Below are 72,089 nucleotides of genomic sequence, written 5' to 3' on the forward strand. Positions count from 1 at the left end.
GATTTAAACTGTCTTGTTGGTCTATGTATGATTTCTATAAGTTGTACATCAGATAAAAACTTTGGTTGTAAGATTCAGATAATTATTTAATAAAAGCTAGATATTTTAAATGAGAATAAGAAAGAAAAGTATTTCTTTGTGCCCCCCTCTCCCTACTAATGCCCCACCTGCACCCTGGCAAAGCTTTGCTAGACCCGCCCCTGCACAGTTACCAGCTGTCAGCTACACAGAAAGGATCCTGGTGTTATTTGTCTCTCAGAAACAGTTCATAACTTCCCTTCAACTTATTCATGTCATCTAAAAGGTAAACCTGTTTCTCCATCACCTGTTCAGCTCTGATGATTTAGTAAGGACATCTCCTGGTTTCATCTTCATGTTTCCCTCTCACCAGATAACCAAACCGACATAATGACCAGCAGCTTTTACAGCTGTGGCTCCAGCAAACATCAGCTGATACTAGAAATTAATATTAAATAAATTCTAACAACAGCTGATCAAGCTTAAACGTGCTGCTGTTGTTTAGCGCGACATCCGCTGGTTTCCTCTTTCTGGCGCAAAGTGGGCGATAAACAAACAACAGAGAAAAGCCGATCAGCTGATCATTGATCAATTTCATGATTGAATGAGAGAAGAGGCAGCTGCAGCGTAAAGACAGAGAAAAACTCCAGTTTTGTGTCTTTTTCCATTGTAGCTGAAGTACGGGACAAACTGTGTTCCTTTTCACCTCAATTTGAAACGCGTAATATTTTCTCTTTTTAGGGGACGGTTGGCAACTCTACTAACTAACCTTATGAATAAAATAAAGTTCACTATCAGTAACATCATAGCACCCACCCAGCTGTAGAAACTCCGTCATGCTAGCTACCACGCAGTACGAGTTATTGTAACTGACTGTAAAAAGTCAGCACAACGAAAATAAACTCCACCTAAACTTGGTTTAAATCCGACCCAGATAGACTGCAGGTCATACTTCTTACCTGAAGTTCAGTTCACCTGACACTCGGACCAGCGGCCACCTCGGGTCTCTCCTCCTGCTGCTTCTCCTTTCCCTCATCCACCTGGCCTCTTGTGGCAGCTCCGCCATAGCCACCACCAAACAACTAAGTTATTTTTACACATCTGCCAGCATCTGGCCAATCCATCACCTTTCATTTTTTATACTGTTATAAAAATAAATAAATATGCCAGATGGCCAGTCCAGCTATGCCAAACATATAAAACAGAATAACAATTTTACATTTTGCCTAATCTTTACAGTACTCTTTTTTTTTTACAGGGGAATTAGAGCTAAGCAAAGCTTGAATCCACACGAGTACCTCAAAGAATTGTGGGATAAGGGAAATGGGAAGGCTGCTATCTGCTGAAAAATGTTGTAAAGATCATTTATCTGTATGAAGTAATGTACATTCACAAAAGATAAAATGCAATAAAAAGAATAATATAAATCAGGTCCTGATAAAGCCATGTTAACCCACCCGAAACTGTGATTTAAGAATTTTTTGTGGTCATTAATCAAAAGGCATTATTAAGCCCACACAAGCGATCACAATGGATTTCTTTACCTGGGATATTTTTGGAAATACAGAAGCACACTAACTGTCTTAAGGGCACACCAGCCAACCATATGCTCCTTGCACACTAACGGCGTCCACTGTTTTAGATCACACTTTTAACAAGGAACAAACAATTGTACAAGCAATCGATGTTCTTCAGATGCCTGCTCCACAGTCACACCTCGTTTAATCAACACAATTGTTTTCAATGAAAACAATCTCCGGGCTGTAGAGCTACTCAGTGTCTCAGAAAGAACCACACGGCAGGCTTCCACACTGATTTGATTGTTGCACACACAAAGGTAGATAGACCACTGCAGCTATGGGGGATGATTGAATTATTCAGTTTGGCAGAGATTTGGCAGCAATTGTGTGGAGTGTTGCCTTGAGTGGAGTGCAACAGAAAAAAAAAAACAAAAACACAGCATCTTCTTGTTTCCTGCACCACTGCACAGCACATGCATAAATAGCCTCTGCTTACACAGTCAGTTTTGCTTCAGGACAACTTCACATCATACCCTGAGCATGCTTGCTGCTTGTTAAATTGACCTACACCTCCCCAAAGACAACCAAACTATTAAATGCCTTCACTTTAACCTGTGTTATTCTCTATAACATAAAAAGACATCAAATATATGCAATACCATCCTCAGAATTCACCAATTCACCATTTAAAAAGTGAACTTACAAAGCAACTACGGCAATCATTTGGTTTAAAAATCTGTAATCTTGAATTGTAATTTTATACCGTCTACAGCGGATATCAATGATCCCAGAAGAGAACGTGAGTGACTTGTAAAATCAATGTGTAATGGTTTTTGCCTACTCAGTTACTCCTTTGCAATCTTAACCACATAAATAACAGACATGCTTTAGTTTTATGTTACATTTATTAGAGGCAAAGAACTGATAACAGGGCTGATGTACTGATTGCACTGATTGCATGCATTCTCAAGGTTGAGGAAAGTCACTGGGCCAGCTATGCAATCTTTGTCTGGTATAACAAACTTCACACATACTTTCTGAGTATTGTGAAGTATTCCCAACTAGTTATTAGGATGCAATCTTAAATAACGAAGTGAATAGCTGACATTACAGGTAAATAAGAAGCCACTGTCTAAATGATTAAGCAAACAAAGTGGAAAAAGAAACATATCCATATAATTTAATGAAGGGCATTTAGCAAGCCTCTCCACGAACATAACCACTGGCCGCATGTGTGTCTGTGTAAAGCCCAGCATGTTGGTCCATATATATGATGCTCCAGCTGCAAACGTATCATTGCATTATACAATAAGTAATCAAACTTAGTACATATAACTTGCTTCCTGGCCTGGTAAATGAAATTGAACACTGCCGTCTCATAAATCATGAATCAATATGTCAACAAAGAAACTCTGCTAATGCTTTGCTCAGTGACACGCTGTAATGTAGCTATGGGGCAAGCTTTAATAGCCATGTAAAAAGATAAAAGCACTGGATTTTGTGTGCCTTTTCTAACAACCAAAAAACAAAAAAACAAACAAAGAAAAACAGTGATTCACAGACAGAGCTAGAACCCAGCATCCACTGAATAAATTTCCTTTTCTTGTTTCTTTCTTCCTTCTTAATTTGGACTTTGCACCAAGACGCTGGAGAAAACTCCATCTAACACATACCACTCATGAACAAATGTCAATACTCATTAATGGTTGGCTGTTAAATTTATTTATGGTTCATCTGAAAACATGTATTGCCTAATTATATATGAAAGAAAAAAATCAAGCTGAATTTGTGTTCCTCAAAGAGATACATCTACCTTATTATCTATCTACGCTCTCTGTTTTTACGCCAAGACGATGCATTTATCAGGTTTACATTTATCTATTAATAGAAAGTTGACATTTATGCACTCTCCATTGGAGAACGCTTTTCTTGAGTGTGCACCACTTTCTCAAATCACCAAGGACACTTTCCCCACGGGAACTGATTAGCTCGCTTGGTTTCAAACTATAAAGTAACTCTGATAAGCAATTAAACATTTTCTGTTGTCTCGACTCAGACTTTGTTTTATGTCTTTCAAGTCTGTATTTTTGGATCAAATCCGCATAAACAGCACATAACACAATGTTTGAGCAGTGGTTATTGTACTTTCTAGCATCAGTCTCTCTCAGATGTGTAAACCCCTGTTTTCGTGCCCTACTGTACATCATAATAGCTGAGTTATCTTTATCAAATGATCATTATCAGCTCTCATGGAAGGAAGATAAATTTTTAAAAAAAAGTGTCGGTCCAAAAAAAGCTCCTGTTTGGCTGTTTTCTGTCTCTGCACTTCAAAGGATGCGTTCTTCTCGAGATTTCCATAACTTATTTATCTGTAATCTGTTCCTAATTAGCGATGTAAATCATTGTTTTTTGTTTCTTTTGCCTATTTAAATGCTATACTGTTGCAAAATGTAGAAGAAATGTATGGGTGTTTTTCTGTGGCTGAAATTGACCTGTTAATGCTGCCTCAACCAACACAGCTACATATATTTTTTACAGGCCACAGCCTGTTTTACCAATACTTAATGTTACCAACTAAGTGTATATGAGAAAAACAACAAATTATTCTACAACATGTGCTGGCCTCATTATAGTCTCACTGTTCTCATCAGGCAGACACGGCATCGTGTGCAGAAAACTGTGTGATGTAAACTAATATTGGATGCTTAAAACAATGAATAAGAAGAGTCATCGAAATATGCAATACAATGCAAAAGACTTTAATAAATTTCAGAAGCGCACACATACATAAACAAAACATTTACAGTTTTCTCCACACTGGCAAATCAAAGTCAATTACAAAGATCATGTAAGGTGCATATTGTACTTCACATTGAATAAAAGTGAGGTTTCTGTCTCCCTTACAAGGACAAAAGCTTTCCCCTGCATGTTTTTTTTTTTTTGTCTTTTCCCCAAAGATCAGGCAAATCTAATTATTACACAGTGCTAGGATGCTATGTATATTTCATACTGTGGCTCCTACGCAGTAGTGAATACATTTGATACCATAATTACATGAATATACCTCCTTAAATAATAACAACCTGCCTTACAAAGAGGTGACACACATAAAATTAAAAGCTTTAAAATGGACACAGCCTGTACAACCATGACAGATCAAAGACTGGAACAAAATGAAAAAAAGGCATCTTGTCTGTGCAGTCATTTCATTTAACTATATATAGGAGGGAAAACAGCACCTACCCAAGTCAAGCCGCACATTTCTAACTGACTACACAGACTTTGTCCATTTTAATTACTCTAATTCTATGTTTATATTTCTGTACTGAAGTTGCCTTTTAGGCCTTACCTATTAAAGACGTTTAGCTTACCAATTAACAGGATTATTGAACAATAACGCTGCAAACCCATCGAGCCAGTTACTGGTGTGCATGGTAGAAATGATTCAATAAGACATAATGTGTCATGGTGGTCCTATGAGTGGAGAAAAAGTAGAAAAAAGCGTTGCTCTGAATAATAAGTATTAAGTGCATCATAGTGGATTTTTTTAAAATCAAATCTTAACTTATTGCTTGTTTTTAAACTCAATCCTGGAGTACCTATTTATTTTGGTGTTCAGTGTTGTTCTCATCAGAAAATACGTTTCTCTTTTTTTCAGTGTAAATAAGTGTACAAAGTGAAGCACTTTTTGCTTGAACCCAAGAAATATTAATGACTGCCAGAGGATTATAATTATGATTTTTTTCCCCTACCATCTGGAGTCATTTTAATATGGGTCCCAACAGTTAAATCAGTTCTGACTTCGAAATAGTAAGCGACACACAAAAGGTTAGGCTTAGTGCTCTTCAAATCTGCCCTACATAAACAGCTTTTGATTATAACCCCAGCAGTTAGTCCCTTGTGATTGTGGCTTAGCTCAAAGTATTAAACTTGTCCTACCATTTCTACCAGTGTAATAACAGCATGGCGAACGGTAGCACAGCTAAAAAGCACTGCGAATCTGTTGGTATTGTAGGGCCATGCATGCATCTGCAACATCAGCCACACTTGTCACCAACAATGTAATCAGTTGCAAAAGTGGAAATAAACGAGGCAAAGGGTGACAGACATGATACACTGTGAGCGGGCTCAATACTAATGGAAGCCTACAGATCATAGGCTTTGCAGCATAAATATATTAAAAGTCATTAGTTCCATGAGCAAGCCCAGATAGAGCAACATCAAATGATACAAAAAATAGAAAGTAGGAAAATAAAAATGGCCACCAGGCAGTTTTGAAAACAAAGCAAATAAAAGGCAATCAATAAATATAAACACCATCAACTCTGTGATAGATATACATACATACATATAAACATACTTTACAGATCTACTGACTGTATTTGACACCTATTTTACAGAGTGGGTGCTGGAGTGGGACATTTTTTGAGGAGGGTATGGGGCATACAATATCATCCCCACTGACAAAGGTAAATAATAGCAGAGGACTCAGTAAAGCATTTCCAACTTCCAACAGATTCACATGAAGGGCTTTGTCAAGTTTCAGGCAGCAACATGAAGCATTGTCTGTTCTTTTCTGAGACTCCCCTTCCCCCCCCACCCCCTCTAAATTCATCTTTTCGCTCAATTGTGTGAAGAGGTGTGGTTTGAGGCGGTAGAGGCAGTAAAGTACTTGTTTTCACCGCTTCAGTTCTTGCCTTCCTCCTTTCCTCCCTCTGCCCTCTCCCTCTCTCTTTTTTCTTTCTTTTCTCTCTTTTGGGAGCTAGAGATTGATTTTAATCCTGTGGGAGCGAGCTGTACCTGTGCCACAGAGTGTGCCATAGTGTGGTGGTTTCAGTGCCATCTCCTGAAATATAGAGAGACAGACAGATATAGGGAGATTGTAGTTACAATATCATTGAGCTCTGAGCAGCCTATGCTGTAGCCTTATCAGTGTGAGGCTACGTTGAACACTGATTAAAGAAAACTCCAAAAAGAGTGTGGATGATATTTAAAAAAATAAAAATAAAAAAAATAAAAATAAAGCATTCTTCAAGGTACGGCTGGCAATCAAGTCATTATCTTGTCAGGTTTCCTTGAAGAATGCTACAGGTATCACACATTTGTGCATTTTCCTGTACTTATCAGAGCATGCAATCTCATCCAATTACCACTCCCAATTTGTCTTTTTTTCTCTCCCACCACACTAGTGCAGCACTCTTCATTTCCCCTCAAAAAAGAAAAAAAAAATATTTGGATCAATTTAGGCCCAGTCTTTATTTCGGACCCTTGCCAGTGGGTCCTCTGATATGTACAGAATATTACATTTTGCTGTTCCTCACAAAGGTACCAACATATCTGCGATTGGGAAGAATCTGTCTTGATAGTGCTCACATTAACAAAGCACAGTGATCACAGATGCAATGACTCAACAATGACTCAACAGAAATAAACAAATAATAATAATAAAATGCAAAAAATGACCAAAAAACCCTACTACAAACAAAACCATAATCAGTTGCAAGGATTTGAAACTGATCACCTTGTGAAATCATAGCTTTAATGCCCGGCTGTGCACCCACTACCATTAAGCACAAACATCCTGCAATCAAACATCAAACTATAGGTGGCAAGTGTTACTGGCCCATTCCTTCCCCCGCATAAATAAAAGATTTCTGCACAAATAAGGTTTAATATTGCCTTTGTTATCCAATACATCTATAAAATATCTTTATTTATTCAATGTCCAGTACTGTGGTCATCCAATTTCTTGATATTTTGCTATATTTTTGGAAATTTATTAAAAAATGTGCAAAGATACATGGGAATACAGTATGCACGTAAGGCAAAAACAATGCTTATACAATTCTGACCAGCTTCAAAGTCAATATTTGGTATGACCAACTTTAATCTCTAAGACAGCCTGAACTCTCTTAAGTATTCTTGTAATTTCTTTAAATCGTCTCCATGAATAGTTCTCCGGGCTTCTTGAAGGACATTCAAAGCTCTTCTTTGGATGTCGGCTGCCTTTTGTTCAGTTCTTTGTCATGATGATCCCACACAGGTCCAGACTCTGCAGAGGCCAATCCATGACCGAGTGTTCCACTCTGTGCTTTTCCACCCAGGTTTATTTTTACATTATTGAAGTGTGTTTGGGATCATTGTCATGCTGGAAAATGAAGCCATTGCTATTTAGATGCTTTCCAGAAGGTATTGCATGGTGGATCAAAATTTGATGACACTTTTTTATGTTAGTAATCAATTTTGACAAGGTTCCCAGAACCACTGGTTAAAATGGATCCCAAAACCATGACAAAGCCTCCACCATGCTTTACATACATACTGACAATGATTTGAAACAAAAAAGTTACATTTGGATTAATTAATCCATCAGACCTGTCGCCACTGAGTTTCAATCCAGTTTTTGTGTAATTTGACATACCTCAATATTTGTCCATGGAGACCACTGGCACCATGTTTTTGTGTCACATTTAAGCAAAAAAGGGCCTATATTGTAGAGGCATCACTGGCTTATCCCTTGAGTTATGTGTTTTTTATGCTATAATAATAAAACATTCCTCTAAAACTGGTCAGGTAGTGGGATTTGACTGAAAAAGAGAGAAAAAAAGCAGCCAATGTCCAAAGAAAAACTTTGAAAGACCTTCCGGAAGCCTGGAGAACTATTCCTTAGGACAACTTTAAAATTGAGAACAATGTCTGGCTTCTTGGAATGAAAAAATCAAGAAATCAAGGAGAGCTCAATACTTTTGCACAGTACTCTGTGAAGTGGTACCAGAAGACACTAACAAATTGTTAATCTCAATTCCTGCACTGTGGGCGTAGAATTATGGGCCAAACATAAGAAAATATTAGCCAACCTATTCATCATGATGTCTGAGATCACTTAAGCAGGGTGGTAGTCATTTGATCTGATTCCTCTAAATCACATACGCTCACAAGTGCTCCTCATCACTGGAGGCAGATTGACCTCTAATATCGAGGGGGTAGGGGTTAAAAGAAAATGATGAGATGCATAAAAAATAGGAAGAGAAGGGAGGGAAAAGAGGAGATTTGCATTTATAGCTCTTACTATATAATGAAGCCATATGGTGGCACAAATCTGTAGTCTCTGAAGTATTTTTACAAGCTTTAGTCTTTATCAGCTACATCTGTAAAGTCCCTGGAAACGTTTTGTTGACCTTCAACCATAATTATCTCCTCCCGCATTCCCTCTCTATTGTTATTCAATGGCTCGGCTTTTTGTCTGTTTCATTTTCACCTTCTTCTGTGACAATTAGATATTACTTTAATGCACAAAAGAACTGCGTCACTTTGATGAAGAACAGGGAAAACTACCTATGATCTTCGCGTTTGGAGTTTTTTTATTAAGTTAAGCTGAACAGAGAGTGAATAGCTGCCACTTACAGACCAAATGTAGTTTTTCTTTTAAGAACCACACTACAAATGATCTCTACAAGTTCTCAAACATTATGTTTATACCACATCAGATCAAGAATCATACACATTTTGAAGTGTTGTTTATAAGTGCTATTTAAAACTTTGAAAATGTAGTCTCTTTGAAGAAGCGTAAAGATAAAATCAAACAGATTCAATTTTAATAGTCCTTTAGCAAACAGGGCTGCTGGGCATCTATTGTCATATCGCTTTGGATCCTGAGGACAGGACTCACTCAAGGCTAGTTTATGGTACTCCTGATAATCTTAAAGGACAGCTGCCTTTTTCTTCTTTCTTATCAGCCTCTTTCTCAAACCAATTAGAGTGATTTTAATCATACTGTATTACGAGTGATTAACCCTTTAGTGCATTTAATTAACCTTTGCAGCCAATGATTCTCATCAGGCAAAGCTTCATGCTATTTTTTTCTATGACATAGGCTTTAAATAAGCACACTTTAAACTTGTGGGAAATCTAATGTGTAAAGTGGGAGGAATCACTTGCCAATTGCTCAAGGGGACAGAGAGAAAAAAATAGATATATTGCCAGCTTAACATCACTAAAGATGGATTGCTGAGGAAAACCAATGAGAACAACTTTTTTTTGCTAATATTGAAATATTAGTTGGATATAATACCAGAATATGAGAATATTAAACCCATGTTCTATTAGAAGTGTGGATAAATATACCTTAGAAATAATCAGATAGAACCATAGCCGAAGAGATTTGGCAGAAAGTTTACTAATTAAATATTCATTGATTTGAAATTATTTGCAAAAAAAAATAAAAATAACAATTCTTCACTCTGATCAGTAACATGAGTGGAAATCAATTTCAATCCTTGATGCATAAAATTCATAACGGATAATAATTTAGGATGGTTGAACACAGGCTGAATATTTCTGCATATTTCAGGGCAGCCACTACTTGTAAGAGGGGAAAATCATTCTGACAACTCGTCAGTGTGTCATATAAACACATTATGGATGAAATCTTTGGTACCAGGGGCATGTAGCAGGCTTATGTATAATATACCATGGCAGAGCATAGCTTTTAACTAGGGGTTCAAATAAAAGGTGGATGAAGGGAATGACTATCAAGTCTGTGTGGGTGTCTTCATAAATTAGCCTAAGTACAATACTTCACAGGATCAACAGTCATTTGCCACAACTACGCTATGATGAATTTTAAAGCTTGCTAGATCTCAAATAGAAGCATAGTGAGAGCAAAAAGAAAGAAGTGAACCAAAGATCGAGAAACTGTGTGCAATATGATGCTAGACACAAAGAAAAGCAAGCACCTCATCAAACAAAATCAATTATTGATGCAATATCATGAAATTGACCCAGAATTGCATGAATGACAGTTGTGAAAGTCATGATCAAAACAGTAACAAAAACGAAAGCTAGTGCAACCAAGCAACAATGGGAATCATCAAAAATCTTAAAAGAAGCAAAACGAAAGACAAGGAAATGATTGGAAAAGCTAGAAAAAATCAACTGGATGTTTGACACTAAGGGAAAACTATGGCAACACATACAGATCGGTATGAATAAATTACGACCCCACGCACAGACCAATCAACCTTCATTAATTCCATCGTCAGAGTGATAGCAGGTCAAATATCAACATGATATTACTTTGTCACGTATTAGAAATACAACAACATCACCCTGTCGAACACAAACTGCAACACATCAGTGTGGCAAACCTTTGTTGTGATCCTCTCTAACGTGAGACCATTTAAAAAATGTAAAGTATTTGAATCAACATATGCCATTTATAACAATAATTGGGGTCATTAAAGTAGGACATTTATGGGCTAAATGCAACACTGGCCTGGCTGGCTTTTTTATTTTACTGCTCCCTTGGTGTTTAAGTATACTGGTCTCAAGGCTCTGCGTCACCTTGATCCTTGTGACCCCCCTCTCTCTCTCTCTCTCTCTCCCCCGCCCCAAACAGTACTCAGTCTTCCCCACAGCGCTCTGCTCTGGCTGTCAGCACAGAGCAAGGCCACCTCTCCTTACTTCTGATTTACATTTATTTCCCTTTGCCAGTTTTTATTTATTGGGGCACTTCACATTTGGCAAATATCTCTTAGGGAATCATAAGCCCTTTGCTATACCTTGGCATTCAAATGAGTTTCACTCCCACAAAGAAGCACTGGCACAGTTAAGCTAGGACTTAATATTTTCACGACTGAAGCCACAAAAATATGGGATTTCTTTATCAAGTTGTTTTAGCACATTTTTTTTCTTTTTTTGCACTTTTACTTTCACACTTGTGCCTTTGACAATGTTAGCCAAATAGTCACAGCTTCATTCATCCTAATAACTCAAATTCAGAGTTGCTGCATATCCCAGTTTGCACCGCCAGCAACTACTCCCTGTCCATTTTAAAACAGCTAGCCACTGTAGTTGTTCTGCTTCCATTGCTCAAAGATTGGATTTTGAAAGCTGAGCATGTTTTATGGTAAATGATTATACAGTTATGGTTGCATTTAAATGGTCAAAATGAAAACAGGGTGGATTAACAACAGTACAGTGGAAGGTTTGCTGCATTAATTGCAACAAATTACGTTTTCTTTCATTTTTGTTTGTTTCATTTCTGCCCATTTTTAGGTGGAAATGACATTCATGAAGACATGGTCATGGTCTGTGTAGGTAAATCCCCTTCCTTCATGCTCCCACCCACCCCCTTTAACATCACCTACCAGAGGACAGCAAGGGGAGCGTGAGTGGGGACTAGTGTGGGTGGGTTTAAAAAGGAAGTCATGAATTACCTGTCGGTTGGTGCTTTGCCCCGCAGTCTTGAATCCCCCCTGACAGCTGCACTCTGAGACACTGTATGGGTCGGAGCTAGTCGATGAGCATTTGGAGAGTGAGTCACATCCCACCACAAATGTGTTGTCCAAGGGGAGCTCCTGGATCACGTGGTGTTTCTTTGGGGCCACTGGTGTTTCGGGTTTGATTTGAAACGTAGGCTGAGGGGATGCAGATTTGTAATGCTTGGCTAAATCGGGGCTGTCAGGTTTGAAGGTGGTCGGCGTGGTTGCCCAGTTGTACTTCCCCATGGTTTGCTCCTCTAGCTCCACAGGGAGATCCAGTGTGCCATTAACATGCTCGTGCGTGGGGTCGTCAGGCTTGGATTCATCTATGGTCACAAAGTTCAGGAGGAGGCTCTTAGGAGATCGCTTCTTTCTCTTCTTCTTTTTCTTGATCTGACGGTTTTCTTGGTTAGGTGACACCCACTCTCCACTTTGCTTGCCCTTCTGCACTACTTTATGTCTGGGTGTCTGTCGGCAGCGCACTAAAGCGGTCACAAATATCACCAAGATGACAGTCATGGTCCCTGCTATGATAGCTATGACGACAATCACATATCCGTTAGCTTGAGGGGCTACCTCACTGTCCCCTATGTTGCGATCCAATGGTGTCTCCATACTTTTTCGCAGTTGCTCTTGTATAAAGGTAGCATTTGACACAGAGTCATTTACAAACAAGTGAACGAGTGCAATAGCATGTAATGACTCCGGCTGGCCTAAATCTTTGACTTTGACTACCAGCCTGTGCAGCCCCTGATCAGCTGCAACTATTTTCTCCTGCAGTGTTATGTTACCCGTTGTTTTGTCGATGGCAAAGAGACCTCGAGGGGAGACCCTAGATGTAATGATGATGCTGCTAATAAGACTGTATTGCAGTTCAGCATTCATACCAGTGTCATTGTCAATGGCAAACACTCTGGTGACCACAGCACCAGGGGTGGTGGTGGTTCGCACTAGGTCATATGAGTAATTGGAGGACGGAATGACGAACACGGGGCGATTGTCATTCACATCGACTACATTGATAGTGACCTTGGCATAGGAGGAGCTTGGAGGTTGTCCTCCATCAACTGCCTTTACCATAAATGTGTAGGAGCTTTGCTGTTCCCTATCAAAGGTAATATTGGGTTTGATCACGCCAGTTTGGGGGTCAATGATAAAATTGTCTTTCCCATTCAAAATGGACAAAGTTACAACAGCATTATCTCCTGCATCTGCATCCGTTACTGTGATTAAACCAACAGTTCCATAGAGAGGCAGGTTTTCAGGCACATAGAAGTTGTACTCAGGGTGTGTGAAAGTTGGGCTGTTGTCATTAAGGTCCTGGACAATTAGCTTGACAGTGACATTGCTCTGCAGGGATGTAGAGCCATTGTCCCTCGCTATGACAGTGAATGAGTACCTCTCCTGCTTCTCTCTGTCCAGTCGTTTGCCAACAGAGAGAATTCCTGACCGTCTGTCAATGTTAAACCCATCAGGCGCATCAGGGCTGAGAGTATAAATAATCTCTGCATTATGTCCACTGTCTGCGTCAGTGGCGCTTATTTTTATTAACTGTGTAGAGGGGTCATTGTTCTCCGGTATGGAAAGCTGGATTTCTGGCTGGGGAAAGATGGGCGCATTGTCGTTCTCATCCTTGATTTTAATTAAGACCATAGCTGAAGTGTTCAAAGGAGGTGTCCCCCTATCCGAGGCCACTATCTTAATTGCATATTCTCGAGTCGTCTCATAATCTAGAGGAGCAGCTGTCTCGAGTAAAAACTGATCATTAAAGACAGGCTTCAATCGAAAAGGAACATCATGGTCAGTGTAGCAAGCTACTTTGCCATAAAGATCTGCATCCTTGTCAGTAACAGTAATTAGGGCTATTTTGGTGTTCAGAGGTGCATTCTCAGACAGCAGAACAGTTCCATTAACCAGGTTGATAATGTAGCGAGTGTCTATAGAGGGAACATTGTCATTAATGTCTGTTACATTAACAGTCACTGTGGCTCTGGAAGGGGTGGAGCTGCCATCACTGGCCAGGACAATGAGTTTATGAACAGGAGTTACCTCCCTGTCCAGTGGCTGCTTCACAGTGATAAGTCCAGTAGAGCTGTTGATGGCAAAGTGACGTTTGGTCGAGGAAGAGATCTGGTTGCTGAAGGCAAAGTGGATCTGCGCATTGGAACCCAAGTCTGCATCCGTGGCATGAAGCTGAGCGACCGATGTTCCCACTGGTGCGTTTTCTGATACTGTGACTTCCAGCTCACTGTCCTTGAAAATGGGGCGATTGTCATTGACGTCAGAAATGGTGACTTGGAGAATGGCTGTGCTGGATTTGGGAGGGTTGCCACCATCCTCCACCTTTATCTTCATGACAAAGGTATCCTTCTGTTCACGATCCAGGTTCTGCTGAACAATAAGCTGCGGCCACTTGTCACCTTCGGGCGTCTCAATGATGTCTAAGCCAAACTCACTGACACTCTGCAAAGACAGGACAATATATTTAATTGTAGGTGTTGATTTTATATACCTATTTGAATAATGGAAACAAAATGAAACCAGCTTGTTAGTGTTAAATAGCATTTTACATGTCCACTCATTGTTTTTAACTTCAAATGACATTTCTTACAGGATTTTATCCTTAAGTTTTTGTTTCTTTGTTTGTTTTTTAGGGGCTTTCCCCTTTATACTGTCTGGCACAAGACAGTGTGAGTTTCATTTGGTGCAAAAATTGCTAAGCCACTTCAATAAAACCAGACTCGACTGATATATTAGTACCATAACTAAGAACATCACATTTTGACTTGGGTAATAACAAAGAAATATGTGATAACAATTCCAAGGCATCCTTGGGCATTTTTGTTCTTAAATTGCAGATTTTTCAATTATCTTATAACAACAAATATCTTGTTGAGGTTTCTCCTTAGGTTATTCAGGTTCCTTTGTAGCCCTTCTTATGCATCCTGATGAATGTCAAGTTAAACAGCCTGGGAAATTCTTCAACAAAGGCAGCTGGCTCTTTGCTCTGCTCTGCTCATCTCAGTTGGGTCCCTGCAAATGTGCAAACATGCTAATCATCAGCTTTTTTTCAGGCTTTTTGTTTTGACACTTTCTAAACACATCCCAAAAAATATATGAAATACTTGGTAATAAATCCTTTTCAAATGACCATTTTTTAGTAAATGATCTGTTTCGACTAACTACTACTTTAAGAGATTTGTTTACCTTTTTAACCTCATCATCCAGTTTCTGCTACTATCAATAAAATCAGACTTCACTCAACCTTTCTGTACAGTCTCAAGTTAAAATAAAACAGCTGTCCTTATAAACATTTAAACTTTGACATAGGAGTGAGAGACAGCCAAGAATGGAGACACACCAATAAAGCACTTGCACACGCCTCAAGAAGTCTCTATACATAAAAAGAAAGACAGTTAAAAAGTCTGCATATTAGAAATGCTTTTCAGTCAGGAGGAGCTAAATCTAGGCAAAAGTAAAGCTGGAGGGTGATAAAAACAAATACAAGAATAATCCACATGATAAACCCGAGGATCTGGCACTCAATGCTAAGAGTAATTGCCTTCCACCCCCCTAAAAAACTAGCATTAATGTTCACTATTTTCGTAGTCCTGACAAATACATGGTATGGATCCATACCATAGCATACTAGTATGAGGGAGAGAGGGAAAAAAACAGAGAGTGAGAGAGAGAGAGAGTAGGGGGAGGAAATAAGAAGACGATCAAGCCCATGAATGAGCTGCATGCACATTATGAAACAAAGAAGCCCTTTGAAGCTCTTTCAGTCAGAAGCAGTTTCATGGTAAAACAAGAAAAAGCATCCTCTTTAAAGAGATAAGCTTCATGCTGCACATAATGTTGGAAGAGATTACTCTGTCTAGGCACAGCTATCAAATGAGATTAAGATATATACATTCTGCTTATTCAAGGGAGAAACACTTCAACCAAATTGTGAGCACAAGAGTCCTCAGTAGGTTTCAACATCTAGAACTGTCCTTGTGCCAACATAGCTTTGTAGCCGACACAAGAAAACGTGCAGCTGCAGCATGTAAATTATTGTGTACTCTGAAAAATTGCTTGCAGAGGGAATGTTGTCAACATGTCAGTGATTGACAGAACTACTTAAAACAGCCAACACTGCAGCAATGATCTTTCAGACCTTATTTTGTCATCCTTCTGGCAAGCAAAAGTCATATAGGGATAAGCAGACATTGCATATAAAACTCTGCGTGGAACTGTAGAAAAAAAATTGCCTTATGGATAAACTCTGCTGAATCTTTATGTACCCAGCAGAAGTATTTCTAACTGAAAAGTCCAAGACAACATTCTAGGGGCTGTATTGTTAAGCACTACTCGAGCTATACAGATCTCCTCAATCCTCAGTCGTTTGAATAGTTTGCAGATTCGGCACAGTATAGCTGCACGCTGATATTTTCGCAAAGCCCGATGTTAATAGTAGGATGTCGAGTTAGCATGTGTCAAAGGGAATGCTGCACAATGATTTATAAGCCAGCGTTTCCTCTATGCTTTTGTCTTTTTTCCACACAATTTTACAACTGACAAGGCAGCACTCACCGCATTTCAATAACTTGGGGAGAGCTATCTCTCAGGCTGTGCATCCTCCTGAATGCAGAATTAGTCTGGTGGATTGTGATAAGATCTAGGGCAGGCTAAGAAAAGGCCAAATACTAGCATGAATCACTCACTGGAAACCTTAAGGCTGAGTGAGAAGGACAAAGCTCTCTAAACGGTCAAGTGTGCACATTAGACCATGCCTTGCTCTGCCACCTCACATATTCCGTACAGGTACATGTCTTCTTGAACTTTGATGACTTGCCTTTCATCCCACATTACAGGGCCACAGGTTCTCTGGAAGCCAAGGGGGGGATTAGAGCACCGTATATGTGAGGTTTGTGAAGTACAAAATCTAATCAGAGTTGGCTAATTTAAATGAAAATGATTGAGGGACACTGACAGAAGCAGAGGTGGCAGATGATGAGGGAAGGATGAATCTGAACCCCATTTTGCCGACAGTGCCTCAGATTATCAGTAGATGCATCTTTCACTCAATTTGATGACCTTATTAAAACTCAGAGGAGACTCAGATTGGGCTGTGAATATATCAGGAAGACTCTAGTCACGGTGATGCCCATGGATGGGACTAAATAGGCAGAGGTATTCATCACAAGCTATAGCACCTCTTTATAATGCTGATAGAAACTCTCTCTCTCTCTCCCTCTCTCTCTCTCTCTCTCTCTCTCTCTCTATCTCTCTCTCTCTCTTCCTCATTCTTTCTCTCTATCCCTCATCCCCTTTTGCCCCTGGCCATGATCTCATGCATATAATTAAGACAAAGGAACCTAGGAAGTGTTTGCCTCTTTTCGTCAACCCCTAGAAGAAGAAAATGTGTCAAAATAGGATGCTAATGAAAAGTAGAAATGCTTGAGAGTAAGTTCTCCACCCAAATATTCAATGCCTATAGGCGCCATGCAATGAATTAATCACATTTTTCTTGCTACATGGGAATGAAGCTTGAATAAATTTTGCATCTTCAAATCAGTTTGGGAATGAATTTGGTCAGGCTCAGACTTGGAGTACCAGAAAAAAAGACTACTCCGCTTCAAATCTAAGGTATATTTCAGTTAGAAATGTAAAAAAACAAAACAAAACAGTGGATTGGCCTTGGAAATAACTTCAGACAAAATATGTTGTTGGAATAAGGTTAAGCATAAATGCCCTAAATACAGACATTGTTTTATTAGTGGAACATAGTCAAGCTAGTGACAGAATCAAATTTAAACTAAATATATTCTGTTTTAAATCTACTGAAAGATGCTGACGTGAATGCAAGGGCACATGTCAAGTACCAAGCACCGGAATAAAGAACGGTGCCAACTTTTGAAATTGTAAAAAGCGAGAGGAAAACAAACGCTAAAATCTCATTTAGTCCTGAGTACGTTTCTGTGTTGACCCGACTTATCCTGTGAATATGTAGTGATCAAATCTCCCTTCGTGGGGGATTCTTCTCCAGTCATGCATGTGATTACTTTCTCTGACCTTGACCATTTCTTAGGACAACTTCTATTCAATTCAGGTGACGTAACACACCGCTGCACTGATGGTGGAGTTTTGCTCAAAGTATGATTACCAACCATTATATGTGGAGCTGGAGCACTGTGTAGGACGAAATTACCCGTTGTCCTTCTTGGCTTTGAAAAAGAAGGAAGTTGCACAAAAAAGGCCACCATGTTTCTTTCATTTCTTCTGTATATTGACAACTCAGGCAAGTTACATGTGGAGTGACACACCACTGAGTATGGCTCATTGTGCTACACAATGGAAGCAATTTTAGCACTGTGCCCTGTAAAACATGAGAAAAAAACTGGGCAAACTATCATTCTGAGGGAGCTTCTGAGACAAATCTCACAGGACCATACAAAGATAGTCCAAGGGTGGCTTAGCGGCCAAGAGCTATTCTAGGAATTGCTTACACATTCCTTCCCCCCTAAACCCCTGGCTTTCTACTTCACCACTGAAATAAAACATACCAAAGGCTGAAAGTGCATCCAACTTACTTTAATGCTTCACCCTACATCGTTTTACTCATATGGAACCTGGGATACAAGCAAATTAATCTTGAATACAATGAGAATATAATGAGAAGTACCGAAACGGGGCTGTGGAGCCAAGGATGCTGAAAGAAGACTTTCCTGGAAAAGATAACACAACCACAGCCTAGGTACAGCTTTTAGAAAGCTCCATATTGTAGAAAGGGTAAAGAAAATTATTGCAAATGATCATCGTAATGAGCAGAACATTTGGTTGGTGATTTTCCAGGCATGAACAATTCAGGACATTGCGCTGGAGAGGTCTTGGCAGTGGGGAGACTCTTTAAAAATGCAAATTGGTATTCAAGGCAGACACAGACAGCAATGATTCTGTTCATTCCTACACAATGTTAACGTCATCTGAGACTCCACAGTGTACTTGTCATGCTGCCTCACACTGTTCCCTTAAGTACAACAACTTTTTTGCATTTGTTATTATTACAGTTATATAATTTCGTTTTATGTGATCATGTAATCTTCACTACTTATCTGCAAAGCCTTAAGTGTTGTCTAGACTATAATTGAAGAACACATGATAATATCTTACATTTTTCAACTTGGAGCTGAATTCATTAGGTAACAAAGAATATTACAGTGCAGAAAAAAGGCTTTTCCTAGTTCTGTACTGGATGCATATTACAACAATACAGTTTATTCCTTTACACCTGCTTTAATGCGCTATGTTTAGCATATGTAACCTGTTGCTGGACATGCAGTTTATGATGTGTCTGCACTTTCTGCTACATGTTCTCTGTTAATACACAGTGAAAACAGCCTTCTCTACTAATGAAAAACATATGGAGATATTAATGGCTGGTATCTAATCTTTTAGACTCTCCAACATATTGCACTGTATGAAAAAGTAGGTCATATTTTCAATGCAAATTGGGAATTCATTTGCAGTATGCATATATACACGATAGCACTACACTCTACAGCACCATAAAGGGTTTAAAGAATCAGCTAATGCAGAATCTGAGTCGTATTAAATGAAGTCTACAAAACTGACAAAGAAAAAGGATGTAAGAGCTCATTAATTAACAAATAGTCAGCTATTCAGACCTGATGTACACAGGTGGCATGTTGCAGGCATAAGAGTTTGTCACAGCTTAATCAATAATGTGAGCACTGAATATTGTGCTTGCTTCGAAGAAAGTCAGACAATTAATTTCATACTTTCTATTGTGTGTTTGTTCTTTAAAAGTGTTTCTCCAAAACAAATTACTACAATCGTTTTCAATCTCTCAAATGTGTGGCTGTAACTGCTCGGAAAGTTACATACCTAACAGACAATTAAAGTTTATTTATTTTATTTAGTCCTTTCAGTAAACGTGTACCTTGAATGCTGTTCCAGTAACACAGTGCTTCGGGCCATATTCTTTCAGTCACTTACTACTCCATTTAATTTGGAAGAAACAGCATTTAGTTTAGGCTGCCAGCATGGAGTATTATAGTGAAGTTGATATTTTAATTAGTCTTTACGTGGAAATTCTTTTCTGATACCTGGATGAGTTTGATTATTAATGAATTTGTTACAGTTGAGAGTTCAGCACATATCAAACAAAACAGGGATACATTAGTGCTAGGGACTCAGACACAGTGATTTTTAAACAAAATCGTAATTCGTAAAAGAATCAAATACAACATCCGAAATCGGAAGAACCAACAAAAAGCATTAGATCCATCGGAGGTCTGTTAAACATTTCAGGTTCATTAATGAAAAAGCTCATTACAAAATCCACTTTGAACCAGATATTTAAAAAACTTGATTCTTCCAATACTTCCAATAATCTTTTGAAAATTCACTAATGTATAAGTAAATACCGCCTTATTTCATTTTCCATTTTAACATTAATAAGATTTCAAAGACCACAACAAAATACTTTATTCCTTTTTTTCTCTTTTTAGATATCAATAATGAAACAGGCTTAATCCTCACCTTGACTAGTTCATAATGTTGGATCCCATTGATCCCAACATCAGGGTCAAATGCTGAGGGCACCGGGTATCGTGTGTTAATGGCTGTGTTCTCTGGGATGGAGATGTTTATTACAGTGGACTGGAAAAGGGGTGCGTTGTCATTCACATCCTCAATCAGGAAGCGGATCTTGACCAATCTGAAGATCTCATCCGGCAACACTGCCACCTCAATCTCGTAATAGCAGCGTTTCTCATTGAAGACCCCGGAGCACAGCTTCTCCCGGTCAATTCTGTGATTGGTGGTAAAGATCTCCCCTGTGTTAGCCTCCACCCTCACCAAAGGCACATCGCCCGTTTTATACACAGGCTTGAACTGCAACGGCGAGGATAGCCTGATGCTGGGGTCTAGGTTCAGGTCCAGGTCCTTGCGCAGATTCCCAATTCGGACGTTCTCTGGTTGCTCCTCCTTCACTGTGTAGTCCCTCTCCTGGGCCTGGCATTGTAAGACCACACAGGTGAGCAAGACCACCAGCACATGAGCCTGACTTGCTAAGTCCATACTCAAGAGTAGATGGGAGCCTCACTTTCACTGCAGCAAATCTGTCATGACAGACGAGCCAGAGGGGAAAAAAAGAAGAGAGAAAGACAGAACGCACAATGTCAGTGCAGAAAATTACACGGTATTCAAGTTCTGCTGTAATTAGTACTATTTTCCCTCATGGAGAGTTTTCAACTTGACCTCTTCATCCTAACTAGTTATGAGCCAACATCCTTCCCATGTCTTTGAGAGCAAATTAATGGCAGTTTTACACAATTAACCTTTGATGACATCCGTTGAGCAAGCGGACACGTAAAGGCTAGTAGTTCATGCATTCCATCAATCCATTTCATCGCTGTAATGAACCATTTAATATTTTTATTGAGAAGTATGAAAGCAGTTAGATTCAGTGTTACAATGAAATAGTTTTCTTTCAAAACTTGTTAACAAACTACTTTGCCTGAAAAAAGAACAACCAAAAAATTGGATAAAAGCTTCATTTATATCCATCCATTTCCCTAACCGCTTGTCCATTTGAGAGTTGCTGTGGGGGGTTGGAGCCCAGCTGTCATAGGGCAAAAGCAGAGTACACGCTGGACAGGTCGCCAATCTATCACAGGCTAACACAGAGAGACAGACAGACAACCACTCATGCTCACATTCACACCTACAGCCAATTTGGAATCACCAATTTAACTAACTTGTATGTCTCTGGACTGTGGGAGGAAGCCAGTGTACAAAGAGAGAACCCACGCAGGCGCCCTTTTGCTTTGAGGCAGTACTAACCACCGTTCTGCTGTTCCGCCATCATATATGAGTCGGTCTAAGTCAATATGCTACAGTAGTGTCCTTATAAAGCGCATCCACACGCAGGCTTTGGCTCATTTGGAAAAAGCAGAAATGAGCCTTAAGCACTGTTGCTTCCATGCATGAACGCACACACACACACATGCACACACACAGACACTTGGAGTTGTACCGCTTGACAGCAGCTATTAATGGAGATTATCATTTGTTTGGAATGTAAACAATCGAGCTCTCAAATATTTCATGAACGTCCGTGTGTGCGTAAACTAGCACAGTATGATAAAAGCATTGTTTTAAGTAAGAGCAGTAGAAGGAAACAACAACGTGAAATGATTTATTGCGAGAGCCACCATTAGTCAAATTAGAGAAATTTAATCTGAACTTCATTACATGCTAGCAAATGTTTTATCTCCAGCATTAAATTTAAACTGCACACAGTTTGCTGTTTGCAAGGCAAAAATGTTTAAAACACAGTGAGGCTGATTTCACATAAGTTAACAATATTCACTGATGACTTTTCAAGCACAGAGTCCCAATTCGTTTGAGTCTGTTATACATTTTTCTTTTGTACAAGTACAAAAGCTTGCCAAAGCGCAAGATCCTCGATTGCTAAAATCCAGGTAGCTCATCGGAAGACGATACTGAGTAATACCTTACAATTCAGCACACTGGTTAAAGCTGCAGTAGGCAGAAAGTGAGAAAAGGTTGCAGGGAAAAAAAATACCAGATTTTAAAAATGGCAGCCCTCCTGCAGCTCCCCCCTTTCAGTTCTGAGCACATGGACATATGCACATACTACAAGCTAAAAATATGTCAATATGCTACAAAAACTCAAACCCTGTTTATCCCTGCTTATCACATTACGCCACTGTGTTATACCTCCTATCTTGGCTTTTCCATTCACTATACTAATTTGTACAGCTCGCCTGATTTGGTCTAATAAGGTTACTAACGTACTAAAGTCTGCAGTCACAGGCTAAATTTTCTATTGTTTGAAAACCTAGAAAGAGGATAGGAGAGAAGTAGAGACTAGATCTCTGTGAGAGCATTTTAATTTAATATACCACACGGTTATTATTAATTTGTTTGGCCAGTGACACCAAATACATGTTGCCCCCTGAACCCTTACCTGTTATTAAGTGAGTTACTCTATGTGTGATGTGATTTGCTAGCTAGCATTTTCTATGAGGTCATTCATTTAACGTTCTTGGATTTACTCAAGAGACTGTATTCCGTAGTGTCACCCACAGCTGCGCTGGTCTCCACTGAGGTTTTGCCACATATGCATTAATAGGCAGAAGTTAAGTCTTATTACAAAAGTGCATCCTTCTTTGCTAGATTTTTTTTTTTTTTGGGGGGGGGGGGGGGGGGGGGACAGGAATATTATATTACTGGTCTGTTTTTAATCAACATGTAAGGGTAAAGTCTTAAAAGTCTTATAAGCATACCCCCACCCCACAGCCACAACCACCCATCTGCATTGCAGCACAATTAACAGCTAATAACTTTCCCAGTGAGTGTTTGTTAACCTTATATGAATATCCACAAGATATCGATTTGTATTCACAAGGCGGCTGCCTTGAAATCAAACACACATTTGCGTCGAAGGATGGCAAATGTGTATGACAGCCACGACACAACAGTTTACAGATTCTACTTTAAATTTGTACGCATACCCGACTTGTTGCTATCCAGGTATAATATTACCTACTTTATAAAATTTCCATCCATTTGAGACAGTATTCTGTAGAAAAAGTATGACTACCTAAACTGCACTACAGGGGTCCTCTAAATTGGCAAGGCAACAGCGTTCATAGCTATTGAAGCTTTCTGCCCGCTGACAAAGGGGAATTGATTAAAAATAAGAATTTAATTAAGCTGGTTTTGAATCTCCAACAATTGCAAGGCATTCATGAAACGTGTAGACACAGACTTCCCACATTTCACAAAGCAGTCGCACGAGACTCATTAAAGAACAGTTGAACAGAAAAAAAAAGCGAGATGACATTGATCTGTGTGAGGGTTACTCATTCTACACATGCAATATTAGCAGTGCTGTACTGTCACGTCAAAATATTGATGAGATATATCCTATTAGTAACCGTGACACACTTTACTTTGAAGTGTGCATCTTTCTTAGAGTGAGCAGCAATTGCTTTACTGTGATGGTCGCCATGCAGTGTAAGGCTGAGCTCGCACGACGCAAAATGAAGTTTAAATTACATCCTTAAATGGGATGTGATTCGCTGAAGTGAAAAAAAAACAGAAAAGATCAAAGCATGATCTAGATCTCCTCTTTCTGGTAAGTGACAATAATGTGCTGCAGGATGAAGGCGTGTAGTATGTTTTTCATTCAGTACATGCAGGAGTACAAATGTAGTAATAAGCAAGACACCCTTGCATCGCTAATGGGTGTTGCAAATGCGTTTTTTTTTTCTATTTCAGATATACATATACATCAGGATAAATACACATTTGTAGCTATTTAACTAATGAAGTTAAAATATTAACTATTTAACAAGTGAGAGGTACGCCTTGCCCTTGAACATATTTACTCCTGGTATTCTATTAATTTGATGTGGGATCTTTTCTCTGAACCATGATTTTCAACAAGTGCAGTGATTTTCACTTGTCACACTTCTTTAAAAACCTGTCCATAAGGGATCAGCTAGGTGAGAAAGGAATTATGCTGGAGGGGGAAAAAGTAAGAGGAGGGGGATTCTAGGTGTCAGTCAGAGTGTCTCCTTTGCTTACATTTCACTAGTCTGCTGAAATGCTATTTTGAGCCCCAGACAGCAGGTTGAATCCAGTAGGCAAACTCAAGCCTCCCTCTTGGGAAACACAGCGAAGAGGAGCAGGCTGGCCCGAGATCACTTTCCACGACAGTGTGATGGACAGGTCTTCCTGTGGTTTGCAACCGCTGAAGGGAGCAGCGGGAGAGGAGACATACATCTACTGCCACCTCCTACCTTCACCCCTAAAAGATACCCTTATTGGAAACTTTCAGTGTAGTTACTCTGACATTTGGAGTCCTTTAACTGTCAAAGCCAGGTTTTTACCACAGTTGTATATCAATATTGCCTGTGGATCCAAAGAGATTTTAAAGAGAGGGCACCGGTAGATGAAATACGTTTGATTGTCATGAGCATTTTCCCTTTTAACAGCTTTAAGGATCGCTGACAGTCTGACAGACCAGGTTTCTGTCATGATCAGTCAGTTCTTTTTTAGTGCACACCGCTAGACCAATTCTCTTCACATGGTGGTGGAACAAAAGTTGTTTTCTCTTGGGAAACTTCAGCAATGTCTATATTGCCTAAGCTGTAGTGCTTAGACAATATAATAGTGCAAGGTAATATACTGCAAGAAAAAATATCCTCGATATGGAAATAATACCAGCAATGTATGTAGAGTGAAGTTCAACTAAAAAAGAGGGTTACCTACTACATAAAAAAAAGTTCTGATTCATAATATCTAGCATAATGTTTAAGTAGATTCAAGCAATGCTGTTTGGCTGACTGAGCCACTGCATATTCACCTCTGAATCAATTTAATACTTAGATTAACTAGCATAAGAAGACTTTTACTACACAGGTAAACAAATGACCTCCGCTATTTCCAAGATGACAAGCTAAATATCAGTGCTGTAATCATGGACCTCAAGAGGGCAGTCCATACATGGAAATCCAAAAGCTAAATCAGTGATCGATTCGATTGGTGCAGTTTTACGTCATCTCTCAAATTAAATATAACTTGTAAGTACATTTTAAAATCGTATTAAATTTTTATTTATGGGTCTGGGTTGACTAATCCTAAATTCAATCCTAAATAGTCAGAGAAACTATCAAAATAATAAAACTTATGAAAAACTTGTGAAAAAATTCACTATTATGAATAAGTGCTAAAATATAAATGTCTCTCTTAATGATGTGGAAAGACGCTTCCAAAATGTTCCAAAAGTTTTCCATTGTGGATTCTGAAATCATTTCAGAAAAGATACATTTTATAAAGGTAGTCAAATTTAATAAGTCATAGTTGATGAAGAATGAAAAGGACACCTTCTGCTATCTGCTACAGTGTGTCATCAGAAAGTCACCCAAGAGAGGAACTAAAATGAACTTAAATTGTGGAGAAATCCTTAATTAACTGTATTATATAAACTAATTATAACTGTGGAAAGAGTTTGAACGCAAATGCAGAAAGACACCATTCCTGGTAAGAATCCCTGACACCACAGTTACTTACTGTATTAGCTCTTCAGAACACATAGTGTGTCCCTGAGCAAGTTAATGACTCCCAAAACTCAGCACTCGGTAGTGCTGTAGTTCAACCTCTAAGAGCCATAAAACAAATTTGGAGCATGTCATGCAAGGATTTTAAAGACTACAGTCAGTTGGTTCAGTTGCGTTTGGCGATTTTAAAATGTGGATGTGAATGATAAAATATTTTTTTTGTGTTTTGCAAATAAAGTATATACCTTGCTTCCATCATCCACTGACTCCCTTTTTAATATAAACCGCCGAGGATATTGCCAAAATATCTGGCACATCTCGGGAGCTTCACATTACCATTTGAAGTTATTCTCCAGGAAATACTGAGTTTAACAGGCCTCTCAAAACAGCCACAATAATAATATGCATGCGGGTCAGGTATAGCAAATTATCTACAAAAGCCAACCGTGGTGTTTAATTCTAGGAAGAAGTGGAATTCATATTGACTATTTGAACTATTATTCCTCGAACAAATTCACTCCGTGTTTGCTCCCCCCCCCGAGTAGAAGTGTGAACAGGATGAAAGCCCCTGAGGTTATGGTCTGTGACAGCTAAACCGCTTGACCAGGAGCGCGCTGTTGCCGCGCACCCACGCACCGAGCTTAGCGGCCAAGCTGTTGAGAAACCTGCGCTGAAAAGTCCCTGTTGTTGGATGCTCTTGGAAAGTAGGCCTATCTATCTAGCGATCAGCAACGAGCAAGACTAAATAAAGCCCGAAGTCGTGACCGGCCACGCGGTACACATTCATGGTGCGACAACTCCGCTTAGATGCTCCACGATGCACCGTGTAAATGGATAATTTGTATTTACACTCGGTTCACGGGGACGCCTATTATATCTTTGGAGCAGCTCTAGGAAAACCTACTCAGCATCAAAATTACCCACTGTCGCAACACTATCAAACTACCTTTTAGGCTTTACAGTCCCCGAATTTCGCCCAGTTTATGTTGTTGTCCTTGATTTTATATATATATATATTTAAATATATATACTTCATGTCCTCACCCTTACCGAAATTTCAGTACGTACAGAGTAAATAAATTAGGTTATGGAGCTCTCCAAATACGCACACAGGATAGAGCGGTCATATGCGCCTACATTCAGAGAGCGCTAAAGTAAAATGCATTTCGTTTTTAACAGTAAAGTAGTAAATAAGAGCGAAGCTTACCTTTCCGTTCGAATACGATGAAAAAAATTAACCGTGAGTACCGTCGCGCAGAGACATCACTGATTCACAAAAAAGAAGTGCCATGAATTAATGTGAAGTGGGGGAAACGGGCAGAAAGGATCCTCATCAAAATCGGAAAGAAGCGTAGAAAAAATGTTATCCACTACAAAAACTTATCCATGTGCTAAAAAAATGTGGTCCTCCCGTGCAAGAGAAAAAGGGCATGCACAGCGATCAACTTAAAGGACGCTGTAATTCCTCTTCGGATGTATTGGGCTCACAATCCCACAGGCGGAGATACGCAGTGATCCACGCTTGTTTTACATAAACTTTGTCTCTCTAGCCTAATTTGCCTTGAAATTCCTATTTTCGCCAGCTGGCAGCAAACTTGCACGTGTGTGCGTTAAAAGCCTCTTAAACCGCACATCAAACTTAAATCCAAGAGGGCGAAAAAAACAGAGAGAGACTTCTGATGAAGAAGTGAAAGCTTAAACCTATTTTAATGTTATAACCACTTGTTTTGACTGATTCAAGGCGGTACGCGCTCTCCCCCAAAAAAACTCTTAAATGCGGGATGCATAGAGCGCATCGCCCCCCCAGTGGAGTTGGATCAAAGTGTGCCTCAGTGCAGCATCACTTACAGGAGCCGGGATAGGCGGTTCACCGTATCTGTCTGCTAAGCTGTAGATGTCTCAGTAGTATTGTATGAACTCAGTTCCTCAATGCTGCTCACCTCTCTCCCTCTCGCTCTCCCTCCGACTGACATCATGGAGGTAGGAGGAGCCAAGCTCAGATTTAAGAGCCCCGGTTCTCTTAAAGCCGCACTGCGTTGGAGAGATGTTCGCACTGAGATGTACAGTAGGTGGATGTTGGGGTATACGTGGACCACAGATGCCTCTGCTGTTTGCTGTAGACAGAGTGCTCCAGGAATCTACCTGAAAGCAAGAGGGGGGCACTGTTCGCGTTTATACAAAGCCTTCAGTGAGGGACTACTGTAACAATGGCACGTTTGTGTAATGATCTGAGATTTGAATTCTTTTCAGACATTCCTGAGATGTCAGCATATAAAAGCTGAGACATACTCCGGGATGAAAAGTAGGGTTATGAATTTTCTTACATTTTTCACAACTTGTATTTATAAATACAGAAATAATTACTATGGGCTATGAGTATTACAGACCATCTTAGTAGCATGAATAGCTTGAATGCTTGAGATGTAAGAAATAACAAGATGACAATGAACAAAGTTAAAAAATGCCAATGCCTTGTCTAAAAGTATACCTCATTTAAACAATACAGAGCATTTATTTGGTATTAGCAAAGCGATGCCATTTCTTTAACTTTAGAACCAAAATATCAGCAAATACAGTTGCAGATTCAAGTCTCATTGTCAGATGGGGATCAGTTTAATGTTACCAATTACTAATCACATACTGTCAAGCTACTACTTTCCTGCTGTGGTGAGATGAATGAGTTTTCTGTCCCTAAATAGCTTCCAGTAGATTCTAACAGATTCTTTTACAGGGGTCAAAAAGGGTTATGGTTGCAGAGGGTCAAATCATCATGACCAACATCATGTTACTGCCAATTACCTTTGTCCCTCTGACATCACCTCATACAACAAATGGCTGTTGCATTTTAACAAGTTTAGCCTCTGGCATGATTTTATGTGCTTTTCCCTCACCTGTTCACTGTTTCCTTTCAAAGGATTCCATGTTGTGCTCTTCATCCGCGAAGACAGGGACTTCACCAGATGATTCCACTGTAAGTTTAGACCAAATAATACTTGTTTTTAGCAGCGGATAAAAAAACCACAGGCTGCTGTTTTTTCTTAATTTACTATGAAACGAGGGGTGATTTATTTTCTTCCTATTGAGAAAACACTGTATAATACACAATGTGTTTTCTTAATTTAACTGTCTCTGAGGATTTCTGAAGAACGCATTTGCAGTATCTGAACGGCAAAAAGCAATATTATCTGTCAGAAGGCACATAATTCCTCATGTCAAATTTTATAAGATGAATCCCCAAAGTAATATAATTCAACATGAAATACAGCCATGGGTGTAAAACTTATTTGATACTGGTTCATATTTCTGTTTAACCTTCTTGATTATTCTTGGCACAAAAAGAAATCCTCAGTTATAATGTTGCAGCAGCTTAACCAAAGCTGATTATCTTAAATGTCCACTCGACGTTTTTTTGTTTGTTAGGTTTTTGTTCAGAGTAATGTCAAATCACCCAAACCCCAATGTGTTTTTTCCTAATCTTTTTTGTCTTTCCTTAACTAGGAGAGGTAGTGTTGTGACAGGAAAGTTGTGGACTGTGCATGTTAATATGAATGCAACTTTAATACCTAGTAATAAACAAGTATTAACACAAAATACTAACTAAAGTGTTGTCTAGATCTAGAGCTATCTAGATAGACAGAGATATATATGTGTGTGTGTGTATCTACATAGATAGATAGAACTTTGCAGTCATTTCCTACAATCTTAACTACATTTTTTTTTACATTTTTCAAATAGCAAAACTTGCTTTTCTGTTTTTTATAGATATGATCAAATTGACACTCTACCCATCATTGCTTTTAATCATACTTGCAGTGAATCCATGACTTGTTATGCTCACATGTAGCAGAAATGGAAGGAGCACACTCACTAATATACCTTATCAGTGTGGTACAGCTGGGCAAAGGGATGGGTGAAGGAATGGGTTGCAGAGCTAAATAGCAAGGTCGTCGTGCGTTAACATTCAGAGGTGCTGAGAGACGACAGCGGTTTTGCCGACCATACTTGATTCAATACTGTTCTGTGGTTTTGTATTATCCTTTCAGCTTAAACAGCATAACTTGTCCAAAGACACAGCAATGAAGTTCGTGCTATGCTATTGTCTTTGTTCACCACTCTACAAGTTGCCATGGATATATAAAAAAAACCAAAAGCAAAATCTTTGCATTTGCACATTTGAGCTTAAATTGTTAACACTGTATGATTTTCTGGTAGGAAAAAAGTACCCCACAGCATGTCGCTCAGAAAGAAAGCAATGCAAATATGTCTAAAGCGTAGTCTGTAGAAATACAGAAGATATTTTTGAAGAGTTTGATACATCCTGACAAAACATTTTTTTTCCACATCCATACAGGCTGGGTTTGTATCCATGGCAACTTTCAAGAACCACTGAGGTTTACCACAATGAGTTGAAACTATCGCTATTGCCTCATTTCTTCCTGCCTGTGTCTTTCTCTCCCACTTTCTCAAGGATCTCTGGAGAAAGAAAAAGATTTGAGAAAGATGGAGTGGACGAAGTTAGGACAATTCAATATTTGCTTTTACCTTATTGGCATCCGAGAGAGAATTTTAAAAGTGTTGAAACACAGGACAGACACAAAGAATCTCTGAAAGAAATAATATTTGAACTGTTCCATGGGGCATGAATATGCAGCATGAATGAGCAGTAGATATAGAAAAAGACTATGTCTGTGACATTATTGCTAAAACCAAAAAGAAAATATTACGAGGAAGCAGTGGGTCCACCTGAGACTTCTGAATATTAGCATTCATACACAAAATCTGAATTATCTGTCTACATTAGATGAAAATAAATTTGCTTGCATTTCAGCCTTTTGTACTTTGTGCCTTTGCTCTTTGTAACAAAAAGAATGATGGCAAAAATCATCATTTTAAACAGCATAATTTATTTGCCACATACTTTATGTTTGCTTTGCATTTTTGTTTACTTTCCAGAATTTGCTTCAGACTGCAAATGCTATCATAGTGGTGATGAGATTTAGGAAGAAATGGAAATTTACTTACACTGACCATTAAATTAAAGTCCTTTCTCTTTGTTTTCTGATTTTTCTTTAATAGCATTGTGCCCTTAAAGCTAAGTGATATAGCACTGTGTATGCTTATGTGTTTCCTACACACACACACACACACACACACACACACAAGACACTGCAGTTTAGGGGTGTTTGCGGCAAGACACCAACAGTAAATCATACTGGCATTCCAACAGGGAGGAACCCTGACATGCAGACCTAAAGACCAGCTGGCAACAACCTGGAAACCACGAGTCACAAGGGCAAAATGTGCAATCTCTGACTGGTTGGCAAACGTTTTGCAGGCGGTTGCTGACAGTTGCAGTGATGAAAGTGGTTACAAAAAGCTACATGGTGCTGAACAGACTACTTTGGTTAGTAGCAGATTCAGGTGTTGCCTGTGGTTTGCATGAAACACACCAACTCTGAAAAGTGCAAAGATGAAGTTTGCATTTAAGGTGAATTTCCGTTCTACACCACATTTCTTTAAAAGTTTTTTAGAAAATTTGACAACTTGCAACCAATTTCTCCCACAGCCACCTCCAACAACCACTCACCAACCAGTTGTAGAAGAATATACATTTTTTTCCTTTGTGTAAAGTGGTTGCCACATGGTCTCTAGGCACAGGTGACTGGGGCCCAACTGGAGCTAAAACATGCATTTTGGCCCATCAACTGATGGTTAAAAAGATCTGAATTAAAATAAATGATCAAAAGTCTAAATAATTTCCCATGCATATAAGCAAAAGAGTGCTTATGAGATTAGCAAGCACAATTTTATTTATAAAAACTCTTGCATTTGGTTTGATTCAAACAGTCAGCCTAATACCAATAGAAAAGTCTATTGTGGAGGCAACTCATGTCACTAATATCCTGTCAGATAAGTTTGAAGCATGGTTATAACAGAATAGGACCGAATTCATTAAGCAAAAAACTCTCAAAACTAATGAGGGGTCGGTCTAACGCCAAGTGGCATGTAGTTGGAATGCACCAATTAGACTAAAGTCTTTGAACCACATTATTGTCAATTTACATGTCCTCACCTAATGTTCCACAGGCAAATTAATATATGTATATGTGTGTGTTTATGTGCGTGAGTGATGATACAAATCTTAGTTAATGTTGTGCATTAAACTAACTGCATACAAGCACTGTAGTGATTAGGCTGACTTCTCCGTGAATGTATCATGTCAGGTTTGTCCTTGACAGCAGCTGAACTGTTAATTGCTTTTGACAACCTAACAAGTAAGAGTACTCTTATCAGAATGTTGTTATGTTTAGAAGAATAGCCATATTTTCACAAAGAGGTACTGACAGGATTGGAAATAAAAAAAATGCTTTTTAAAAGGAAATTTGTCGTGCTTATTTATTATTTATGAGCCACCTATTTACCACATGGCGGTAATAAGATCTGTATTCCAGGTTATAAATAGATTTAACTAAAAGGGCTTATCATATGATAAAGAACAGGTGGGAAGTGTGTCAGTTAATGACAACATACACTGACATGACTTTGTGTTTACATTATTAATGAAAGACTCCTAGTGTTTTGCACCTCTGCTTTGTTTCAACATCATACGTCTGCTTTTTTCATAGTATGGTGCTAGATCAATTTGTAGCGCAACATGCTTCACCTATTCACTTTCAACTGTCAATTTTTTGCTGAAAATAAACACACCAATTACAAATGCTCAACAGTACCTGCAGAACGTTAACAGATCAGTATGAAAATGTTTCTCGTTTTAAGATGGATGCATAAACTATATAATTCCTGCTTCCTGGAAAGCTTTCCCTTTCTCAAGAAGTAACTGACTGTTAAAACACCCTTTGTGTGTTTGATGAAGGCGATTGTACATGCTGTGGTGATGTTTCCTTCCATCTGTCTACTGTGAAACAGAGCCCGGGGCAACGCTGTCAGACGAGAGTGGTTTGCTTGGCTGTATACTGTACAGTCGGCAGTATGCAGTCCCAGTGTAAATTCATGCACATTTGTGCAGTCATTAATTTCTTTGCACACTAGTTGTGAAAAATCCTTGATTGAAAAAAAAATACAGTGCACAATGTTGATGATGATACAACTGCAAGAAAAAAATTGCTTTTTATAAAAATAACTAAAGATTAACATGTTGAAATTTTAACCTCTTCTGTAGTACTCACTGAGGACTCATTAATAAAGATATGCAACATTTGTTTAGCACATCATCTGACATTGGGATGGGCTTGACATCATGTTTGCCTTTGCATTGTGAAGGTCACTGAATTGATTTCAAATACATTTTTAGAGATTGCAGGGTTAATGGTGAATCTTTGTAAGGTCACAAAAAAGACTCGCCTTGGTGGCAACAAAAGGAAGTGAAAAATAAATTGTATGGGTGTAATTAAAGGCTTGGAGGAGGAGTTTAAAAATCAGCTTCTTTCAATTTATAGCTTTTTCAACTCCCTATTGAACATTGCATGTTTCCCAACACGAGATTCCTACCAGTGTCATCGAAACACATGGTGAGATTAGTGCTCACACATATTTCTCTTTCATCCACTATTTTTAAGGTGTGACAGGCACGAATAAGAATAACTGTTCCATGATCACTAAGGAGCGATTATTTGGCAATCTTCCTCCCCAGATGGCCAAATGCTTGATGTTCTTGTCACGTTCTGTTGCATTTTCCCTGCCTTGAATGGGCTGTGTACACAACCATTGTTTGATGAGTAAAATTGAAGGCAAGCCTTGTAAACTGTGGATGCCCCCTTGCCAAAGACATGGCACTGCAAAGACAATGTGTGCAGACATCTCTTTTGCACTCTTGAGACTTTACGCGCCTTAGTTCGAAGCTTAAGAGAAGCAAAAAAAAAAAAGTACTGTAACAAAAATAGAAATTTTTTGTTTTGGAAATTGTAAAATGTGTTATAGCTCTTGATAGTTGCACTTGATAAACACTTCCTTGCTGTTAAATCTCATCATCAACCAAATAATAATTAAGACTCCAGGAACATCAACATTTTCTGAGGGATATCTGTATCTGCTATTTTAAGAGTCCTTGCAGTTCACAAACAATCGTATTTGACAGAAAACATGTTTATTAATCTGTAACGGCCAAGTCTTCGAGTGCCACAAAATAGAAATTTATTACGCCTTTTTGATTTCCTTTAGTAAATGTAATCAAATTGGAATGAAATCTTCATAAAACTGAATGCTTTTAAAAACACAAACTTAAATAATAGTCACCATCAATAAGCTTCCAACTACCTAACTCCATCCATTCATAAATTCATCAAGGACCAAGAAGCCCATTGAGACTTTGGTTAGCCAAATGTAGACAAAACACATCTACTTGGATCGTTTTGGAAAAGTCACCTTTTTCTACAGTGGGGTTCTCAGCTCAATACTCCTGAATGCTAGTGGTCTAGTTCTGGGGCATATTTAATAAGATAACACCTTAATAATTTAGTGTCCTCAAATTTGTAGAAACAAAGCCCTTTTCTCTTGACATTAAAGTAGGCTACCTCAGTGGACAAAGGGAATTCCAGTGTGAGCTTCACTGATGTCTTTAGAGTCTCACTGCAACTGTACAAGACATATTTGGATTTGCTTGAACACCAATTGCAAGCCAGGGCTTTATGCTCTTATTGGTGAATGGGAGCAAAGGTCTGCAGCTAGCTTAAAAAATCCCAAGGATCTGGCATTCACTCCAAGTTCATCATACTGAGCTCCGAAATGCTTTAATAAAAATTCCACTAAAGTCAGAAAGACAGCATCATCTGCAAAAAGCAAACATATTGATCCAAACATTACCAAGATACTGATTCTCAAGACCACAGCTGAACTTAAAATTCTGGGCACACTGTCCTACACTAAAGTACCAGACTCCAACAGCTTTAATAATTTCTGGCCAAAATGTAACTTTAACATACGACTCCAACACAGAAAAGTACACATAAAATCGATGTAGTGGCAAAGGGGATAATACCTCAAGTCATTCAGGACAGCCTAAACAAATAAATAAGGAACCAAATCAAAACAAAGTGACCTAGGTCATACTATGCTATAACTGTATATTTGTTTAAGTGTATTTTAGCCTATTTTTGAGTTTGATATACAATACAATAAGTTGCTATTCTAACCATGTACTTCCATTCCAGAAGCCTTTCCCTTAATACGTTTGAAAATCTGCATGAGCATATGGTGTTTATGTTTGTAGGTTTCGGTTGAGTTGATAAAAATGTAATCAATGGAAAACAACATTTCTGAAATGACAATCTGTAAATTTGTAAAATAAAATAGTACTCACACAAAAATATCACATTTTAAGTACAGTTACATCGCTATATCTGCTCCAGGTCACATAGACATGAAAGCATGCTTATTTACAGTGTAGACTTTTCTTCAAGAGGACTGATAGAGCCAACAGCTGAGTTTTTTTTTAGGATACTGGCAAGGAGGGAATCAGTATGTTTAATCATAAGCAATAACATCTTTTGATCATGTCGTTCAGCAAGACAAGATTTTACTGAATGCACACTGTTTACTTTAAGTGACCTTGGTGCAGAATTGGACTAGGTAAAATGTATTGCACAGTTATCAGCCTAATCAAAATTTCAAGGTGAGCTAAAGTATTATGAGTATATGTGATTTTCAGTTTGACGTAATATAGGAGTAATCTGTGTTTAACAGGAAAAGATGTTATAAAATGGCTCAAACTCTTCATAAAATGCCTGTATAAAATCTCATAAAACAGAACATAAAGTTTATTATTTACCACATCAACCACATTTCTGCACTCGTCTTGGTAAATAAGCAGTTCAAGGTGAAAAAAAAAACAAATTAAAGTTCCAAGTGATTGTTTTGTCCTCAATACTGTGTGTAGTCTATGCAGACGCATGACTGTCTGTATGCATGTATATATGTAATAATAATACTGTATGTGTCATGATTTCTGTTTCCAACTAGCACCATTGAGCAGATAGCTCCCTTTAAAAGAAAAAAAAAAACAACTTCTATTGTGAGTTTGTTCATGGTCATTGTACATTGTAACTAAGTGTGCAAAATGATGATAGCTAATAAATGGGTTCTTTTCTGCTTGACTGAGGCTTGACTCACAAATATGATCGGGAGCTCTCACCCAGTGGCTACACAGCTACACGGCTAGATCAGGGATGAAAACACTATGGAAGTGGTGCATACAGTCATGTGAAAAAACTACATTTTCAAAGGAGTCTATGTAGTCCTATGAAAAATGTGTAAAAATGTTGAGTAGTTTGTAGATACAATAGCTTGTATCTATAATAGCAATGACTTAAAGTAAATATTTCTTGTATGACTTTACCAGTCTCTCATATTATTGGGGAGGATTCTTGGCTCATTCTTCTTTACAGAGTTGCTTCAATAAATTACATTTTGAGGAATTTATCCGGTGTTCTCCTAAGGCCCCATCCCAGCACTTCAGCCAAGTTGCTCAAAACTTCGACTGGGCCACAGGAACAGGAACAGTTGTAGTTGTAAAGGAAGTCTATGGGAAAACTGCTTCTTGTCTTAACAGCTGGGGTCATATTGATTAAAAATATAATAATAATAATAGCAATAATAATAGATAAAATGAAGACTGAGCAGAACTGAGTTCATCTTATTGGTGTGGCCCTCTACAACAGTCCCATTTTCTCATGTGGCCCACTGGGAAAATTAATTGGCCAACACAGCTCTAGAGGATTGTGATACTATAATATAATCCCAAGGTGTTCGTGCATCCATCATCTCACCTAACCTAGGATATTCACTTGTATCTATGAAGATAAATCACTAGTGCTTTATTCTTCTGGGTTTGCACCACTGCAAACATGCAAACTTACTGCAAATACAAACACAGTTGTTTGGCATAATAAATATTTAAAGCAAAGAATGCAATCTATGGTTTACTTAGTTTTTTGTCACATAAAGTCTTTTTATAATGATGGCAAGACATATGATAATATTTGACTGAATAACAGACAACATATAAAAGTTAATTAACAACAGAACAAATATATGAGTGATTAGTGCCTAATAACCTAAAATTACCTGCCTTGTAAATCCAATAGACTAATTTCCGTGAAGTTCAAAATGAAAAGAATCACAGAGGTGATCAGTGATCTTAGACATAGATAAATAAGCTGCTCTAATGGTAGGTTTTTATATATGTATATAAACTGTATGCACAAATGTAATGTGAATATTTCCTTTGTTGGATTTTTCATTTGTGGATACCTTTAAAACTGCCCCAGACAAGCAGAAATGATAAAGACTCTGTCATACAACATTTAAGAATTTTTTAAAAATATAAATGTATTATATATTATTTTATATAAAGATATTCTTTAATCAAGAGTATTTATTAAAAGATTTAATGGTGAATAAAAATGAAAATAGTTAATTTAGCAATGCATTGACCTAACATATTAAATAACCACCAAATTATGCCCTTTCATTCTTGACTAATGTGATCACTGTCATTGTCATGTACCCTGTTGCACTTATGATTCTCTCATCTTTGGGCTGTCAGTGCATGTAGTCCTTGTCCTCCACTTGCTTCCTCCTTTTTCTGCTGGTTTGGTATTCTTTTTCACATTAACTTTAATGTCAAGACTTTTCTTTCCTTTATGTCTCAAGAGACACAAAATTCATCGTCTTGGTTGCAGCCCAGGCCTTTTCTTCAAAGGGAACGCTTTGAAAAGGGTACATTTTGTAAATTCAACTTCAGATACTATTGTTTTAACTAATTGAATAGCTTCTTCTTTGTTTAAGAGCCATCCTTGTAAAATAATCTTCTTGTTGATTTTAGCTTGTTTGGTTGTTTTTACTATTATTTGTATTAAGTAATAAAATTTATGTCCTTATGGACCATGGATATCATGCTGTACAGAATTGATGGAGCATGACTGCAAATATCAGGTGCATAGTCATGTACAACAAAACTAGCTGCTGTAGCGCACACTCAAGAATTAACGAAATCACAAGTCTAGGGAACTGGGAACCAATTAACTATGTGGTGGATGCCGAGAGACTGATTTTTATGTTTTCTATTTTCTTTCTGAGCGCTATAATTGACAGCATATACAGACATATACAAAAAACAAATAAACTTTTCTTCAGTGCTTAGTTTTATTTTATTAATAAATGAAATCGTTAAACTTTACAATTCTCCCCAACTGCACTTACAGGATCTTCTCTCGGCTAAACAACTCTGAAAATAAAGTGCTATGGTACTGGAAGGAGGTATAAATAATTAACTGAAAATGATGCACTGTACACACACCTTTGTCTGTTTTAGCTTACCAAATAAAAGCAGGTGCAACAGCTTTATATAACCAAACAAATGTCAGTTTCTAGTATTCCCTCTTATATTTACTTCTCTCCATAATTTTGTTAGTAATTGTATTGTGTTTTTACACAATGCAATGTGTTGTTCATACTGAGGCAGCTGGCTCTACACTCTGGCTAGCTTTAGCTTTAGCCACTTTCCCTTTTCTCCAGTCTGGGTATTCTCAGTTGGTCAATAGTGATTTAAATGTGTTATTTGGTTTGTTGTTACAGATATTTTTGTGGTGGTTCCACCACTGTTTACTTTGGTTTGTTTTGAATCGCCCTCACTCACAGTGAAGAACTTGCTAACTGCCACAACTTCACGCTAACAACATGATAGCATGTGACTGCGACAGCTATTGGCTCATGCCTGTGTTGCCTATCCTTAAAATAGGCCACCAGCTCAAATGTAAGACTAACTGGCCAGTCACCATCTGGGCTCAGCATGCTAAAATCGGCACATTCCAGTCTAGATCTTAAATATGTCTTGGTGTGGTCACTAAAGGTGAAAGAAAGAAAGAAATGAATGACATACTACTTTTTATATATGCATTGTGTATCACAACAAAAGTTAAACACAATGCAGACAGACAAAGAATAAAAAACAAACAAATGAAATCAAATAAAGGGAATATCAATCATATAAGAGCGATTTATAAGATGTCAACATGATCGACAGATCGTAAAATTTCCATAGGTAAAAATGAAATTCAGTTTTATTGCATCTTTGTGTGTGTGTGTTTATTTCCTTACTGCATATATATTTTACAATGTAAAAACTCAAACAAGCAGAGACATCCCCTTCTGTTAACGCCACAAGGACTCCAAGCTTTATAAGTCCTAATCAAAACTGGATAACCAAAAGCTTTCAAGCCAAAACTGCGCTTAATCCTGCACCTCTTACCACTCTCTTGGTTTTGTGTGTGTGGGCACAGACTGAGTTACAACAGAATTTCCTTTTTCGCCGTAAGCTGCCTAGCAGGCCTCAGTGGTGGAAGGAATATAACTAGCATGGTCATTTTAAAGAAAACACCATTCCACAATGGTCATCCACTTCCACCTTTTCCCTGGTCTGACTAATGAACAAGCAGATGGTGCACAACAACTCTGACAACTTTCCTAGTCTAAACACTGACCCCATTTTGTTAGCATTCTCTGGGAACCTATACTGTAGCTCTGTTGAGTCCTAGACTCAAATACACTGTAAAATCTTCACCAGAAAGCTGTTTTTTTTTTTTTTGTAGCTTCTGCCATCATTTCTGTTATAGAAATGCTAGGAGGAAATTGTAAACATGGCAGTAGAATCCTGTGCATATCAATGAATAAAGTCAGTTTGATGTTTTTCCTCAATGCATCACACATTTCTAGTTGGTCAGCAACCCTTTGTTGGGATATTCAAAACCAAGAGCAACTCATTAATGTCATTTTCAGACATACAAATCTCTTTAGCTCAGTGGTTCCCAAACTTCTTTTTTCTAGCCCCCCCTTTGTTTTACAAGAAAATCTTGTAAAACAAACTAACAGAAACATTATACAGGGTCTTTTATACTGTAACTATACTGTATAAAGAGCTAACATCTCCAAAATGTCAGGAGTAGTTAGTCATTACAAGAAGTGTTTGTGAATGTGGGACACTGCTTGTCCGTGATTTGGACAGCCCAGCGCGTGCTCCCGACACAGGGGAAACTAATTCTGCAGGGGAGACCTACCTTCGCACTTGTGCAGGTGAAGCCAAAGGCAGGATATGCTTCATCATATTTTCTAGTATTTGTTCTGGAAGGAAGTTGGTTTGGAAACCTATTTGACGATGCTTGATGTTCTGCTTTGCATTTGTGTGCGAGCCCCATCAAAAACCTGTCCATTATGCTAGCAGTGTCCAAGCATTTTTATTTATTTATTTTTTATTCATACCGCACCCCCTTGCAATGGCTCGCCCCACACTTTGGGAACCTCTACTTTAGCTGCAATTTCTAAGATGTTTAAAGATTAAAAGCAACATGTTAGGTGAAGGGATTGGTGTCACATCCCTGTAGAACCCATCTAGAGCTTTCTGGTGATATATTTTCTATTTCAGAATTTTAAGGACATTAAAAGGCAAAGTTTAACCATTTGCAATGAGCATTTCCTTGGCTCCTACGGTTACACTTTATAGTAATAGGAACAGTTGTTGCAGTCTTATGGCATCTATCTCAGATGTTGGAGGCTCCTAATGATCCTATAAGACTACCCTGCGCACTGCAAAATGATACCAACATATGTTTACTCTCTTTCTTTTTGTGATGTCTGGTACCAGCAGTGGTAGGCAGACATGATATCAAAAGATAAAATAGTCTCTTTTTTGCAGGGAGTTAACTTTCTAATGCCCACATATTTTTATGTGGGTTACAATAAAGTAAGACATTTGCAAACTTAAACAGCTCAACTGGCTGAAAAGGAGACAAATATAGAAATCTTGCAGGTTAGATAAGAATCACCTGAAACCTTAAGAGTGTCCATTGGTTGAGTTAAAAAAAAAAAAGAAAGTCTTTTTTTTTTTATTAGCAAAGTTACAACATCTTCTCCACACAGCAGAGTGATTAAGGCCGTGGAGGTTAACAGATGGTATAGTCTTGGTGAAAAAGAACATGGTTGATTCTATTTTTCCTTGCACTATTTATCTCCATTCTGGCAATTTGTCTTTGTTATTGCCCTTCTGTGTGTTTCATAACACTTTCATTTTGAAAGATCTGTGTTTTGCCAAATTACTGCCATGCCAGATATATTATAGATGCTTCACTTGAGATGTCTTTCTTGTAATGTAATTGCGACTAAAATTATAATAGGTTGGATATGTTAAACCAGTCAAACGGGAATGACTGAGCTTGATCCTTAGACCTTGTTGTTTAATGTAATCTGTGTGAATAGATATAGCCTAAAAGGGATTTTTTTTTTAAAGCTATCAACATTAGTTTGCCATGATATAATGGCAGGGAGGTAACGGAAGAGAAGTGGGAGAGGAGTGAATGGTTACTGAATAGAGGAAGGGCAGCACCCTGAATGCCACTGAAAGGACATTGATGAGTAAATGAATAAAATCTGTGTGCACCAATGGCATTTATAGATTGTTATTGTGTTAGACAGCATCTTGTTTCAGGGCCACTTCTGCTTTCTGTATTGTATTGCTTTTATTTGTAGGAGGTGATGGTATGCACTGTAATTAAAGTTTCAGAGTAAAATGAAATCTAGTGTGGTGACCTGCACCAATAATGCTCTTAACTTTGTAAGTATTACACTGTCATGTGTTCTTCAGTATCACAGTCTGATGATCATTTTCCAGGAAAGCAGAGGCAAACCTGGCATTTGGCATTCACAACATGTAAGGTGAGAAAAAATGCTCATTTATATGTGAAATTTGACATAAAATATGAATCAGTCAGAAGAATTGGGTCATTATAAGGAAGCAGACTATAGAAACTATAGTTCCCATGGTCTTTTTTTTCTTGTAAAAGTTTGTGTGAGATTAAACCTCGCACCATCTAATCGGCAGGTGGAATACATGATGTAACCCTGGAAGTAATAAAAAAAAATCTTGTTTATTATGGAGCTTATGAATTTTTAACCTACCTTTTTTTGGCATTCTAAGACCTGGTAAGTCATTGTTAGTATGCTGTTTTTTAAATAACTTAAAACAGGAATTTCTTGCAGTATGATTTTAACAGTAGGCTTGTTCGGTCTCTGGGATGGAAATGCAAAAAAAATTGCAACAGTGGTTTTGGTTAACCTTTAAAATAATTAAAAACAACAGGCTGCTTTTAACTGACAAAGGACTGTAATGTTGTTGTTGTTGTTGTTTTTTTCATTTTTTGCAAAATATGCAGACTACTGGCCTGTAACCAAAAAGAAAAAAACAAAACAACAAAAAGCCACACTTGAAACAAAATATTAAGCGAAAGAACCCTTTTATTCACTGTAGCTGTGTTCTGGTAATGAACAGAACACATTATCTATACTATCTAGTATCTTTATTCTGCTGTTCTGTTCATACCTATTTGTTATCCAACAGCAGCAAACTGTTAAACATATCATGTTTCAATATGATTGCGAGAGCCTCATGTCACGCTGGATGAGAGCTTAAAACAATATATTTTAGACTCTCTTCAAGCAAATACTTGTGTTTTTGTGCAGTAGTTTCGTCATTAGTCATTACTAGTTAGACAAAGCTAAATCTTCCCCTTGCAAATACAGTGCTGTACACGTCATGTGATTTCAAATCAAAGCATCTGCTGCCCTGTGGTGTGGACAGGTGTAAAAAATTAAAAAAAAAACTGTAGGGAGTGGAAAAGCAAAATATTTAACATTATTCAAATACATCTCCTTGCTGTCAGTGAATAGTAACTTCCTGTAGAGCTGTCTGTGTCAGTCCATCAATTACATTCACAATCTAACTGGGGCTCAATCAAGTGCAGTCTTGGTAAGGTGAATTTGTCTGTCCCCAGTATGTGTCCATCAAAAGGAAAATGTTGTATTGATTTCATGTCTGGAGATTCTACAAACTGCAGCTGGAAGTGACAGTCAGTGACTCAGCTCTGTTCTGGTGACAGACAAAAGCTAAAAGAGAAACAGCTTTGAAGGTGCAGGAAGAAACTATCAAGCAGATGTTTATTGTAAAGACAGAAAATAATTTCTTCTTGACAATGTCATGCAAGTAATAGGTGCCAAGTAGCATAGCATTGGTGAACTCATAACTATGTTATTTCTGATAAGAAGAATGACAGCATTATGCCAAGTTTGTGGCAGTTTGCCAACTGCTGATGCCAAGACAGCAGCTCTGTGTAAATTCAAATTAATCTTCTTGCCAAGTAATTGCAAAAAAAGCTAAGAATAATGAAAATGGTAGTATCAGTTTTGTCCCGTTCTTTTGTGCTTGGTATTCTGCCATCCATGTTGCTTACTGACTGTTGATATTTACTTTTTATTGTTTTCTGTGTTTTGGCAGGTCAAACTTTTATAATGAGGGCAAATGGGGAAGCCAGAATGTCTAAACAGAGAGCCAAGATTGTGTTTTGAAGTTAAATGCAAAATATTTGCTGCCAAAAAGAAATGATAATGCTTACTCAGAAAAGTAATTTTCTATATCATGATGCTTATGGAGGATGGGACTCGCCAAATTCAAAAAACAAGAAAAGAATAAATAAAAGAGTGGAGTCTAACCCAGCTCTTATAGGGCCATATTAAAAATGAACAAACAATATATGAATATATAAATGAATAAATGGATAGAAAAAAATAGGCTGAATGAATAAATAAACAAATAAACAAATAAAAGACAACCTGTGAAACAGATAAAGGCAGAATAAGTAGGTTGAAAAACACATAAAATAATAAATTGGTTGCGCAAGCAAAAAGTTCAAAAAGTGGCTTATTTGATTAGTTTTCTAGAAGAACAACTTTTCTCTCTTAAAAGCGAACATGGCAGAAAAGCCTAGGTTTGCAAAGTTTGAATGAACAAGACCTGGGCACCCTGCAGTTACTGAGTTAACCATAAACTCCTCTGTATATATCAGAGCATTGTAGAGTCAAATGAGAGGCCATCTGTCTGACAGCTAAAGCTTGGTCCAAACTGGGTTTTGCAGCAGGACAATGGTCCCAAATACACCAGCAAATCTAAAGCAGACTGGCCGAGAAAGAAAAGAATTAAAGCGTTGGAATGGCCCACACCTCAACCTGATTGAAATGTTGTTGCGGGACCTTAAGAGAGCTGTGGATGAGCAAATGTCAACAAAACTCAATGAACTGAAACAGTGATGTTCAAAGAAGATTGGCTCAAAATTACTACACAACCATATGAGAGACTGATAAATCTAGCAGAAAACGGCTACTTCAGGCTAACGCTCTGACTCAGACTAAGATGGTTCTACAGGCTGTTGAGGGTTAAAAAAGTGAAGAAAAAAAATCTGATGACATCCTCACGAGCACATGCAGCGTGTTTGCGAAAGACTAACAACAACTAACATATGCCATCCTCCCATCACGAGAAGCTAAAGTTGTTAACTAACTTCATCAACTTTGAGAAGTTGTTCCCCTGAAGAAATGTGAGGATGAGAAAGACCCCCTCCTGTACAGGCACATTTTTGGATTGCAACAATTCTTACAGACAGTTTATTTCACACTCCCCTACTGAGAAAGAGGGTTATCAAAGTGCCAAAAACAAAAATTCTGAATGTCTTGAAATCACATAACTAAACTTGCCTGATGCTGAAACTCCTCTAACATGTGAAGAAGTGAAGAATAAAATAAAAAAAAAACAACAACTATTTTCTGTTCTGCCTTAAAAACAGATTGAAGACATTTTTACGGAGGCAAAAGGGCTTGTGTTCAATGTTTATTAAAAAGCTCTTGAAGTCCCTCCCTCTATTTTGTCAAAGCAGGAGTACAATTCTCCTTCAATTTTCTTATTTGGAGGCTTAAACAATTTTGTTTGAAGTGTCTCGTTTTTTGTTTTTTAAGGATGGCTTGTAACCATGGCTTCACAATGTTTTTTGTTTTTTTTTGTGCCGCTAGATTTACATAAATAGCTCGCAGTCTGAAAAGTTTGCACAGATTCTGGCGAAAAGTAGCCTAAGGATGAGCGACAAAATGAAAGCCTCGAGGACCAGCGGGTGGTAGCGAAGGTGGGGGTGGTGTGTGTGTGTGTGTTTGTGTAGGGTGGTGCGGGGCAGGGGTGGGAGATTGTTTGTGGTGAGGGCAAGCAGAAGGGTGAGTGGGGGGTATGGAGGGGGGGTTGCTGGGTAGCTGAGCTTTAGCCTGGCTGTGTTAGAGAGCAGCAAATCCGACTTGGTTGGTAAACAGAGGCTCCAGGGACACTTCTTTTGCATGCAGGCTGCTGCTGACTAGATGGAAGCCCTCTGTGATTCTAATAGAGTAAGCTCATAGAAACCACTATAGAAAATTCAAATAAGGCTGTATGCCAGCACTACAACACAACACAGACTTTCACTGAAACACATCAGTGCTGAAAATGACACAACCCGCAAGTAGAAAAATATGCTTTTACTTCTGAGCGCTCAGTCTACACATCATTTTCTGAAGAAGAACTCAGTCTTAGCTTACAGTATCATAAAGGTATTATCTCTCTTTAACTTTCACTAGTTTAAAGGAACTATGGCTCCTTTCAACTGCACGCGGCAGCTAACAAACTAATTTTAGGGTTTTGATTTTCTAAGGGGAATTAAAAACGTTTTTGAACTTCTCAAATGATATGTTACGTTATTTTTCATTTAATATTTTTCATTTTATAATTTTTGTCCTTGGACAGTTTGTTAAAAGCTGACTTTGTGTATAAGACTTGCACTCTCATTGAGGTTTATAATATGCTTCACGGAGCTAGAATTTTAATTCATTTTACTGTGAACTTAGAAAGTGTAAGCATTGGCAAATCAGCAGGCCCCAATTTTACACAGCAGTGACATCTCAAATTCAGAGGTTCTGCCTCTGATGTGTAGCTTTAGGAAAGACTGATGCAAGTCCGGAGACATCACACAAACTGTCCTGGGACACTGAAATGATCTATAAATACTTAAAGAGTCTGTCATTACCTTTTAATAAGCCATTTTACTTGGTCTATTCTTCCATGGACCAGCAGTCTGTGTACAGTATGGGCAATCTCCTTTTCTTTCCTCTGCTTTCCTTTCCTTTCTTTTCCTTTAGAGGAAGGCACCTGTAATTTGTCTTCATCAACTGTTATGGACATCCTCAGGAACAAAACCCAGACCCGAAAAGTATCAAATCAACAGCACATTTTTCAGAAAATGGCAGATCCAATTTTATACATGTCCCTGAGGCTTCCCTCTAACTGTTGGTGTGCTGACCCTTCACTCATTTGACGTTGCTTCTCACGGCCTAGCAGAAGCTTTTTAAGATTGTTTCTGTCTTTTACAACCTGTGAAATGGGCCTCAGCTGAAAAAATGCTAACAAGGTGTCCTATTGATGTACTGTACAACATCTCGAAGACATGCAAACCTGCTCGGCCAAATTGCAAATAATGCGCATCAGACAAAAGAGATGGAGTATTTCCCAGTTTTGGCATCTAGCAAGATAGCGCTGTCTTGTTTGTCACGTAATGTGATGTGTGCTGTAAATGTTTTTTGGATCTCCAAAGCGCTTAGTGCATTACCTTTTCTTAGTGCATTCCCCATCTGTATACTTCTGTATATGTTTTCCAGTCTGAAGCGATGACAGGGTTTAAATCAGCGGTTGATAATATAAGAAGGGTATCACAATACACTGTGATATACTCGATTTACTGACCACGAATCAGTATTTGAAATGTGAAAACCTTTCGCCCCCCTTGTAAGACCCCTTTTAATCCTTCACATATCAATTGTTTGATCATATTTTTTCTTGCGGTGGAAACATACGTATTTCTTTGCATATGGGGTAAGTTTGATATTACTGTGGATAAAGTCACAACAACCCACCCTTTAAACCATATTTCATATTTTTTTTTACAAAAACAATAGGATGGAAATAAAGGGTGGTTTGGTAAAAGAAGCTTTTATTCCTGCAAGTCAACTGCTATTGCAGTCTACTTCTTAACAATGTGACACCAAGATTTGTTCATTACTTTTAATATGATTTAGTTGGTACCAAATGCACAAATGTCAAAATATTTATGAATAATTCATATAACTTGTGGAAATAGCAGAGATAATATCCAAATATCACTTAAAGCATCAGGACCATGAATTTAAATATACATAATTTAAATACATCATGGAACTTGAATGCACTATGTGCTAGAATTATGTTAAAATAAAAATCGGTGTTGAAATGAACATGCTCTTGGCTGTGCTCCTGGGTGGTTAAAATCATATACAGGTTATTTGCATAGGTTATCTAATCATTGATCAGTCACACATATTATTCTTATTTTAGTGTCTTTGCATTATGTCTCACAATTAATTAAAATAAACCAATGTGAATTAGACCGTATTTACTGTTACTGTTAAGTAGGCCGCTGCAACATTTTTCATGGTAGTTGAAATTGATTAGCACTTGCTCAATTGCCTCCCACATTGATATTCTATCTGAAAATCTTACAACTGCATAAACAAACAAGGTTTTCCACTGACACTAAAAACACATTGCTGCTACTTTCATTGGAATACTTTATGGGTGTGAGCCAAGAGTGGTATCAAACAATATGGATTGGATCCACTCAACATACAGCAAACTGTCAGGCTCAAATGATAAAACCAGACTGAAATTGGCCTGTGTGCAAAGGCTTGCTGAGGGCAAGGATTATAAAGGTTTTTCACCCACCACCTTGCCCTTATATTGATTGAAGAATAACTAGGAGATTTATCAACACAAAATGTTTGACAGGGAGTTCAGTAACACTTAGGATTAAGTTGCAGTGACTAGGGTGGAATAAAAATGCCACTACAGTGCAGATTTAGGGATGGACAGCTGGGTCAGTCATCTCTGTACAGACTGTACATATTTAATACATATGCCTGTGCCTGTTTTATCTGAGGTGAAATCTGTGAAGCAACATTCTAACCATCTAATCTTGATTAAATGATTAGGATGGTAAGAAACCTGAAGGTTTAGTTTTACATGGACTCAAATAGTTCCTACATTGTTAAATTTCGATACTGTTTCTTTTTTGGTCTATTCTGAGTTGAATTTTTTGTGAAAGAAAGTACACGCAACTGCTGGAAAGATGTTCCACTACTCCTAATCTTAAACTAGAAGTAGGTTCCATAGATGCATTGGCAAAACATCGGAAGTTAGGGATGTGCGTGACTAGTTGAATAAATATTTAATAATTAAAAATATTTGCTAATTGACTACAGCGATACTAGTAGGTATTATTGTTATTGTATTGATGTACCACAGTAAATACTGGTGCGTGACTGCTGGTCACTACCTGGAGATGCAGCCCTGACAAAGAATTCTGCAGTATTTTTATGTAAAAAATAAGCAGTCGTATGTCGGCTTTGTCAGGATAAAACGGAATGCAACCAAGCGTATTCTGCACCAGGATGTGGACACTACCATAGAAGAAACTAATCTGACACCGTGTGTGTTTGTGCAACCTCATGACTCATTTCAGGGAGATTTAAAGATGATATGATTAATGAGTAACATGATTAATGGTTTCATATAGCTCCTAAAATACACTTGAAATAGCATTTACCTTCATATATTTAAAGTGTGCTCAGTTTAACTGTCTTCTGAGGGTTTTCTGTCTTTTAGACCAGCAGACTAGTTACATTTTTTGTTCTCTTGTTTAAACAATTAATAATAATGGATTGCATTTTTATATAGCGCTTTTCAGGACCCCTTAAAGCGCTTTAAAATTCCACTATTCATTCACTCTCACACACTGGTGGAGGCAGCTACAGTTGTATCCACAGCTGCCCTGGGGCAGACTGACAGAAGCGAGGCTGCCATATTGCACCATCGGCCCCTCTGGCCAACACCAGTAGGCGAAGTGTCTTGCCGAAGGACACAACAACCGAGACTGTCCGAGCCGGGGCTCGAACCGGCAACCTTCCGATTACAAGACGAACACCCAACTCTTGAGCCACGATCGCCCCGAGTTTCTTGCCAGGGACATGCCGATCACAAATCAGAGTCATGTTTTTCAAGGCTCTTAGCTTCACAAAAGGGACAGCTCGTGATGACAAACACATTTCAGAGAGACATAATTCTCCATTATTAATGTACAGTCCCATTTATCACAAGAAACCTGCATATCGATATGCATTCTACACTTGTCTAAACCCCCGAGTGCTATATATTTTTTGAAAATTTAAGTCGCTTGAAAAATCTTTTTCTATCTCATTGGTCGACGCAGATACTTATCACTGAGAGAACATTTACACCCCATCTGTTTAACTCAGCAATGTTATCTTTATGGAAAGCAGACTGTGAGCCAAGCACATGTGGAATGAGATAGGAGACGGATACAAGAAGATGGGAGACAACACAGTGCACTGAGCATTGAAGCAAGAAGGCTGCAAGGGAGTATGTCAAGAAATCAAAGCCCAGACAAGTTGAAGGGGTGAGGATTCAGATGCACAAACATGCGTTGTGTTTTTCTAAGACCTGGAGGTGGAAGAGCGCTCAAATCAAATTCCACTTAGCTGTTGTTAAATGTGGGCCAGCTCTCACTGTTTTTTACAACAGCTATGCCCCAAACTGGAAAGGTCTCGCCTGTAACTGACCCGCTTATGTAAACCTGCAAGGTTAACAGCAAAGGCATTTACAAATTTGTACCCCCTTCAAAGAAAACAAAAATATTATTGTTTCAAGATTTTCAAGCAAAGACAGTTTTTTAAATAACTATGGTATTTTAAGGCATCATTGCTTAGCATGTCAGAGAGGTGATGCCTTTTATTAGGAAATATTTCTTTCACAGATCAACAAAACAAGAAAAACTACGGAGCCCCGCAGGGGACATGGGAGAAAAAAAAATTAAGACGGACTTTTGCGAGATCTCGCAAAACTATCTCGGGATCTCGCAAAACTTTTGCGAGATCTCGCAAAACAAACTCGAAAAAGCAAAAGTTTTAGCCGCATTCTTCCCGTTAGCTTGAAGCTAACGGGAGGTCGAGACCTACTACAGCCGGGAGGAAAACCGCTTTCCCGGCACATCGTGCCTCGACCTCCCGGTCGGCTTCGAGCCGGCGTTTGAAGAATGCGGCTAAAAGTTTTGCGAGATCCCGAGTTTGTTTTGCGAGATCTCGCAAAAGTCCGTCTTAATTTTTTTTTCTCCCATGTCCCCTGCGGGGCTCCGTAAAAAACAAACAAATGAAAAAAAAACCTTAACATTTTTGTGTTCTGTTTGTTAAGATTATTATTTGGCAGATGTATTTTTATCAAGTTCGGATCGGAGTTTGATGATTACCGTAATTGTCGGGCTATAAGCCGCTACTTTTTGCACAAGCTTTGAACCCTGCGGCTTTTAGTCAGGTGCGGCTTTTCTATGGATTGTCCATGATTTTTGTCATATCGTAAGACGATTTGTTTTGTTTGTTCCGCTGTTGTACGGCACTACATGTGATCAGACACACAGTATCGGGGTTCAAGAGTGGTATGTTGGTCACATGTCCATCTGCCAGGCAACATAGTGCCGTACAAGTAGCGCGAAAAACTAACTTCAAAGTAGCGCTACGCATTCAGCGGGAGGCGTGGATGACGAGCAGCAATAAACTTGCGAAAAGCAAGTTATGCTCAACTCCACTGGTGGAATCTGACAGCGTGGAAAAGTGTGAAAACATCCACGATCACCAGCTGATTTCAAAGGGCTGGACTGCTGCATGATGGAGAGGAGGACACCGCCACGGCCCTTCTGAGGGTGTTCGACTCTGACACTGACAATGAGGATTTCTTTGGTTTTGAAAGTGACAACGAAGGAAAGGAGCTGAGAGTGGATGACGTAGCCATCCTGGGCCTGTTCGCATCCGACACTGGAGAAGAGGACTTTTTGTGATTTTAGTGCGCAGGAAGATGGTGGTGAATGACTGACTTTTCTTCTTGTTAAAGCCGTGTCACTGCACCTGAGCCTAAAAGGTAGCCCAATCTATTTTTCTGGTGTGCTGTAGGTTATTGTTATGTACTACATTTGTTACTCATTTATGAAGCACAGTACATGTTTCGTACTTGTAATTACCGCTACTTGTACATATACCTAAAAAGCTGTGCAAATATGTACCCATAACTTGTTTTTCAAAATATTAATAAAAGGGGTGTGTCTCCAAACAGCCATCTCTTTCCTGACAATTCCCTTTGTGCATATTCTCTTACATATGATAAGTCAACATTGAAATACCCGCTGCTTTTAGTCAGGTGCGCTAATGTATGTACAAAACAAGATTTTCCCCTGATTTTAGCTTGTGCGGCTAATATTCAGGTGCGCTTTGTAGTCCAGGAAATACGGTACCTTTATGTATCGTTAAGGATATTTTTGAGGGCTCTATTCTTTAATATAATCTTATTGTAATTTCCAGAAGTTTGATGCCATCATTGGCATAAATCCTGGTGAATGTGGGATAATATGAATCCTCTATTATCCCACGTTCACCCCACTGCCACCAGAGTCATAGTAAAACACTACAGCTTGCCATAGGGGATTTTTGCTGGAGTTGATCAGCAGCACTGATGCCAGTGATCGCTGCAGTATTTAAATCAAACACCTACACTACTGTTGACTTTTCTCTTTCATGACTGAAAAATCTTCTGCCAGAAGTACAATTTTCCAAATGTTGTCATTTGACTTATCAACATTTTCTTTTAAGCATACTGATTTTTTCTTCCTTTTTCATGTGTCATCTTGATGACAGCCATTTTAATGTCTTTTATAAACATGTTTGATGACAGGCAAGTGCATGAAAGAAGCTGGAAGCTCTGGCTGTACTAGTCATTATTTTCAAGCTCTACCAAGGGTGAATCCTGAAGTGGCATAAAACAGTTTCACTGCGATATTTGATTAATTTCTTTTAACTATATTATGAATATTGGAAATGGTTAATTTCAGCATCAGTGTCAGCTATGAGACTCACATATAGGAAACAATTATCAGAAAGCACATAACCAAAAAATGACTTAAGATAATTTGATATCTTGTAAGCCTTAGTTAATCAACACATTTTCTGGCTTGTGACCCCAAAGCTTGTTCCTATTTCCTTATATTTATAGAATATAATTAGACCTTGTGACACACTAATCAATCATTTATCACTGCTGCTCACAGATATCAAGATCTTTTTGATGGTTTGCTTGATAAAGGGGATGCGAAGGTCAGTTACTTTGTGAAGGGAACATCTACAATCAAGAGCCACAGACAAGTAACAGAGCTTGATGAAATGAAAGTTATCTTTTTAATTACACTGCACTTGCTTATCTCTGACACCACAGAATCATGATCAGACATTTGGCTATCCTTGTTTTGTCCTTCACCCTCGTCAGTAAAAATATAAACAATATTTACAGTTTATCCTAAAACACTGAGAACTACTGATGCAACACTCCTGTAATTTACACTGATGTTTTTTAGGAGACAACTTGTCATATTTAACTGTGTAAAGAACAAAAAAGAAAAATCTCACAATATGTGATAGAATACAGTTGTAATAGGATTGACATTTTGCCTGCAGGAATTGTGTAAGCGACATCACAGTCACAACTGTTGTTATCTCCAAGAATGGTTGTTCTTTTTTGTGGATAATATATTGTATCTTACTCTTGTTACGTGTTATTTACAGGTAGTCTATGTACTGTACTTTAACTTGTCTTCAGCTTACTGCAATATTTGAAGGGCATTGCAAACTGAACATAAGTTCCATATATGACGCACAAGGACACCAGTCCAAAGGTTTTGCGACAAACAGCACTCTATCATGAGACTACACAGCACCTGCTGTGACCCAGATGTGCTGTAGCAGTTTTTTTACAGGGTGGCTGGCAAAGTGCTCCCTAAGGGACTTGGTGTACAGCTGTGACAGTGGCTACAGTGCATCTGCCTCATCAACAAATTTTAGCTTTTTTTTGCTTCTTTATATGCAGATGTGCAAGAGCTTGTCCGTGCACTTGCGCATGCCCAAGTTTACTCATATAATCCGCATTTAGGAGTCCAGAAATGCGACGAGCTAGGAAAATCAAGACTGTACATCATCCTCTGAGTGCACTGTCTTACTCTGAGTAGCAGGTGGCTGCAGATTGGTGATTGCCTAAGTATAGACTTGAGCTACAATTGAGCAGCTATATAATCTTATTATTATACTATAATAGTATACATTGACCACAATGCTATTTTTGCATATATTTAGGTCAGTTTAACCTTTTCCTATTTTTGTCTGGTATATGGGTATATTTTCTTGTACTCTCTGATTTTTTTCACTGTTTACTCATTTGGGATCCTGAAGTTGTATATGAAACATAAACTAACTGACATATTATGCAATGTTTTTTAGCAAATTTGTAAAACAAGTTCTACCAGTTGCTGCTTGTTTTTCATGAAAATGTGTTCATCCTTGTAGGGTGCCTGGACCATCCAGTATTTGCACACGTTTTCAAAATATTTTAGTCAGTTAGTTACAGGAATTTACCAGCTTATTTTAAGGTGTTGGATTTTCAAAATAAAAGCCCTATATCGATATATCTTTATCTACACCACATTGTCTGTTTCACCACAACCATCAAACTCCAAACTCTGGCAGGTGCGTTCTGTGTAAAGTGTCTGCAGAAAATGAGCCTTCCTTGCCTTCAGAAATGAATGATTATAAAAATCAAAATGAAATTTGTAAAATTTTGTTTAGAAGGAACAAAATTTTTACACATGTTAGAGTGCTAATAAATAGTGAATATGTACTTTCTGTAACTTTAATAATGTAACTTTCTGTAAACCTCTATGTAACTTCTGTAAGCTTTCTGAAATCTCCAGCAAGCAATGAAAATATTTATAGATGTTATGGACATTATGGCTTCAATTTTAATACAATGTACTGTAGCAATGCAGCTATTTCTTTAAACAATAAGTAGTCTAGAAAAAAAAGTCTAAAGTAGGAAATCATTCTTACAATATGTATAACCAAAAACCTTTTTATGAGTCTTCCAGGTAACCACAAAGGGGATACTATATTACTGAAAATATTACCATACAGCACCAGGATGTTTTTCGTCCTGTTTATTGCAGATACTATGGGTGAAAATGAGTCACTGGAGAGAAGACAGAATCTTTGCCAGGTCATAAAATCTAGTGTTTGTCCTAAGCAAGACAGAACCATGGGAGCAGAACGAGTTTCTCTGAGGAACAATGGCTTTCTGATTCCATTTTTTGCTTGTGGATAGTCACTGTTGTTGCCTAGATTTTTCAATTTAAGAGCTGCTATTGTCTTTCTATGGTGTTTTCAAGCATTTGTCTATTTGAGCATGTGGTCTAATGCATCATGTTTGATTCTTTATGCCATCACAGGTGCTGTGTTTATGTTCAGAATGTTTCTTATGTTTAAAAAGATACAGATAGAAATGTAATGCGATGTAAAGTGTGATGTTTAGATTTCTGACACGTAATCATGGGGAAAACACAGGCATATTAAAAGATAACTGCATTCCCCTTAGGGAAGGACCTGATATTGTACATGCTGGGTTAGTGTCATTGCTTGTTGGCACAGTTAATGGAGCTGTATTCTCTACTAGTACAACTGAAAATTTGTGTCATGAAAGGTATCTATCAAATACCATAGCCGTTCTGTAGGCCTGTAGCTAACCTAATGACAGCAAAAAAGGAACACAAAATGAGGAAAACAGAGGGAAAAGTACAAAATGTCATCTTATCCTCTGCTAATGTTAAAACAAGCTTATAACCAGTTCCTTTTTGAGTGTAGTTAAAGATACACAACCTGTCACATGAAGGCAAATGGCCTCGAAGCCTCGAAACAACCAACCAAGTGCTGTCATTTGTCGAGTATCTTGCCAGCAGCGACCCAGAGGCTCAGCCTGTGTAAAACAGACATTTGCCCAGAGGCATTTTTCTTTTTTCTTTTTTTATACCTCTCTTGTATTTTATGTTCTAGAATCTACCACTACTTTTACACGTGGTCTTTTATAGATTCTGAAAGCATCTGCTTTCATTGGAAGCAAAGGCAAGATGAGCACAGTGAACGATGACCTCAGCTTTAGTGATGATGAATACTCTACATCTGGTTTTAGTTTTCTTGCCTTCTGCATTTTGCAAAGAAGAGGGAATGAATAAACAAGTATGCATATTAAAAAACAAAAACAAAAAACCAAACAAAAACACACACACAGATAAAAAAAAAAAATCTTTGCTGGTGTCCTACTTTTAGAAGGACTGCTTAAGTATACATAAGCTAAACTAAATAAATCTCCAAACCAGTTAAACAGCACGTGAGTCGTTTGCTGGCAATATCACCATCACTGCTATTTCTGTGCACTTCATCTATCGAGTATTGTACCTTTTCAGAAGAACGGAAAACTGTGCGAATGGTTGTAAACACGGAAAGATGTATTTACAACATTAAGGGATTATGTTCTTAAAACTCTAAAATATGCCAGATTAGTATTTTTGCAGAAATTCCTTTGTGACCTATACTTGGCTGTTTCCAAGTTCCATGTTGCCATTATTTGGTATTTGGTATTATTTGGTAAGTCTTTTTCTGGAAAATGGCACAAGTGCAAAATTAGTGCTGTCAGCGTTAATCTCATTAAAATGACGTTAACGCCATAACCGGATTAACGTGGCAAATCTCCATTAGCGAGTTAGCGGGGATCGCCCCTTGTGTGCGGCACTAACGCGTTAAAGAGCTAACTGTGGAGCCCTCGCACGGGGCAATCCGTGCTAACTCGCTAATGGAGATTTGCCGCGTTAATGCATCGTCATTTTAACGAGATTAACACTGACAGTACCAGACAAAATCTAACAATAGTTCTGGTTTTATTTGCAATATTATTTTGGCATTTTGGGGAATATTTCTGCAAAGTCAATATTGACACAATCTCATGAGTGCCCTGACTGCATTCCTTGTAAATACAACAACAAAGGCTATGGCGATATTCAAATGGGAAAATATCAAAGAAAGCGAAAACAGAGACCTTTCTACTACCACTGGTATATTTTGACAGTTTATTTGTGGATTTTCAGGCTATGAAAGCTGGTAAAGAAATTAATCAGTAGACATCTTTTATGTGACCAGTGCCATGAACATCAACTTTGAGGTTATATCTTACTCCTATGCCCCAAATTTCGTTTTTGAGACCAGATCACCCTACCTCTAACTCATCACCGAGTCTTCACTTTGAATGGTTATAGTTTAGCCCTGATATTTCTAGCCATAAAAAAACAACGGTATTTTGATGACACAGTGGATCTTTACTGAAATGTACTTAACATGTAGAATAGAGCTGCTAATCCTTCACATCAAAAGAGCCACTTGAGGAGGTTCTGGCATCTGACAAGAAGGACTCCTGGGCACCTACAAGGGGTGAGCAATGAATACTCTATAGCACCTCTGCTTATTTTCCTCAGCAGCGCATGTGTGCATGTCTCTGCTTTTACTTGTATTAAATCTGTTACATATATAGTAGAATGTAAAACTGAGGATAAGACCCTTGTGCAGCCCAAGGACAGATTACATGTCTTGGCTACATAAACATCTCTAGGTCTATGAAGTGCTTCCCACCTAACATTCATATGCATTCATACTTAAATGGATGCGTCAGTGTCCTGCCCAAAGAAGATACTTGGCATGCAGACTGGATCAGCCAGAGATCAAACCACCAAGCATCCAATTAGCAGATGACCGGGTCTTCCTCCAGAGCTATAGCCACCCCAATATATGTAGCTACAATCTATGCCATAGATACATTGTAACAGCAAACCCCTACAACGTGACCTACGGCATAACCTAATGTGCAACTCTCTATGAATGTAACATTATTCATTCAGCCTGAAACTATTGAGATTAGCCTATTCAATATAGCTGACTACACCTGTCAAAGTTTGGCTAGTTTTTCCCTGCAGTTTTTGAACTGCAGTCATTGTTTCAATTTAAGAAACGGTAATCATAGCATTAATATAACTCACAAATATCAGCAAATTCCTGGAAAGATTAAAGATGAGATAAAACCACGAGAATGGACATGTGGGAATATGCGAAGAAATTAAAAAACCTGAGGGGAAAATATGTTTGTCCCTGGAAAATAGAAAAATTAAAAAAAACTGAAAAATGTATGTGTTTCTATCATAAGGTTTATGTTAATTACAGAGACATGACCACAAGGTAATTCACATATAAGCATAAATAATGACAATGATGTCAACCACTCACACAGGTTACACTATAGGCTTTACAAAGTTTAAAATAAGCTTTACAGACTCTTTCAGGAATTTGTCATCGAAGAGGTGGATATATTATTAACACTTGCCTAACACTGTGTAGGTCTCTCTTATAAGCAAAACAGCACTGACCCATCGGGACCTCTGGGGGTGTGCTGCAGTTTCTGGTATCAGGCATTGGCAGTGGATCCTTTGGGTCTTGTGGGTTGCTGAGTGGGGCCTTCACGGATAAGGCTTGATCTAGTGCATTCCCCGGATGCTCAATTGGATTAGGATCTTGGGACTTTGGAGGCCAGGTAAATGCCTTAAGCCCTTCAGGTTTTTGCGGTGTCGGTGGGTGGCACTGATATTGGAAAAAAATGCCACTGTAGTGCGGGGGGTTGGATTTTCCTGGTGTGCAACATTCTCTTGAATGTTAAAGTAATGTCAGCTTGAATACAATTTTTTTGCAGAATTTTGAACTGTGCAGAAATGAGCCATGCCATTCGCCTCACCTGTTTTCATATTGTGGCCTGTCAGTGTACACGATAACAAGCTGAAAAGCCACTACAACTTATATATCAATAATTTTATACAGAAAATATAAATGACACAAGGTGGATGGAAAGAAAGTACCATCCTTAACATGAAAACTAAAAAGATTGCCACTTTTCTGTGTGTAAAGCAGGCAAAGCAGTGAGCTGTATTAATGGTTTAGCACAGCTGTGTTATTAAATCAATGAGTTTGATAGCAGAAATTTATTTGGTCTACAATGCTAATCCGTTGGTTTATTTCAAAAATCAGTTTGTGTAAACATAACCAGCACCCCAAAATGGAAAAACAAAAACATTAAGACATTTTTGATCGCATCTATTGTGTGATTTCATGCATCAACATTTTTGTTACATCTACTAACAAGGCAGAGTTTCTTTTCCTTCAAAAATTAATTACAAAAGCTGGAGGATGTTATTTGAATTTAACCATTATATAGTTTAGCTTAATTACATAATGTTTTGGTAAACTTGTGGCATTTATAATTTCATAATAAATAACAATAAAAAATGACAGTTATATGTTTTGTTCTCATTTCACATGCAGACTGAGTGCTGACTCATTGACTTAAATTTTCTGAAATATAGAAAATATAGAATATGATATAAAAATATTAGACTGAATCAGTAAGTTTGTAAAGTAAATGAAACAGTTTTAAAAAAGGAGTTATGACTTGGATACAGATTATTACTCTTAAATGTTTTATAATACTTATTTTTGACTGTAGCTCTGGTATTCTTTTCCCTATACTAATTGGGCTCTCAGTGAGGCAGTGACTGCGCTTTAGAATCACGTTTAAAGAGAACTTGTCAAAATCTTTGATATGATAGCTCAAAGTCAGCAAACCATGGCTGAAGCATGGTTTAATAAGGTATCCTTGAAGACTATTACAAGAAGAGAAAAGTGTAACTCTTTCTCTGAGTTTGAAAAAAAAAACTATTAGTTTTATAACACTGTCAGTATATGACTCACAGCCATTTCAAATGATAATTGCAAATGTAAATTAGAGTTGTGTTAGATGATAAGTCATTTGTATGCATGTGTCAGCATCAAGTGTCAAAAAAGTTTGGGTATACAGGCAAGGAAGCAACAATCCAACACTGACATTATAGGTGTGACATCACACCCCATATTTCATCAAGAGAAAATGCCTTACTAAATGCAAGCACCTTGAAGTACAGTTATCAAACATATCATGTGATATGATATTAAATCATTCATGTTAAATCATAAAAATCACTAAAGAAACTGTAAAGACATCATGTTTTAATGTAAAAATAATGGAAGAAATGAAGAAAATTTACTTTCCTTTGCTTTTTTTAAAAACAGCTTTGCATGTGAAGACAACCACTAGCATTAAAATCCAACTAGAACTCTTCAGATAGCTTGAAAAGTTAAAAAACTGTGGTTCTTGCTGACATTTTAATGGCAAATCATTGCAACTATACCAACAACCACAGAGAAAATGACAAATTTGAAGGCTGCTTTGTTCACATGCAGCTGCTCTCATGGGTTTTACCGTGGACATGCGGTTGCTGCTTTTTTTTGTCTGCTGAATGCTCTGTGTGGGTCTCCATCATTATAACTGACATGTGATTCAAAACAAGTAAAATGATTCATAGTAGATTTTGTCCAGCATGGAAAGAATATGACTGTTGGTAGGGGACCTGGATTTATAATTGCTGTTTGCTGCGAGCAGTTTTTGTGCATACAAATGTGCACAAATCTTTATTGCCTGTTACTCTTTTGTGGTAGTTGTATCTCCAAGTTAAGCTAGAAAATTTCTCAACTAAATGCTTTACTGCCAATGTTTTGGAACTACAAATAACTAAGAAAAAATGTAATGTACATGTTTTTTTTCTTGGCTCATAGTAAACACCGGTGCCACTCCTGAGCTTAAAACGATTTCTTCGCTTACATTTTGAAATATAGATTAGACAGCAACATCAGAAACCACGGGAAATATGATCACTGGAACCAGTTATTCTTTTAATGCTCTGGATAAAATGTCAATGGGCATTAGCTAATTTCATCAGTGATGCTTTTTATTAAATTCTTCTAAAAGCCATTCCAGTTTCCTTGCCAAATATGTCATATTAATTTAAGGCTGGAGACCTTGAAAGAAGGATAACCCAATTTGTACATTAACATGGTAAGTCTATGATACATTTTGGGGGAATTAAAAGCACACACAGCAAAATATTGTCTTTGATAGTGAGATACTCAATTGCAGAGTAATGGCTTTTAAAGTTAGCATCATTCAAAAGCATTTTTGAACATTTACTATAATGGTAATTGAAAAATATAGAATAAAAAAAGACATTGGTTTCTTTGTTAGTAATAAAATACTGTGTTACCTTAAGAAAGTCAAAGTTCCTATACAGGCTGTAGGCTGAATAACATGAAAAATATTGCATTGTATTCTTTCTCTTGTTGTAAGCTTTTGTTAGAAGCAGATTCAAGGTAAAAACATCTTAAATTAATTACCATAGCTCATAACACTCAAGACAGTCTTTAGTATCGGTTAAATGTCCTCAAACGTCTAAGCATCCCTTTCTGTCTTTTTATGCTGCTGTAACGTATTATATACAAGTAAGATAAGATCGAATACCAGGCTTTTTTTTTGTACCTACCCACTTTTGCGCTGCTTCTGTTTGCTTGATCTTTAATTATTTGCATGCATTAAAGAAAGTTTCTTCCTTTTAATTCAAAGCAGTTTGATATTTACTTACTATATAACCTTATAACCTCAAACATCACCATTCAACCTGACATATACATTGATAAAATCACTTACTGTGAAAGAGTAAAGCCAAAGAACAACAACTACTGCTGAGGAGACCTTATAGTGGCCTTCTACCTCATTTTCCAGATAACAGTTTTTCCTAAATCACTTTGATGCAGTTCTCACATGAGAAACATCATTTTCACTACTCTTAATGCAGTTCTCAAATCAGTCATTTCCTCACCAGTGTTAGCAATTTCTATTTGTGTTTGTGCATGGTTTCTGTGCACACTTCACTGCAAAAGATATTTCTTATTGTGCTGAAACACTTCTCACCTGAATGTCTCAGCTCATCAAAACAATTTGTACTTTTGCCAGCCAGTTTTGCCTGAATATTGTACAGCACTGCATTAATGTTTTCAATCAAATTACTTCGTTTTTTAAAAGATATATATATATGAAATAGCAAGGCCAGTAACACACCAATAATGGTAGCAGTGAAATTGTCCTTCGATAGAAACTGCATACAAACACATTTTTAGAAAAAAAGTTTAGTTGCAGCAAATAGAAATACATACTCTTGTGCCACGGGTGTGTTGATGGCATGACACTGCTAATTACACACAAGCATAAAGTAAAGTAAGTATGTTATAAGTATGTCTGTGCTTCAAATTTTCAGCAACATTGCTTACAAAATCTTACCCAGAAGCTGCCCAGAAGGGATCCTTGTCAGATGCCAGAAACCACTCAACTGTCTCCTTTCAATGTGGAGGAGTAACAGCTCTACTCTGAGCTCCTCCTGCATGTCCAAACTCCTCATCCAATCTCTAAGCAAGAGGTCAGCCATTCTTCAGATGAAGCTCATTTCTGCCGCTCGTAATCGCGTTCTCATTCTTTCAGTCACTACCCAATGCTAGTGACCAAAGCTGAGGGTAGGGATGTAGGTCGAGCGGTAAATCGAGATCTTCTCTCTTCACCACAACAGACCAGTACAGCAACCACATCACTGCAGCCACAGCACCAATCTGTCTGTAAATCTCCAGATCCCCTCTCCTGTTACTCATGAACAAGATGCTGAGATATCTCCACTCGGAGCAGTAACTTGTCCCTGACCCAGAGTGGGTACTCCACCTTTTTCTGGCTGAGGACAATGGCATTCACACTCGGCTGCAAACCACTCCAGTACCAGCTGCAGGTTACCACCTGATGAACCAACAATTGTGGTTCAGCTGGGTTCATCAGTGAAAAGCATTGACGAGATACTGATACTGTGAAGTCTGCCACCCTCCTTTACCGACATTGGCAAGTGTCGATATAGAGAAGGAAGAAACTGAGTTTAAGGGTTAATGTAATAAATATGTGAAAATACCTCTGTAATGTGCTCTGCAGCATCAGAATATTGTATGTTCTAACCTGTGAATGATGCAGGGAATGATACTCAGTTTGGAGTTGATCTTTTCACTCAGGAGTAGTGCTGCTTCCCACTGTCAGCCTTTCATGGCAGCTGCACCATTACTCGCAAAGCCAACAAACCATGCATGTAATTTCTTCACAGTTGCCCTTCATAACTGTAGGATGTCATAGATGGCAGACCTGAATGCTCTGCAAACCCATATGTTGAAAGAAGAAACTGAAAGAGTTCAGTTTTATAGAATTATGATGTGAAGGATCAGGTAATTCTAGGATTTTTTATTTATTTATTTTGTGAGTCTCCTGATAGTCCAAATGTAGTTGATGTATTTTTATTGAATTATTTGTATTTATTACTCTGAAACAGTAATGTTTAGTGGCTTAAAGTTACAATATGAAAATCTCACTACACAGCAAATCCAGCATGTCCAAATTAACACTGTCGGATTTGATTTCAACACTATTAAAGTGTCTATATGGGTCTACACCAGAGAGTGTTAATTTAACTCTTTTTGGAGAGTTGGTACGTTAACTCTGATTTAGTGTTAAACACCAAATCTGTCTGGAGTTGATAATTTAACACTTGGTGTTAAGAGTTTATATATTAACTCTCAAAGAGTATTTTAGTTTAACTACGTAAGAGTTATCTTCTAATTCATTCTAAAAAGCGGGAATTTTACTGTTCTGAACTTCTAGAAATTTCTTTTGGAAATAAACATTTACTAAAAAGATGCAATGGTTTTTGAAAAACATTTATTCTGAACTGTGCACCACAATTTCAAAACATTTTCTGAAAGATGTAACAGTATACATGTTCTCACTTTCATTAGAATTTTGTTTATCAAAAGGTCTGACATGGTAAATGCAAATAACAGCATTCTCATCACTTATTTCTTCAATACAATATGCATGTCCTTCATTCATCCCTTTGTGGAACTTCAACGCACTTCTGCTCTCCCCCATATTCCATCTTCACAAGCATATCCTGTGCGGAGATTGAATAAAAATTAGTTGACACTAATTAATGGCACAAACAAGTAAACAATTGCAGCACAGTAAAAAAAAAAAAAAAAAAAAAGGAATCCTCTTTGAGCCATTATTTGTGTAAAGTATTTTCCCAAAAGACAAGGACACAGGCAACAGGTAATACTGAACTAAATGTAAAACCTCAACCTTTTTAATTTTTACCTAAACCATGTGCACAAAACTCTGGAGTTATCTATGCTAACGTAGAATCCAGTCAGGACGCCTGCTACTGCTGTTTGCTCGGGGTTTTTTTATTTTTATGGGCGATCGTTTTCAGGCTTCAAGTAGCACCATTATACCAACATTTCACATTCTAGACATTGTTTTAGGTGTATTTGACCAAAAGTTTGACTGAAAATTCACATGCAAGCTTTTTTTCAAGGCTGTGGTATTTGCCCGCAAACAATACCTTTCAGCTAGCTAAAACAGAATATTATGCTATCAGCGAGCAACATGGCTAATGCCTTTCACACAGCTTTGTCTCAACTCCAAAGAGCCACAGAAGTAAAAGCTAATAATAATTGAAACAATCTTTGAAAAAATGACTTACCAAGCATGGCAAACAACTCAAATATGTAGAGCAAAATGTTCTGAAACGGCTTCACTTCAGCTTCGATTGGAGCCGTGCTGGGGGCGGAGTCTGTGAATTCACTCTATTGGTGTCATAGCCCCTCTAGGAGTTCAGAGTTAAGAGGTCAAGACTTAATGTTTCCATTGTAACACCTCCAGAGTTGACAGAGAAACACTCATTTTTAACACTCGATTTTAACTACTATCATTTTACACCTCAGAGTTACATTAAAAGAATGTGACTCTACTTAGAGTAAAATTAACTCTACTTTTGCAAGAAGACTATTAACACCAAAACATTTAACACTTTTGAATTTGCTGTGTACTTGAAATCAGTAGAATTTGGTAGACTAAATTTTGTGTTATTACCCCTACCAATTTAAGTCTATAATCCTGGCTATGGTGACCACTGTAGAACAAACAACCCTTGCTGCTGTTCAGCTATAGTGACTGTAGGATGTCAGTCTTTTGTTGTTGTTTTTTACCTCAGCTGCCAGTGTGTCCACATTTGTTTACTCTGGAAGAGACTAAGGTGAGTTGTTGAAGATATCCTGAACTTTTCTATTGGTAAGTGCAGCATTATTTGCCACTGGTAGACTCTGTTAGCTGGTGTTAGTGAAACACTGTTCGAAGTGGATCTCATATTGGACTCTAGACGTGAGAATGTAATCAAAGTGTAGAAAAGTTTTTTTTTAGAAGGATTGTGTAACTATAGCATATACTCAGCAGTTTGTTTAGTAAGCTCCGTGTCAGCTGTCCAGAGTTGGAAGTGTCCCATGCCCAGTATGCCGACAAAAAGTAATTATGGCAATATAAGGAATCAGGAATAAATGAGCATGTTGATGCATGTTTTCATGTGTCAGGTCCCTGTCTTCACTTCAGGGCTCTAATATAATTAGGTGCAGATGAAGAGGATAACATTTTATCTAGATCCTGGTCTCTTTTATTTGCATTTTTGCTTTTTTGGAGAGGAGGGGGACTGCTTCTTATATAATAAGACATGTGTATAATATTTCATATCTTGAGTTTGAGTACAGTACTGTACATACTTTTCTCAAAAGAAGTACAGAACTTACTTGTCCTTCTCCTTTGGCATACTACATATGTGGCCAGTCTTCAGCTACATAGATAAATACAGTTAGGTGGAACAAAGATGTTTGTCTCAGTCACTGTATTCAAGATGTCAGGGCAATATAGCAATTTGTTGAAAGACGTAGTTACACACTAATGTATATTTATTAGTCCACTAAAGCTTTTTTCCCCCTGATAAATAAACTAAAAAAAAAGATTGTCTGTATCTTCAAAGACAATTTGGAATGGAAATTATCCAAATATGGTGCAATTATGGTGAGATAATGTGGATTTGTATGGATATGACTTGTATCCTGTAATGTAATGCCAAGACAATATCTCCCACACCATTACACTACAACCAGCAGCCTGAACGGCTGACACAAGGCAACATGTATTCATGCCTTTATCTTGTTTATGCCAAATTCGGACACTGTCATCAAAATGTTGCGGCAAAAATCAAGACTCATCAGACCGGACAATGTTTTGACAGTCTTCTGCTGTCCAGTTTTGGTGGGCTGGCATGAACTGTGGCCTCAGTTTCCTGTTCTTAATTGACAAGCACTGCATGTGGTAATGGACTGCTCTTGTTGTAATAAATCTGCTTCAAGGTTTGAAGTTCTTTTCTACCAGCCTGAAGCAGTAGAGCCATATTCCTCTAATGCTTGGTATGAACTTAAGCAGTTATTCTTGACCATGACTACATGCTTAAATTCACTAAGTTACTGTCATGTGATTGGCTGTATAAATATCATCTGTTAATGAGCAATTTAAAAATGGGCAGTGAGTGCAGGTCATGTGACGCCACATGTTTCCAGCAGCTGTGAAGTACATGCTGACAGTAACGGTCATTCTGCTTAGCCACATAGTACCTAGATATGTTTAAATTTTACTGTAATGTAAATCTGTCCAAGTATACTGTTAGCTGTGCAGCAATGCTATTTTAAGGAGGCATTTGATTTTTATTTTCATTTTCACAGATTTTGCAAAACAAAAACCCTGAAACCAAATGAAGTCATGCACCATTACAGGATAAGTTTCACAGACAAAAGACTGATGATATGACTTGTCCCGCTGTGAAACACCAGCAATGTCAGTGTACTGTAGGTCACATGTGAAGATGGACATTGGCTTAAAGGGCATGCACAGATCACTGTCAAAACTTGTGAACTGTGACCCAACCTGAAGCCAGAAAAGCTTGTGTTTGACAGTGGTATACTACATAACAAAAAAATGAAAGAAAAATAGACTGGAAAGTACAGGAAGGAATTGAGCACCAATTTAAAGCCAATTTGCCCTCCAGTCTTGTTAATGCAAAAGGATATGAATTTACAATTGACAGTTATTCATGTAGAGAACCAACAGCATGCATCTTCACTTAAATAGCTGATGACTTCATTGCTACGAGGCACAAACAATTGCTTGACAGTCAGATTGTGACTTTTAATTTAAAAGAACTGCCAATAAAATGAGAAGTCTATGTGATACGCCACTGAAATCATGGACTTTACCGATGCTGTGGGGTATGAAGACAGCAACAAAAAGAGCAGACAGCAGAAAAAAAAACTTTCCTCTTCATTTCCTTGGGTTGAAAAATTAAACAAGGAGGGCAATAAGGAAGCTGGTTTCAACAGAAAGTCTCTAAAGATTTCTTAAAATGCCTCTGAGCAATGAATGAATATGACTAGTAATATAAATGTTCTTTTATATTTTTAGCTGCTTTTTATTGTCTAAAGTTATAAAAAGAAGCATATTATATTGAAATACCAGCAGGTAATGGTGGTAAACTTTTAGATGAATTGTACCTTCAAATCACTTTAACGTCTCCTCAGATTTTGTAATTTTTGTGAATTATTGGTCAGAAACTGTGATTAACAAAGATCAAAGTCAAAAAGTAAAAACCCTGAAAATGGATTAATCTCAGACAAAAGTCAAACTAACATTATTAAATCATAGTGACTGAGTGAAATTCATCATGACCTGACCCAAAATCAAATAAGAGTTAACAAGCAATGGAAGAAAACCTGCAAATCATGACTTTGAGGGTACTAGAGCCTTTTGAGCAGTTCAGTGGTTAGCACAGTTACAACAATAAGGTTCTGGGTTCAAACCTGCCAGCTGGCAGGATTTCTAGTGGAATTTGAGAGTTCTCCCTGGGTGACTGAATATGATTGGTTATCTGTCTCTCTGTATTACAAATGCAATAGACTGCTGACCTATCCTGGGAATACCCATAGAACATATAAAAGATGGATGTAGCCACTGTGACATCAGCCATTGTGTCTGGACTCCATGTTTAAAGATTCAGCATCAGTTTTTTTGGCTGCCACCATGATGTTTTCATTGTTGTTTTAAGCTGAAGTATGGATAATTCAATTCAATTCAATTCAATTTTATTTATATAGCGCCAAATCACAACATAAGTCGCCTCAAGGCGCTTCATAGATACAGAGAAAAACCCAACAATCATATGACCCCCTATGAGCAAGCACTTTGGCAACAGTGGGAAGGAAAAACTCCCTTTTAACAGGAAGAAACCTCCGGCAGAACCAGGCCCAGGGAGGGGCGGCCATCTGCTGCGACCGGTTGGGCTGAGAGAAGGAAGACAGGATAAAAGACATGCTGTGGAAGAGAGACAGAGGTTAATAACAGATATGATTCAATGCAGAGAGGTCTGTTAATACATAGTGAGCAAGAAAGGTGACTGGAAAGGAAAAACTCAATGCATCATGGGAATCCCCCGGCAGCCTATGTCTATTGCAGCATAACTAAGGGAGGATTCAGGGTCACCTGGTCCAGCCCTAACTATATGCTTTAGCAAAAAGGAAAGTTTTAAGCCTAATCTTGAAAGTAGAGATAGTGTCTGTCTCCTGAATCCAAACTGGAAGCTGGTTCCACAGAAGAGGGGCCTGAAAACTGAAGGCTCTGCCTCCCATTCTACTTTTAAATACTCTAGGAACAACAAGTAGGCCTGCAGAGTGAGAGCGAAGTGCTCTAATAGGGTGATATGGTACTACAAGGTCATTAAGATAAGATGGGGCCTGATTATTTAAGACCTTGTGTGGATAAAAGGATGGTGTACTAAGTTAGGAGCTTAAGCTGAAAAGCTTGGTTAGCAACCTACATCTGCATGTTTACAATGCTGAGACACATATATCAGTACTAAGAAATGGACTAAAAAACCAAAAACCAAACCAAACCCTTTACTCTCCAAAACCAAAGGATGTTCCAAAAGCCTCCAACAGCATACACACAGTAAATAGCTTCTGTTTAGTGACTTGAAAAAGTGGACAAGGCCAGCAAGAGCTGATTGGCTACAACTGTATTTATAAAGACACCATTCAATCAGTAGGTTATAAAAAAAATCACCACACTCAGAGTTGCTATGAAGAAGAAAACCAACCATAGTGACCGAAAAGTTTTTGCCAGGCTAAAGGTAAAGTTGAGCATTATAATTTTAGACTTTATGGGTCTTTACTCCCTTTTGGAGTCAAGTGGGATGTAGAGGAACTACAGTTTTTTGGCACTTTCGCATTGCCTTCACTTTTCCACTCCAGTGGTTGCGCCTTGGGAGTACCCTGCTTCTCTCCAGATATCAGCTGGAATAGGCTCCAGCACCGTTATGAAAATGTCTTGTATAAGTGGATGGACATGAATTTTCAATAAAAATGTGAACATAACATGAGTTCAATTGTAAAAAAGAAAAGAAAACTTATTTTGAAAATGAACAATGACAGTAATATGTAGAGGAAGCATACCTTACATTGTTAGAGGCTTACAGTGAATCTCTGTCAGGATTATCATTATAACTAATATTCGTCCACAGCTTAAAAAGTTTTAGTCTACAAAGCTGAACTTTTCACTTTGATGCTATAAAAAATACAGAATTTAGAGACCTTAAAGCCAAATATATTCTACTTACTGTATCTTTATCAAAACAGAATCCATGTAAGATGATTTTACAGTTTGGCATCTTAAAGTTAAGACACTCCTCGTTGAGCTGTTGCAAATACTGCCTACACACACCTGTATAATCTGTAAACGTCATATCCAACATGCTTACTTCCCTCGTTTAGCTGAGGGGAGGTGAAGGTGCTCTTAGCCTGCAATATTTTCCTAATTGTTTTTTAATTACACCTCAGACTGTGTCATCTGCAGTAATTTGAGACAGCAGGTCAGTTGCCTGATAGAGTAATAACACATTAATGAAATATTAGCTCTTTTAAGACTTCCAGTCCCATTAATTATAAGTTGTTTAAATTAAGGGAATAATTATTTTGTCGCATTAGTCTGATTATTCTTTGTTAGAGATATGAATATAACCTATAGCTGAAATTCTTCTCTTAATAGTGTACAATGAGTTAATGGATTGCAGTCCAAAATATCTGCCTTAAAGTTGATACACCTCACATATTCTATAGAAGACTGTTACATAAACTATATTGAAGGTTTAATCCTGCAGTCTGTACTGTACAGCATTCCTCTCTTGAATGCAGGGTATTTCTGTAAATTCAACCACTGCAGCAGTAGAAATATACTTTTTAATAAGGCATAATAATGATGTAAAGCTCCCTGGATCTTTGCAAACTGTGCTTGTTGGTAACATCCAGCTGTCTCTCTAGTTTCTTTAGAAGATGATGACCTTGAAGTGGGTTTCAGGCAATTTGACTCTCCTCCACCCATTGAAAATGTAAGAACATCCTTATTTGGCTTAACGTCGCGCTTTACATCTGTGTGTATGGGACTTTGGGCAGTGTTTAGAAGAAAGATTTGTGACTTGAACATTGTAAGGTAAATATGAAAAACATACAAACATTCCACAGGTTTCTTTCTCAGGGTAGTGTGATAAAGACAATAATAGATTTCTAAATAATCTTATGCGCTTTACTGTTTTAGCCAGCAGCAAAGTGGGCTTTGATATGCTGATATAAGATTTGTATAGTGGGATGAACTATATTGCCTGTGCTTAGTCACTTCTCTTGCTTAATTATACCTGTCTTTGTACTCTTCTTGTTTATATTCATCAAGAATCTGCTAACTTTTTTTATGATTTCATAGTAGTAATCTACATACACGCTCTCATGAGTGCTGTTTCATTGCAATAACTTGGTTACATCTGCCTCATGTATACAAGCCATCCAAGAGCTGTAGCACCAACTGTACCATGTCCCATTTTGATAGGAGTGATAGAGGTGGCCATTTTTAGTGTAAGACTGTTGTCTCACACCTGCTTTAAAGTGAATGGATGCTAAAGACCCATTTTTTCCAAGTCAAATAAAAGCCTGTTTACGATCTTATGAGTCTGTGTAGGTGTTTCTTTGGGTACAAGATAACCTATTATTCATCAACAATCAGAAAGCAGAAATATTAATGAACTATTTATCAGCCGAAATGGGAGAAATGGATACTTCTGAAAGTACAATCATATGCTCTTTTTTTAAAATTTGCAGCTAATAGTAAAGAGAGACTGTTTGGAAGCATATATACTTTTCTCCTTGTTTTCGCTTCCCTGCTGTGCTTTCATTATGTGTCAATCTCAGATAACTCCAGTGAAGTGGAAGCAGTCAATATCACCCTGTTCTGTATCATGTGAAGAGTGAACTCTAATCGGAGGCTGCATTGGGTGCACTGGTCCTCTAAGGGATGGCTCATTTTCCAGATAAAAAGTGTTAAAGCAGAAAGAACGAGAATGCTGATTGCTTTTAAAATGCTTTAGAGTATCCACTGAACTAATACAGAATGTTTGGATTCTAAAGCATGGGGCAACGTTTAATCTCTCAGTGGCATTTGTAATATGAATAGTTTACTGTAAAAGGAAATTATGCCAACAACTAGAAATTGCTTACAACAATAAGAAAAATGTCAAATAACAAATAATTACATTTATATTAAGGGACCAAAATTCAATCAGGTGTTAAATGTTTGCTGAAGTTGTAGAACCAGTTGTAAGAACATTTCAGCCTCTCAAATACAGCTACAGCCTGAAAAGAATGGATCCTAAAATTATGTGTTTATGTGTTGCATTGGATCATGTATGAGATTGCTTCCTAAACAGATTTCACAATCAGCAGATGGACTTATTAGTAGCTTAGCTTTTGAAATCGCATATCTGCAGAAAATCCTAGCTTGCTTTCACACCACAAACAAACCACCCACCTTTTCAAGCTGTCTCAGTTGTTAGGTCTGCACTATAGTTTGAGTAAAAGCTTTCACACCAGCCTAAATGAACCCAACCAAACAGGTTAGGTGTGAAATCATAATGTAAGCTATAGATATACAGTTAAGTCTGTAATCTTTGGACAGTTACAGATTTTCTTTTGGTCATTTTAAGTCAAAACACTGAGATGTTATTCAAAGAGCAGAGTTTCAGCTTTAATTTAAGGGGTGGCACTAACTCTCTAGGAATTAAAGCCATTTTTATACAATGTGCCCCATTTTCAGAGGCTCAAAATTAATTGGAAAAACTAGCACATCTGGCATAGTTTTTAATATTTGGATCAAATTCTTTGCCGTCAAAGACTCCCTGAAGTGTAGAATCCAAGGACTACCAAATGCTATTTCCTCCCCTGAGAGGCTCTGCTGGGCCTTTACTGCAGCTTATACTTAAGGGAATTAGTAAAAAGGGAATTTTGGACTCTTTTGAAAAGACATTAATAAAATTCTTTTTCTTCAGTGATACAGTTAGGTCAATTTTGGACATTTTTGGAATTTAAATAAGTTAAATAAGTCAACATGACACTTAAATTTTTGATTCAAGGGGGCTAACAAAAGTATTGTATTAACTGTGAGATATTTATATACAAAAATAATTAAACAATTGACTGACAAGCAGTTTCATGGCCAGGTGAGGCTGGTTCCCTGATAAACTAAGCACGTGAAAGATCTGGGTTTGAATTTGCATTTGGCATCTTTTCACTGGAATTCTTAATATGAAGTTCAATAGAGATGTCAACGCAAATGAAAGACACCATCATTCGGCTGAAAAACCAAATTGCCCCTATTGGAACGACTGCAAAAATGTTACAAGTGGTCAAATCAACAATCTGCTACGTTTTTAAAAAGAAGAAATGCACTAGCCAACTTAACAACACTAAAAGACATGGAAGCACTTAGAGTAATCAGTATAATAGAAAATGTCCAACTGTATGCTGCAGTTGCAATACTGCAAAGTGGCTGATAATTAAAGACAAAATGTAAAACTCAGTGAACCAACAGAGTGTCGGTATTAGATTCTGTTGCATCATGATTACTTTAAGGAGGTCTTTGTTTTACACGTTTTGGCCAAAAACAGACCAGCATGGAATAAAAATAAAGACCAATAAATTAGTAAAAACAGTCACACCTTAGTGCATCTTTATCTGCCACCCACACCCACTTTAACAGACACTGTCCCATGTTGCATCTGGTCCTAGAGGTGTTACTGTTGATGAATTTGAGCCAGAATTTCAGAAATTGATTTTTTACAGGAAAAGTGATACTGTATTTTTTAAATGTTATATTTTAAATGAGCTGAGTTTTTTTTTACATCTTATTTTTGTGTCTGAAAAACAGAGGAAGAACAACCGCTTCCTCTGCCACAAAAATATAAAAGACTACCAAACTGTTAATTGTCAGCAATTGCCAACCCTGGTGAGGAAGCATACTGTAG

General features: G+C 37.9%; 1 protein-coding gene across 1 annotated transcript; it reads right to left on the minus strand.

Moving 5' to 3' along the window:
- Positions 1-4,274: 4,274 nt before the first annotated feature.
- Positions 4,275-27,843, minus strand: pcdh11 (protocadherin 11). The gene is made up of 4 exons (XM_085430889.1): positions 27,110-27,843; positions 20,348-20,928; positions 11,756-14,263; positions 4,275-6,384 (listed from the first exon to the last, which is right to left on the minus strand). Exons 2-4 carry the CDS (start codon positions 20,885-20,887, stop codon positions 6,301-6,303), a joined length of 3,132 nt encoding a protein of 1,043 aa, XP_085287015.1. The 5' UTR covers positions 20,888-20,928; positions 27,110-27,843; the 3' UTR covers positions 4,275-6,300.
- Positions 27,844-72,089: the final 44,246 nt, after the last annotated feature.

This window comes from Copadichromis virginalis, linkage group LG2, assembly GCF_057382275.1.
Source record: "Copadichromis virginalis isolate Kocher_CV1m ecotype Utaka linkage group LG2, C_Virginalis_male_GT1.1, whole genome shotgun sequence".
Taxonomy (NCBI): Eukaryota; Metazoa; Chordata; class Actinopteri; order Cichliformes; family Cichlidae; genus Copadichromis; species Copadichromis virginalis.

Excerpts from the sequence above, each read along its gene's own strand:
- pcdh11 (XM_085430889.1), bottom strand. The coding sequence starts at position 20,887 with ATGGACTTAGCAAGTCAGGCTCATGTGCTGGTGGTCTTGCTCACCTGT. Across the intron at positions 14,264-20,347 it reads AACATTATGAACTAGTCAAG|AGTGTCAGTGAGTTTGGCTT; the intron begins GTGAGGATTAAG and ends CTGTCTTTGCAG. Across the intron at positions 6,385-11,755 it reads GGCAAAGCACCAACCGACAG|GAGATGGCACTGAAACCACC; the intron begins GTAATTCATGAC and ends TCTATATTTCAG.